This window comes from Hypanus sabinus, assembly GCF_030144855.1.
Source record: "Hypanus sabinus isolate sHypSab1 chromosome 5 unlocalized genomic scaffold, sHypSab1.hap1 SUPER_5_unloc_1, whole genome shotgun sequence".
In the NCBI taxonomy this organism is placed as follows: Eukaryota; Metazoa; Chordata; class Chondrichthyes; order Myliobatiformes; family Dasyatidae; genus Hypanus; species Hypanus sabinus.
Genome location: NW_026778917.1, coordinates 747,092 through 819,180, shown reverse-complemented (window position 1 = coordinate 819,180; position 72,089 = coordinate 747,092). Strand labels below are relative to the sequence as shown.

At 50.7% G+C, this 72,089-nt stretch overlaps 1 protein-coding gene across 1 annotated transcript; it reads left to right on the top strand.

The window, feature by feature from the left end:
- The first annotated feature begins 35,336 nt into the window (after nucleotides 1-35,336).
- On the top strand, nucleotides 35,337-70,640 carry LOC132385436 (zinc-binding protein A33-like). Its single transcript, XM_059957507.1, has 7 exons — nucleotides 35,337-35,504; nucleotides 35,771-35,824; nucleotides 38,945-39,040; nucleotides 43,255-43,488; nucleotides 45,579-45,601; nucleotides 45,693-45,808; nucleotides 69,512-70,640. Exons 1-7 carry the CDS (start codon nucleotides 35,337-35,339, stop codon nucleotides 70,159-70,161), a joined length of 1,341 nt encoding a protein of 446 aa, XP_059813490.1. The 3' UTR covers nucleotides 70,162-70,640.
- Nucleotides 70,641-72,089: the final 1,449 nt, after the last annotated feature.

Below are 72,089 nucleotides of genomic sequence, written 5' to 3'. Positions count from 1 at the left end.
TGCTAGTGTCTGTGTGCATTTGATGCTGTAGACACACTGTGGTCATGGTCATTGGTCTCTGCTAGTGTCTGTGTACATGTGATGCTGTAGACACACTGTGGTAATTGTCATTGGTCTCTGCTAGTGTCTGTGTGCATTTGATGCTGTAGTCACACTGTGGTCATTGTCATTGGTCTCTGCTAGTGTCTGTGTGCATTTGATCCTGTAGACACACCGTGGTCATTGTCATTGGTCTCTGCTAGTGTCTGTGTGCATTTGATCCTGTAGACACACTGTGGTCATTGTCATTGGTCTCTGCTAGTGTCTGTGTGCATTTGATCCTGTAGACACACCGTGGTCATTCTCATTGGCCTCTGCTACTGTCTGTGTGCATTTGATCCTGTAGACACGCTGTGGTCATTGTCATTGGCCTCTGCTGGTGTTTGTCTGTGTGCATTTGATCCTGTAGACACACTGTGGTCATTGTCATTGGCCTCTGCTAGTGTCTGTGTGCATTTGATCCTGTAGACACGCTGTGGTCATTGTCATTGGCCTCTGCTGGTGTTTGTCTGTGTGCATTTGATCCTGTAGACACACTGTGGTCATTGTCATTGGCCTCTGCTAGTGTCTGTGTGCATTTGATCCTGTAGACACGCTGTGGTAATTGTCATTGGCCTCTGCTAGTGTCTGTGTGCATTTGATCCTGTAGACACGCTGTGGTCATTGTCATTGGCCTCTGCTGGTGTTTGTCTGTGTGCATTTGATCATGTAGACACACTGTGGTCATTGTCATTGGTCTCTGCTAGTGTCTGTGTGCATTTGATCATGTAGACACACTGTGGTCATTGTCATTGGTCTCTGCTAGTGTCTGTGTGCATTTGATCCTGTAGACACACTGTGGTCATTGTCATTGGTCTCTGCTAGTGTCTGTGTACATGTGATGCTGTAGACACACTGCGGTCATTGTCATTGGTCTCTGCTAGTATCTGTGTGCATTTGATCCTGTAGACACACCGTGGTCATTGTCATTGGCCTCTGCTAGTGTCTGTGTGCATTTGATCCTGAAGACACACTGCGGTCATTGTCATTGGTGTCTGCTAGTGTCTGTGTGCATATGATCCTGTAGACACGCTGTGGTCATTGTCATTGGTCTCTGCTAGTGTCTGTGTGCATTTGATCCTGTAGACACACCGTGGTCATTGTCATTGGCTTCTGCTACTGTCTGTGTGCATTTGATCCTGTAGACACACTGTGGTCATTGTCATTGGCCTCTGCTAGTGTCTGTGTGCATTTCATCCTGTAGACACACTGTGGTCATTGTCATTGGCCTCTGCTAGTGTCTGTGTGCATTTGATCCTGTAGACACACTGTGGTCATTGTCATTGCCCTCTGCTAGTGTCTGTGTGCATTTGATCCTGTAGACACACTGTGGTCATTGTCATTGGCCTCTGCTAGTGTCTGTGTGCATTTCATCCTGTAGACACACTGTGGTCATTGTCATTGGCCTCTGCTAGTGTCTGTGTGCATGTGATGCTGTAGACACACTGTGGTAATTGAAATTGGTCTCTGCTAGTGTCTGTGTACATGTGATGCTGTAGACACACTGTGGCCATTGTCATTGGCCTCTGCTAGTGTCTGTGTGCATTTGATCCTGTAGACACACTGTGGTCATTGTCATTGGCTTCTGCTAGTGTCTGTGTGCATTGGATCCTGTAGACACACTGTGGTCATTGTCATTGGCCTCTGCTAATGTCTGTGTGCATTTGATCCTGTAGACACACTGTGGTCATTGTCATTGGCCTCTGCTAGTGTCTGTGTGCATTTGATCCTGTAGACACACTGTGGTCATTGTCATTGCCCTCTGCTAGTGTCTGTGTGCATTTCATCCGGTAGACACACTGTGGTCATTGTCATTGGCCTCTGCTAGTGTCTGTGTGCATTTGATCCTGTAGACACACTGTGGTCATTGTCATTGGTCTCTGCTAGTGTCTGTGTGCATGTGATGCTGTAGACACACTGTGGTTATTGAAATTGGCCTCTGCTAGTGTCTGTGTGCATGTGATGCTGTAGACACACTGTGGTCATTGTCATTGGTCTCTGCTAGTGTCTGTGTACATGTGATGCTGTAGACACACTGCGGTCATTGTCATTGGTCTCTGCTAGTATCTGTGTGCATTTGATCCTGTAGACACACCGTGGTCATTGTCATTGGCCTCTGCTAGTGTCTGTGTGCATTTGATCCTGAAGACACACTGTGGTCATTGTCATTGGTCACTGCTAGTGTCTGTGTGCATTTGATGCTGTAGACACACTGCGGTCATTGTCATTGGTCTCTGCTAGTGTCTGTGTGCATTTGATACTGTAGACACACTGTGGTCATTGTCATTGGTCTCTGCTAGTGTCTGTGTGCATTTGATCCTGTAGACACACTGTGGTCATTGTCATTGGGCTCTGCTAGTGTCTGTATGCATGTGATGCTGTAGACTCACTGTGGTTATTGAAATTGGTCTCTGCTAGTGTCTGTGTGCATGTGATGCTGTAGACAAACTGTGGTAATTGAAATTGGTCTCTGCTAGTGTCTGTGTGCATTTGATGCTGTAGACACACTGTGGTCATTGTCATTGGCCTCTGCTTGTGTCTGTGTGCATTTGATCCTGTAGACACACTGTGGTCATTGTCATTGGCCTCTGCTACTGTTTGTCTGTGTGCATTTGATCCTGTAGAGACACTGTGGTCATTGTCATTGGTCTCTGCTAGTGTCTGTGTGCATTTGATCATGTAGACACACTGTGGTCATTGTCATTGGTCTCTGCTAGTGTCTGTGTGCATGTGATGCTGTAGACACACTGTGGTCATTGTCATTGGTCTCTGCTAGTGTCTGTGTGCATTTGATCCTGTAGACACACTGTGGTCATTGTCATTGGTCTCTGCTAGTGTCTGTGTGCATGTGATGCTGTAGACAAACTGTGGTAATTGAAATTGGTCTCTGCTAGTGTCTGTGTGCATTTGATGCTTTAGACACACTGTGGTCATTGTCATTGGCCTCTGCTTCTGTCTGTGTGCATTTGATCCTGTAGACACACTGTGGTCATTGTCATTGGTCTCTGCTAGTGTCTGTGTGCATTTGATCATGTAGACACACTGTGGTCATTGTCATTGGTCTCTGCTAGTGTCTGTGTGCATGTGATGCTGTAGACACACTGTGGTCATTGTCATTGGCCTCTGCTAGTGTCTGTGTGCATTTGATGCTGTAGACACACTGTGGTCATGGTCATTGGTCTCTGCTAGTGTCTGTGTACATGTGATGCTGTAGACACACTGTGGTAATTGTCATTGGTCTCTGCTAGTGTCTGTGTGCATTTGATGCTGTAGTCACACTGTGGTCATTGTCATTGGTCTCTGCTAGTGTCTGTGTGCATTTGATCCTGTAGACACACCGTGGTCATTGTCATTGGTCTCTGCTAGTGTCTGTGTGCATTTGATCCTGTAGACACACTGTGGTCATTGTCATTGGTCTCTGCTAGTGTCTGTGTGCATTTGATCCTGTAGACACACCGTGGTCATTCTCATTGGCCTCTGCTACTGTCTGTGTGCATTTGATCCTGTAGACACGCTGTGGTCATTGTCATTGGCCTCTGCTGGTGTTTGTCTGTGTGCATTTGATCCTGTAGACACACTGTGGTCATTGTCATTGGCCTCTGCTGGTGTTTGTCTGTGTGCATTTGATCCTGTAGACACACTGTGGTCATTGTCATTGGCCTCTGCTAGTGTCTGTGTGCATTTGATCCTGTAGACACGCTGTGGTCATTGTCATTGGCCTCTGCTAGTGTCTGTGTGCATTTGATCATGTAGACACACTGTGGTCATTGTCATTGGTCTCTGCTAGTGTCTGTGTGCATGTGATGCTGTAGACACACTGTGGTCATTGTCATTGGCCTCTGCTAGTGTCTGTGTGCATTTCATCCTGTAGACACACTGTGGTCATTGTCATTGGCCTCTGCTAGTGTCTGTGTGCATGTGATGCTGTAGACACACTATGGTAATTGAAATTGGTCTCTGCTAGTGTCTGTGTACATGTGATGCTGTAGACACACTGTGGCCATTGTCATTGGCCTCTGCTAGTGTCTGTGTGCATTTGATCCTGTAGACACACTGTGGTCATTGTCATTGGCTTCTGCTAGTGTCTGTGTGCATTGGATCCTGTAGACACACTGTGGTCATTGTCATTGGCCTCTGCTAGTGTCTGTGTGCATTTGATCCTGTAGACACACTGTGGTCATTGTCATTGGCCTCTGCTAGTGTCTGTGTGCATTTGATCCTGTAGACACACTGTGGTCATTGTCATTGCCCTCTGCTAGTGTCTGTGTGCATTTCATCCGGTAGACACACTGTGGTCATTGTCATTGGCCTCTGCTAGTGTCTGTGTGCATTTGATCCTGTAGACACACTGTGGTCATTGTCATTGGTCTCTGCTAGTGTCTGTGTGCATGTGATGCTGTAGACACACTGTGGTTATTGAAATTGGTCTCTGCTAGTGTCTGTGTGCATGTGATGCTGTAGACACACTGTGGTAATTGAAATTGGTCTCTGCTAGTGTCTGTGTACAAGTGATGCTATAGACACACTGTGGTCATTGTCATTGGCCTCTGCTAGTGTCTGTGTGCATTTGATCCTGTAGACACACCGTGGTCATTGTCATTGGTCTCTGCTAGTGTCTGTGTGCATTTGATCCTGTAGACACACCGTGCTCATTGTCATTGGTCTCTGCTAGTGTCTGTGTGCATTTGATCCTGTAGACACACCGTGGTCATTGTCATTGGCTTCTGCTACTGTCTATGTGCATTTGATCCTGTAGACACACTGTGGTCATTGTCATTGGCCTCTGCTAGTGTCTGTGTACATGTGATGCTGTAGACACACTGTGGTCATTGTCATTGGTCTCTGCTAGTGTCTGTGTACATGTGATGCTGTAGACACACTGCGGTCATTGTCATTGGCCTCTGCTAGTGTCTGTGTGCATGTGATGCTGTAGACACACTGTGGTCATTGTCATTGGTCTCTGCTAGTGTCTGTGTACATGTGATGCTGTAGACACACTGCGGTCATTGTCATTGGTCTCTGCTAGTATCTGTGTGCATTTGATCCTGTAGACACACCGTGGTCATTGTCATTGGCCTCTGCTAGTGTCTGTGTGCATTTGATCCTGAAGACACACTGTGGTCATTGTCATTGGTCACTGCTAGTGTCTGTGTGCATTTGATGCTGTAGACACACTGCGGTCATTGTCATTGGTCTCTGCTAGTGTCTGTGTGCATTTGATACTGTAGACACACTGTGGTCATTGTCATTGGTCTCTGCTAGTGTCTGTGTGCATTTGATCCTGTAGACACACTGTGGTCATTGTCATTGGGCTCTGCTAGTGTCTGTATGCATGTGATGCTGTAGACTCACTGTGGTTATTGAAATTGGTCTCTGCTAGTGTCTGTGTGCATGTGATGCTGTAGACAAACTGTGGTAATTGAAATTGGTCTCTGCTAGTGTCTGTGTGCATTTGATGCTGTAGACACACTGTGGTCATTGTCATTGGCCTCTGCTTGTGTCTGTGTGCATTTGATCCTGTAGACACACTGTGGTCATTGTCATTGGCCTCTGCTACTGTTTGTCTGTGTGCATTTGATCCTGTAGAGACACTGTGGTCATTGTCATTGGTCTCTGCTAGTGTCTGTGTGCATTTGATCATGTAGACACACTGTGGTCATTGTCATTGGTCTCTGCTAGTGTCTGTGTGCATGTGATGCTGTAGACACACTGTGGTCATTGTCATTGGTCTCTGCTAGTGTCTGTGTGCATTTGATCCTGTAGACACACTGTGGTCATTGTCATTGGTCTCTGCTAGTGTCTGTGTACATGTGATGCTGTAGACACACTGCGGTCATTGTCATTGGTCTCTGCTAGTATCTGTGTGCATTTGATCCTGTAGACACACCGTGGTCATTGTCATTGGCCTCTGCTAGTGTCTGTGTGCATTTGATGCTGTAGACACACTGTGGTCATTGTCATTGGCCTCTGCTAGTGTCTGTGTGCATTTGATCCTGAAGACACACTGCGGTCATTGTCATTGGTCTCTGCTAGTGTCTGTGTGCATATGATCCTGTAGACACGCTGTGGTCATTGTCATTGGTCTCTGCTAGTGTCTGTGTGCATTTGATCCTGTAGACACACCGTGGTCATTGTCATTGGCTTCTGCTACTGTCTGTGTGCATTTGATCCTGTAGACACACTGTGGTCATTGTCATTGGCCTCTGCTTGTGTCTGTGTGCATTTCATCCTGTAGACACACTGTGGTCATTGTCATTGGCCTCTGCTAGTGTCTGTGTGCATTTGATCCAGTAGACACACTGTGGTCATTGTCATTGCCCTCTGCTAGTGTCTGTGTGCATTTGATCCTGTAGACACACTGTGGTCATTGTCATTGGCCTCTGCTAGTGTCTGTGTGCATTTCATCCTGTAGACACACTGTGGTCATTGTCATTGGCCTCTGCTAGTGTCTGTGTGCATGTGATGCTGTAGACACACTATGGTAATTGAAATTGGTCTCTGCTAGTGTCTGTGTACATGTGATGCTGTAGACACACTGTGGCCATTGTCATTGGCCTCTGCTAGTGTCTGTGTGCATTTGATCCTGTAGACACACTGTGGTCATTGTCATTGGCCTCTGCTAGTGTCTGTGTGCATTTGATCCTGTAGACACACTGTGGTCATTGTCATTGGCCTCTGCTAGTGTCTGTGTGCATTTGATCCTGTAGACACACTGTGGTCATTGTCATTTCCCTCTGCTAGTGTCTGTGTGCATTTCATCCGGTAGACACACTGTGGTCATTCTCATTGGCCTCTGCTAGTGTCTGTGTGCATTTGATCCTGTAGACACACTGTGGTCATTGTCTTTGGTCTCTGCTAGTGTCTGTGTGCATGTGATGCTGTAGACACACTGTGGTTATTGAAATTGGTCTCTGCTAGTGTCTGTGTGCATGTGATGCTGTAGACACACTGTGGTAATTGAAATTGGTCTCTGCTAGTGTCTGTGTACAAGTGATGCTATAGACACACTGTGGTCATTGTCATTGGCCTCTGCTAGTGTCTGTGTGCATTTGATCCTGTAGACACACTGTGGTCATTGTCATTGGCCTCTGCTAGTGTCTGTGTGCATTTGATCCTGTAGACACACTGTGGTCATTGTCATTGGTCTCTGCTAGTGTCTGTGTGCATTTGATCCTGTAGACACACCGTGGTCATTGTCATTGGCTTCTGCTACTGTCTATGTGCATTTGATCCTGTAGACACACTGTGGTCATTGTCATTGGCCTCTGCTAGTGTCTGTGTACATGTGATGCTGTAGACACACTGTGGTCATTGTCATTGGTCTCTGCTAGTGTCTGTGTACATGTGATGCTGTAGACACACTGCGGTCATTGTCATTGGCCTCTGCTAGTGTCTGTGTGCATGTGATGCTGTAGACACACTGTGGTCATTGTCATTGGTCTCTGCTAGTGTCTGTGTACATGTGATGCTGTAGACACACTGCGGTCATTGTCATTGGTCTCTGCTAGTATCTGTGTGCATTTGATCCTGTAGACACACCGTGGTCATTGTCATTGGCCTCTGCTAGTGTCTGTGTGCATTTGATCCTGAAGACACACTGTGGTCATTGTCATTGGTCACTGCTAGTGTCTGTGTGCATTTGATGCTGTAGACACACTGCGGTCATTGTCATTGGTCTCTGCTAGTGTCTGTGTGCATATGATCCTGTAGACACGCTGTGGTCATTGTCATTGGCCTCTGCTAGTGTCTGTGTGCATTTGATCCTGTAGACACACTGTGGTCATTGTCATTGGCCTCTGCTAGTGTCTGTGTGCATGTGATGCTGTAGACACACTGTGGTAATTGTCATTGGCCTCTGCTAGTGTTTGTCTGTGTGCATTTGATCATGTAGACACACTGTGGTCATTGTCATTGGTCTCTGCTAGTGTCTGTGTGCATGTGATGCTGTAGACACACTGTGGTCATTGTCATTGGCCTCTGCTAGTGTCTGTGTGCATGTGATGCTGTAGACACACTGTGGTAATTGTCATTGGTCTCTGCTAGTGTCTGTGTGCATTTGATGCTGTAGACACACTGTGGTCATTGTCATTGGTCTCTGCTAGTGTCTGTGTACATGTGATGCTGTAGACACACTGTGGTAATTGTCATTGGTCTCTGCTAGTGTCTGTGTGCATTTGATGCTGTAGACACACTGTGGTCATTGTCATTGGTCTCTGCTAGTGTCTGTGTGCATTTGATCCTGTAGACACACTGTGGTCATTGTCATTGGGCTCTGCTAGTGTCTGTGTGCATGTGATGCTGTAGACACACTGTGGTTATTGAAATTGGTCTCTGCTAGTGTCTGTGTGCATGTGATGCTGTAGACAAACTGTGGTAATTGAAATTGGTCTCTGCTAGTGTCTGTGTGCATTTGATGCTTTAGACACACTGTGGTCATTGTCATTGGCCTCTGCTTGTGTCTGTGTGCATTTGATCCTGTAGACACACTGTGGTCATTGTCATTGGTCTCTGCTAGTGTCTGTGTGCATTTGATCATGTAGACACACTGTGGTCATTGTCATTGGTCTCTGCTAGTGTCTGTGTGCATGTGATGCTGTAGACACACTGTGGTCATTGTCATTGGCCTCTGCTAGTGTCTGTGTGCATTTGATCCTGAAGACACACTGCGGTCATTGTCATTGGTCTCTGCTAGTGTCTGTGTGCATATGATCCTGTAGACACGCTGTGGTCATTGTCATTGGTCTCTGCTAGTGTCTGTGTGCATTTGATCCTGTAGACACACCGTGGTCATTGTCATTGGCTTCTGCTACTGTCTGTGTGCATTTGATCCTGTAGACACACTGTGGTCATTGTCATTGGCCTCTGCTTGTGTCTGTGTGCATTTCATCCTGTAGACACACTGTGGTCATTGTCATTGGCCTCTGCTAGTGTCTGTGTGCATTTGATCCAGTAGACACACTGTGGTCATTGTCATTGCCCTCTGCTAGTGTCTGTGTGCATTTGATCCTGTAGACACACTGTGGTCATTGTCATTGGCCTCTGCTAGTGTCTGTGTGCATTTCATCCTGTAGACACACTGTGGTCATTGTCATTGGCCTCTGCTAGTGTCTGTGTGCATGTGATGCTGTAGACACACTATGGTAATTGAAATTGGTCTCTGCTAGTGTCTGTGTACATGTGATGCTGTAGACACACTGTGGCCATTGTCATTGGCCTCTGCTAGTGTCTGTGTGCATTTGATCCTGTAGACACACTGTGGTCATTGTCATTGGCTTCTGCTAGTGTCTGTGTGCATTGGATCCTGTAGACACACTGTGGTCATTGTCATTGGCCTCTGCTAGTGTCTGTGTGCATTTGATCCTGTAGACACACTGTGGTCATTGTCATTGGCCTCTGCTAGTGTCTGTGTGCATTTGATCCTGTAGACACACTGTGGTCATTGTCATTTCCCTCTGCTAGTGTCTGTGTGCATTTCATCCGGTAGACACACTGTGGTCATTCTCATTGGCCTCTGCTAGTGTCTGTGTGCATTTGATCCTGTAGACACACTGTGGTCATTGTCTTTGGTCTCTGCTAGTGTCTGTGTGCATGTGATGCTGTAGACACACTGTGGTTATTGAAATTGGTCTCTGCTAGTGTCTGTGTGCATGTGATGCTGTAGACACACTGTGGTAATTGAAATTGGTCTCTGCTAGTGTCTGTGTACAAGTGATGCTATAGACACACTGTGGTCATTGTCATTGGCCTCTGCTAGTGTCTGTGTGCATTTGATCCTGTAGACACACTGTGGTCATTGTCATTGGCCTCTGCTAGTGTCTGTGTGCATTTGATCCTGTAGACACACCGTGGTCATTGTCATTGGCTTCTGCTACTGTCTATGTGCATTTGATCCTGTAGACACACTGTGGTCATTGTCATTGGCCTCTGCTAGTGTCTGTGTACATGTGATGCTGTAGACACACTGTGGTCATTGTCATTGGTCTCTGCTAGTGTCTGTGTACATGTGATGCTGTAGACACACTGCGGTCATTGTCATTGGTCTCTGCTAGTATCTGTGTGCATTTGATCCTGTAGACACACCGTGGTCATTGTCATTGGCCTCTGCTAGTGTCTGTGTGCATTTGATCCTGTAGACACACTGTGGTCATTGTCATTGGCCTCTGCTAGTGTCTGTGTGCATGTGATGCTGTAGACACACTGTGGTAATTGTCATTGGCCTCTGCTAGTGTCTGTGTGCATTTGATCCTGTAGACACACTGTGGTCATTGTCATTGGCCTCTGCTAGTGTCTGTGTGCATGTGATGCTGTAGACACACTGTGGTAATTGTCATTGGCCTCTGCTAGTGTTTGTCTGTGTGCATTTGATCATGTAGACACACTGTGGTCATTGTCATTGGTCTCTGCTAGTGTCTGTGTGCATGTGATGCTGTAGACACACTGTGGTCATTGTCATTGGCCTCTGCTAGTGTCTGTGTGCATATGATCCTGTAGACACGCTGTGGTCATTGTCATTGGTCTCTGCTAGTGTCTGTGTGCATTTGATCCTGTAGACACACCGTGGTCATTGTCATTGGCTTCTGCTACTGTCTATGTGCATTTGATCCTGTAGACACACTGTGGTCATTGTCATTGGCCTCTGCTAGTGTCTGTGTACATGTGATGCTGTAGACACACTGTGGTCATTGTCATTGGTCTCTGCTAGTGTCTGTGTACATGTGATGCTGTAGACACACTGCGGTCATTGTCATTGGCCTCTGCTAGTGTCTGTGTGCATGTGATGCTGTAGACACACTGTGGTCATTGTCATTGGTCTCTGCTAGTGTCTGTGTACATGTGATGCTGTAGACACACTGCGGTCATTGTCATTGGTCTCTGCTAGTATCTGTGTGCATTTGATCCTGTAGACACACCGTGGTCATTGTCATTGGCCTCTGCTAGTGTCTGTGTGCATTTGATCCTGAAGACACACTGTGGTCATTGTCATTGGTCACTGCTAGTGTCTGTGTGCATTTGATGCTGTAGACACACTGCGGTCATTGTCATTGGTCTCTGCTAGTGTCTGTGTGCATATGATCCTGTAGACACGCTGTGGTCATTGTCATTGGCCTCTGCTAGTGTCTGTGTGCATTTGATCCTGTAGACACACTGTGGTCATTGTCATTGGCCTCTGCTAGTGTCTGTGTGCATGTGATGCTGTAGACACACTGTGGTAATTGTCATTGGCCTCTGCTAGTGTTTGTCTGTGTGCATTTGATCATGTAGACACACTGTGGTCATTGTCATTGGTCTCTGCTAGTGTCTGTGTGCATGTGATGCTGTAGACACACTGTGGTCATTGTCATTGGCCTCTGCTAGTGTCTGTGTGCATGTGATGCTGTAGACACACTGTGGTAATTGTCATTGGTCTCTGCTAGTGTCTGTGTGCATTTGATGCTGTAGACACACTGTGGTCATTGTCATTGGTCTCTGCTAGTGTCTGTGTACATGTGATGCTGTAGACACACTGTGGTAATTGTCATTGGTCTCTGCTAGTGTCTGTGTGCATTTGATGCTGTAGACACACTGTGGTCATTGTCATTGGTCTCTGCTAGTGTCTGTGTGCATTTGATCCTGTAGACACACTGTGGTCATTGTCATTGGGCTCTGCTAGTGTCTGTGTGCATGTGATGCTGTAGACACACTGTGGTTATTGAAATTGGTCTCTGCTAGTGTCTGTGTGCATGTGATGCTGTAGACAAACTGTGGTAATTGAAATTGGTCTCTGCTAGTGTCTGTGTGCATTTGATGCTTTAGACACACTGTGGTCATTGTCATTGGCCTCTGCTTGTGTCTGTGTGCATTTGATCCTGTAGACACACTGTGGTCATTGTCATTGGTCTCTGCTAGTGTCTGTGTGCATTTGATCATGTAGACACACTGTGGTCATTGTCATTGGTCTCTGCTAGTGTCTGTGTGCATGTGATGCTGTAGACACACTGTGGTCATTGTCATTGGCCTCTGCTAGTGTCTGTGTGCATTTGATGCTGTAGACACACTGTGGTCATTGTCATTGGTCTCTGCTAGTGTCTGTGTACATGTGATGCTGTAGACACACTTTGGTAATTGTCATTGGTCTCTGCTTGTGTCTGTGTGCATTTGATCCTGTAGACACACTGTGGTCATTGTCATTGGTCTCTGCTAGTGTCTGTGTGCATTTGATCCTGTAGACACACTGTGGTCATTGTCATTGGGCTCTGCTAGTGTCTGTGTGCATGTGATGCTGTAGACACACTGTGGTTATTGAAATTGGTCTCTGCTAGTGTCTGTGTGCATGTGATGCTGTAGACAAACTGTGGTAATTGAAATTGGTCTCTGCTAGTGTCTGTGTGCATTTGATGCTTTAGACACACTGTGGTCATTGTCATTGGCCTCTGCTTGTGTCTGTGTGCATTTGATCCTGTAGACACACTGTGGTCATTGTCATTGGTCTCTGCTAGTGTCTGTGTGCATTTGATCATGTAGACACACTGTGGTCATTGTCATTGGTCTCTGCTAGTGTCTGTGTGCATGTGATGCTGTAGACACACTGTGGTCATTGTCATTGGCCTCTGCTAGTGTCTGTGTGCATTTGATGCTGTAGACACACTGTGGTCATTGTCATTGGTCTCTGCTAGTGTCTGTGTGCATTTGATCCTGTAGACACACCGTGGTCATTGTCATTGGTCTCTGCTAGAGTCTGTGTGCATTTGATCCTGTAGACACACTGTGGTCATTGTCATTGGTCTCTGCTAGTGTCTGTGTGCATTTGATCCTGTAGACACACCGTGGTCATTGTCATTGGCCTCTGCTACTGTCTGTGTGCATTTGATCCTGTAGACACGCTGTGGTCATTGTCATTGGCCTCTGCTGGTGTTTGTCTGTGTGCATTTGATCCTGTAGACACACTGTGGTCATTGTCATTGGCCTCTGCTGGTGTTTGTCTGTGTGCATTTGATCCTGTAGACACACTGTGGTCATTGTCATTGGCCTCTGCTAGTGTCTGTGTGCATTTGATCCTGTAGACACGCTGTGGTCATTGTCATTGGCCTCTGCTAGTGTCTGTGTGCATTTGATCCTGTAGACACACTGTGGTCATTGTCATTGGCCTCTGCTAGTGTCTGTGTGCATTTGATCCTGTAGACACACTGTGGTCATTGTCATTGGCCTCTGCTAGTGTCTGTGTGCATGTGATGCTGTAGACACACCGTGGTCATTGTCCTTGGCCTCTGCTAGTGTCTGTGTGCATTTGATCCTGTAGACACACTGTGGTCATTGTCATTGGCCTCTGCTAGTGTCTGTGTGCATTTGATGCTGTAGACACACTGTGGTCATTGTCATTGGCCTCTGCTAGTGTCTGTGTGCATGTGATGCTGTAGACACACTATGGAAATTGAAATTGGTCTCTGCTAGTGTCCGTGTACATGTGATGCTGTAGACACACTGTGGTCATTGTCATTGGCCTCTGCTAGTGTCTGTGTGCATTTGATCCTGTAGACATACTGTGGTCATTGTCATTGGCTTCTGCTAGTGTCTGTGCATTGGATCCTGTAGACACACTGTAGTCATTGTCATTGGTCTCTGCTAGTGTCTGTGTGCATTTGATCCTGCAGACACACCGTGGTCATTGTCATTGGCTTCTGCTACTGTCTGTGTGCATTTGATTCTGTAGACACACTGTGGTCATTGTCATTGCCCTCTGCTAGTGTCTGTGTGCATTTCATCCTGTAGACACACTGTGGTCATTGTCATTGGTCTCTGCTAGTGTCTGTGTGCATTTGATACTGTAGACACACTGTAGTCATTGTCATTGGTCTCTGCTAGTGTCTGTGTGCATTTGATCCTGTAGACACACTGTGGTCATTGTCATTGGGCTCTGCTAGTGTCTGTGTGCATGTGATGCTGTAGACTCACTGTGGTTATTGAAATTGGTCTCTGCTAGTGTCTGTGTGCATGTGATGCTGTAGACAAACTGTGGTAATTGAAATTGTTCTCTGCTAGTGTCTGTGTGCATTTGATGCTGTAGACACACTGTGGTCATTGTCATTGGCCTCTGCTTGTGTCTGTGTGCATTTGATCCTGTAGACACACTGTGGTCATTGTCATTGGCCTCTGCTACTGTTTGTCTGTGTGCATTTGATCCTGTAGACACACTGTGGTCATTGTCATTGGTCTCTGCTAGTGTCTGTGTGCATTTGATCATGTAGACACACTGTGGTCATTGTCATTGGTCTCTGCTAGTGTCTGTGTGCATGTTATGCTGTAGACACACTGTGGTCATTGTCATTGGCCTCTGCTAGCGTCTGTGTACATGTGATGCTGTAGACACACTGTGGTAATTGTCATTGGTCTCTGCTAGTGTCTGTGTCCATTTGATGCTGTAGTCACACTGTGGTCATTGTCATTGGTCTCTGCTAGTGTCTGTGTGCATTTGATCCTGTAGACACACCGTGGTCATTGTCATTGGTCTCTGCTAGTGTCTGTGTGCATTTGATCCTGTAGACACACTGTGGTCATTGTCATTGGTCTCTGCTAGTGTCTGTGTGCATTTGATCCTGTAGACACACCGTGGTCATTGTCATTGGCCTCTGCTACTGTCTGTGTGCATTTGATCCTGTAGACACGCTGTGGTCATTGTCATTGGCCTCTGCTGGTGTTTGTCTGTGTGCATTTGATCCTGTAGACACACTGTGGTCATTGTCATTGGCCTCTGCTAGTGTCTGTGTGCATTTGATCCTGTAGACACGCTGTGGTCATTGTCATTGGCCTCTGCTGGTGTTTGCCTGTGTGCATTTGATCCTGTAGACACACTGTGGTCATTGTCATTGGGCTCTGCTAGTGTCTGTGTGCATTTGATCCTGTAGACACACTGTGGTCATTGTCATTGGCCTCTGCTAGTGTCTGTGTGCATTTGATCCTGTAGACACACTGTGGTCATTGTCATTGGCCTCTGCTAGTGTCTGTGTGCATGTGATGCTGTAGACACACCGTGGTCATTGTCCTTGGCCTCTGCTAGTGTCTGTGTGCATTTCATCCTGTAGACACACTGTGGTCATTGTCATTGGCCTCTGCTAGTGTCTGTGTGCATTTGATGCTGTAGACACACTGTGGTCATTGTCATTGGCCTCTGCTAGTGTCTGTGTGCATGTGATGCTGTAGACACACTATGGAAATTGAAATTGGTCTCTGCTAGTGTCTGTGTACATGTGATGCTGTAGACACACTGTGGTCATTGTCATTGGCCTCTGCTAGTGTCTGTGTGCATTTGATCCTGTAGACATACTGTGGTCATTGTCATTGGCTTCTGCTAGTGTCTGTGCATTGGATCCTGTAGACACACTGTAGTCATTGTCATTGGTCTCTGCTAGTGTCTGTGTGCATTTGATCCTGTAGACACACCGTGGTCATTGTCATTGGCTTCTGCTACTGTCTGTGTGCATTTGATCCTGTAGACACACTGTGGTCATTGTCATTGGCCTCTGCTAGTGTCTGTGTGCATGTGATGCTGTAGACACACTGTGGTCATTGTCATTGGCCTCTGCTAGTGTCTGTGTGCATTTGATCCTGTAGACACACTGTGGTCATTGTCATTGGCCTCTGCTAGTGTCTGTGTGCATTTGATCCTGTAGACACACTGTGGTCATTGTCATTGGCCTCTGCTAGTGTCTGTGTGCATGTGATGCTGTAGACACACTGTGGTCATTGTCATTGGCCTCTGCTAGTGTCTGTGTGCATTTGATCCTGTAGACACACTGTGGTCATTGTCATTGGCCTCTGCTAGTGTCTGTGTGCATTTGATCCTGTAGACACACTGTGGTCATTGTCATTGGCCTCTGCTAGTGTCTGTGTGCATTTCATCGTGTAGACACACTGTGGTCATTGTCATTGGCCTCTGCTAGTGTCTGTGTGCATTTGATCCTGTAGACACACTGTGGTCATTGTCATTGGCCTCTGCTAGTGTCTGTGTGCATTTCATCCTGTAGACACACTGTGGTCATTGTCATTGGACTCTGCTAGTGTCTGTGTGCATGTGATGCTGTAGACACACTGTGGTAATTGAAATTGGTCTCTGCTAGTGTCTGTGTACATGTGATGCTGTAGACACACTGTGGTCATTGTCATTGGCCTCTGCTAGTGTCTGTGTGCATTTGATCCTGTATACACACTGTGGTCATTGTCATTGCCCTCTGCTAGTGTCTGTGTGCATTTCATCCGGTAGACACACTGTGGTCATTGTCATTGGCCTCTGCTAGTGTCTGTGTGCATTTGATCCTGTAGACACACTGTGGTCATTGTCATTGGCTTCTGCTAGTGTCTGTGCATTGGATCCTGTAGACACACTGTAGTCATTGTCATTGGTCTCTGCTAGTGTCTGTGTGCATTTGATCCTGTAGACACACCGTGGTCATTGTCATTGGCTTCTGCTACTGTCTGTGTGCATTTGATCCTGTAGACATACTGTGGTCATTGTCATTGCCCTCTGCTAGTGTCTGTGTGCATTTCATCCTGTAGACACACTGTGGTCATTGTCATTGGTCTCTGCTAGTGTCTGTGTGCATTTGATACTGTAGACACACTGTGGTCATTGTCATTGGTCTCTGCTAGTGTCTGTGTGCATTTGATCCTGTAGACACACTGTGGTCATTGTCATTGGGCTCTGCTAGTGTCTGTGTGCATGTGATGCTGTAGACTCACTGTGGTTATTGAAATTGGTCTCTGCTAGTGTCTGTGTGCATGTGATGCTGTAGACAAACTGTGGTAATTGAAATTGGTCTCTGCTAGTGTCTGTGTGCATTTGATGCTGTAGACACACTGTGGTCATTGTCATTGGCCTCTGCTTGTGTCTGTGTGCATTTGATCCTGTAGACACACTGTGGTCATTGTCATTGGCCTCTGCTACTGTTTGTCTGTGTGCATTTGATCCTGTAGACACACTGTGGTCATTGTCATTGGTCTCTGCTAGTGTCTGTGTGCATTTGATCATGTAGACACACTGTGGTCATTGTCATTGGTCTCTGCTAGTGTCTGTGTGCATGTGATGCTGTAGACACACTGTGGTCATTGTCATTGGCCTCTGCTAGTGTCTGTGTGCATTTGATGCTGTAGACACACTGTGGTCATTGTCATTGGTCTCTGCTAGTGTCTGTGTACATGTGATGCTGTAGACACACTGTGGTAATTGTCATTGGTCTCTGCTAGTGTCTGTGTGCATTTGATGCTGTAGACACACTGTGGTCATTGTCATTGGCCTCTGCTAGTGTCTGTGTGCATTTGATCCTGTAGACACACTGTGGTCATTGTCATTGCCCTCTGCTAGTGTCTGTGTGCATTTCATCCGGTAGACACACTGTGGTCATTGTCATTGGCCTCTGCTAGTGTCTGTGTGCATTTGATCCTGTAGACACACTGTGGTCATTGTCATTGGCTTCTGCTAGTATCTGTGCATTGGATCCTGTAGACACACTGTAGTCATTGTCATTGGTCTCTGCTAGTGTCTGTGTGCATTTGATCCTGTAGACACACCGTGGTCATTGTCATTGGCTTCTGCTACTGTCTGTGTGCATTTGATCCTGTAGACATACTGTGGTCATTGTCATTGCCCTCTGCTAGTGTCTGTGTGCATTTCATCCTGTAGACACACTGTGGTCATTGTCATTGGTCTCTGCTAGTGTCTGTGTGCATTTGATACTGTAGACACACTGTGGTCATTGTCATTGGTCTCTGCTAGTGTCTGTGTGCATTTGATCCTGTAGACACACTGTGGTCATTGTCATTGGGCTCTGCTAGTGTCTGTGTGCATGTGATGCTGTAGACTCACTGTGGTTATTGAAATTGGTCTCTGCTAGTGTCTGTGTGCATGTGATGCTGTAGACAAACTGTGGTAATTGAAATTGGTCTCTGCTAGTGTCTGTGTGCATTTGATGCTGTAGACACACTGTGGTCATTGTCATTGGCCTCTGCTTGTGTCTGTGTGCATTTGATCCTGTAGACACACTGTGGTCATTGTCATTGGCCTCTGCTACTGTTTGTCTGTGTGCATTTGATCCTGTAGACACACTGTGGTCATTGTCATTGGTCTCTGCTAGTGTCTGTGTGCATTTGATCATGTAGACACACTGTGGTCATTGTCATTTGTCTCTGCTAATGTCTGTGTGCATGTGATGCTGTAGACACACTGTGGTCATTGTCATTGGCCTCTGCTAGTGTCTGTGTGCATTTGATGCTGTAGACACACTGTGGTCATTGTCATTGGTCTCTGCTAGTGTCTGTGTACATGTGATGCTGTAGACACACTGTGGTAATTGTCATTGGTCTCTGCTAGTGTCTGTGTGCATTTGATGCTGTAGTCACACTGTGGTCATTGTCATTGGTCTCTGCTAGTGTCTGTGTGCATTTGATCCTGTAGACACACCGTGGTCATTGTCATTGGTCTCTGCTAGTGTCTGTGTGCATTTGATCCTGTAGACACACTGTGGTCATTGTCATTGGTCTCTGCTAGTGTCTGTGTGCATTTGATCCTGTAGACACACCGTGGTCATTGTCATTGGCCTCTGCTACTGTCTGTGTGCATTTGATCCTGTAGACACGCTGTGGTCATTGTCATTGGCCTCTGCTGGTGTTTGTCTGTGTGCATTTGATCCTGTAGACACACTGTAGTCATTGTCATTGGCCTCTGCTAGTGTCTGTGTGCATTTGATCCTGTAGACACGCTGTGGTCATTGTCATTGGCCTCTGCTAGTGTCTGTGTGCATTTGATCCTGTAGACACACTGTGGTCATTGTCATTGTCCTCTGCTAGTGTCTGTGTGCATTTGATCCTGTAGACACACTGTGGTCATTGTCATTGGCCTCTGCTAGTGTCTGTGTGCATGTGATGCTGTAGACACACCGTGGTCATTGTCCTTGGCCTCTGCTAGTGTCTGTGTGCATTTGATCCTGTAGACACACTGTGGTCATTGTCATTGGCCTCTGCTAGTGTCTGTGTGCATTTGATCCTGTAGACACACTGTGGTCATTGTCATTGGCCTCTGCTAGTGTCTGTGTGCATGTGATGCTGTAGACACACCGTGGTCATTGTCCTTGGCCTCTGCTAGTGTCTGTGTGCATTTGATCCTGTAGACACACTGTGGTCATTGTCATTGGCCTCTGCTAGTGTCTGTGTGAATTTGATGCTGTAGACACACTGTGGTCATTGTCCTTGGCCTCTGCTAGTGTCTGTGTGCATTTGATCCTGTAGACACACTGTGGTCATTGTCATTGGCCTCTGCTAGTGTCTGTGTGCATGTGATGCTGTAGACACACTATGGAAATTGAAATTGGTCTCTGCTAGTGTCTGTGTACATGTGATGCTGTAGACACACTGTGGTCATTGTCATTGGCTTCTGCTACTGTCTGTGTGCATTTGATCCTGTAGACACACTGTGGTCATTGTCATTGGCCTCTGCTAGTGTCTGTGTGCATTTGATCCTGTAGACACGCTGTGGTCATTGTCATTGGCCTCTGCTAGTGTCTGTGTGCATTTCATCCTGTAGACACACTGTGGTCATTGTCATTGGCCTCTGCTAGTGTCTGTGTGCATTTCATCCTGTAGACACACTGTGGTCATTGTCATTGGACTCTGCTAGTGTCTGTGTGCATGTGATGCTGTAGACACACTGTGGTAATTGAAATTGGTCTCTGCTAGTGTCTGTGTACATGTGATGCTGTAGACACACTGTGGTCATTGTCATTGGCCTCTGCTAGTGTCTGTGTGCATTTGATCCTGTAGACACACTGTGGTCATTGTCATTGCCCTCTGCTAGTGTCTGTGTGCATTTCATCCGGTAGACACACTGTGGTCATTGTCATTGGCCTCTGCTAGTGTCTGTGTGCATTTGATCCTGTAGACACACTGTGGTCATTGTCATTGACCTCTGCTAGTGTCTGTGTGCATGTGATGCTGTAGACACACTGTGGTAATTGTCATTGGTCTCTGCTAGTGTCTGTGTACAAGTGATGCTGTAGACACACTGTGGTCATTGTCATTGGCCTCTGCTAGTGTCTGTGTGCATTTGATCCTGTAGACACACTGTGGTCATTGTCATTAGCCTCTGCTACTGTTTGTCTCTGTGCATTTGATCCTGTAGACACACTGTGGTCATTGTCATTGGTCTCTGCTAGTGTCTGTGTGCATTTGATCCTGTAGACACACTGTGGTCATTGTCATTGGTCTTTGCTAGTGTCTGTGTGCATTTGATCCTGTAGACACACTGTGGTCATTGTCATTGCCCTCTGCTAGTGTCTGTGTGCATTTCATCCTGTAGACACACTGTGGTCATTGTCATTGGTCTCTGCTAGTGTCTGTGTGCATTTGATACTGTAGACACACTGTGGTCATTGTCATTGGTCTCTGCTAGTGTCTGTGTGCATTTGATCCTGTAGACACACTGTGGTCATTGTCATTGGGCTCTGCTAGTGTCTGTGTGCATGTGATGCTGTAGACACACTGTGGTTATTGAAATTGGTCTCTGCTAGTGTCTGTGTGCATGTGATTCTGTAGACAAACTGTGGTAATTGAAATTGGTCTCTGCTAGTGTCTGTGTGCATTTGATCCTGTTGACACACTGTGGTCATTGTCATTGTCCTCTGCTACTGTTTGTCTGTGTGCATTTGATCCTGTAGACACACTGTGGTCATTGTCATTGGTCTCTGCTAGTGTCTGTGTGCATTTGATCATGTAGACACACTGTGGTCATTGTCATTGGTCTCTGCTAGTGTCTGTGTGCATGTGATGCTGTAGACACACTGTGGTCATTGCCATTGGCCTCTGCTAGTGTCTGTGTGCATTTGATGCTGTAGACACACTGTGGTCATTGTCATTGGTCTCTGCTAGTGTCTGTGTACATGTGATGCTGTAGACACACTGTGGTAATTGTCATTGGTCTCTGCTAGTGTCTGTGTGCATTTGATGCTGTAGTCACACTGTGGTCATTGTCATTGGTCTCTGCTAGTGTCTGTGTGCATTTGATCCTGTAGACACACCGTGGTCATTGTCATTGGTCTCTGCTAGTGTCAGTGTGCATTTGATCCTGTAGACACACTGTGGTCATTGTCATTGGTCTCTGCTAGTGTCTGTGTGCATTTGATCCTGTAGACACACCGTGGTCATTGTCATTGGCCTCTGCTAGTGTCTGTGTGCATTTGATCCTGTAGACACGCTGTGGTCATTGTCATTGGCCTCTGCTGGTGTTTGTCTGTGTGCATTTGATCCTGTAGACACACTGTGGTCATTGTCATTGGCCTCTGCTAGTGTCTGTGTGCATTTGATCCTGTAGACACGCTGTGGTCATTGTCATTGGCCTCTGCTGGTGTTTGCCTGTGTGCATTTGATCCTGTAGACACACTGTGGTCATTGTCATTGGCCTCTGCTAGTGTCTGTGTGCATTTGATCGTGTAGACACGCTGTGGTCATTGTCATTGGCCTCTGCTAGTGTCTGTGTGCATTTGATCCTGTAGACACACTGTGGTCATTGTCATTGGCCTCTGCTAGTGTCTGTGTGCATTTGATCCTGTAGACACACTGTGGTCATTGTCATTGGCCTCTGCTAGTGTCTGTGTGCATGTGATGCTGTAGACACACCGTGGTCATTGTCCTTGGCCTCTGCTAGTGTCTGTGTGCATTTGATCCTGTAGACACACTGTGGTCATTGTCATTGGCCTCTGCTAGTGTCTGTGTGCATTTGATGCTGTAGACACACTGTGGTCATTGTCATTGGCCTCTGCTAGTGTCTGTGTGCATGTGATGCTGTAGACACACTATGGAAATTGAAATTGGTCTCTGCTAGTGTCTGTGTACATGTGATGCTGTAGACACACTGTTGTCATTGTCATTGGCCTCTGCTAGTGTCTGTGTGCATTTGATCCTGTAGACATACTGTGGTCATTGTCATTGGCTTCTGCTAGTGTCTGTGTGCATTGGATCCTGTAGACACACTGTGGTCATTGTCATTGGCCTCTGCTAGTGTCTGTGTGCATGTGATGCTGTAGACACACTGTGGTCATTGTCATTGGTCCCTGCTAGTGTCTGTGTGCATGTGATGCTGTAGACACACTGTGGTAATTGTCATTGGTCTCTGCTAGTGTCTGTGTGCATTTGATGCTGTAGACACACTGTGGTAATTGTCATTGGTCTCTGCTAGTGTCTGTGTGCATTTGATCCTGTAGACACACCGTGGTAATTGTCATTGGTCTCTGCTAGTGTCTGTGTGCATTTGATGCTGTAGACACACTGTGGTCATTGTCATTGGTCTCTGCTTGTGTCTGTGTGCATTTGATCCTGTAGACACACTGTGGTCATTGTCATTGGCCTCTGCTAGTGTCTGTGTGCATTTGATCCTGTAGACACACTGTGGTCATTGTCATTGGCCTCTGCTAGTGTCTGTGTGCATTTGATCCTGTAGACACACTGTGGTCATTGTCATTGGCCTCTGCTAGTGTCTGTGTGCATTTGATCCTGTAGACATACTGTGGTCATTGTCATTGGCCTCTGCTAGTGTCTGTGTGCATTTGATCCTGTAGACACACTGTGGTCATTGTCATTGGCCTCTGCTAGTGTCTGTGTGCATTTGATCCTGTAGACACACTATGGTCATTGTCATTGGCCTCTGCTAGTGTCTGTGTGCATTTGGTGCTGTAGACACACTGTGGTCATTGTCATTGGTCACTGCTAGTGTCTGTGTGCATTTGATCCTGTAGACACACTGTGGTCATTGTCATTGGCCTCTGCTAGTGTCTGTGTGCATTTGATGCTGTAGACACACTGTGGTCATTGTCATTGGCCTCTGCTAGTGTCTGTGTGCATTTGATCCTGTAGACACACTGTGGTCATTGTCATTGGCCTCTGCTAGTGTCTGTGTGCATTTGATGCTGTAGACACACTGTGGTCATTGTCATTGGCCTCTGCTAGTGTCTGTGTGCATTTGATCCTGTAGACACACCGTGGTCATTGTCATTGGCCTCTGCTACTGTCTGTGTGCATTTGATCCTGTAGACACGCTGTGGTCATTGTCATTGGCCTCTGCTGGTGTTTGTCTGTGTGCATTTGATCCTGTAGACACACTGTGGTCATTGTCATTGGCCTCTGCTAGTGTCTGTGTGCATTTGATCCTGTAGACACGCTGTGGTCATTGTCATTGACCTCTGCTGGTGTTTGTCTGTGTGCATTTGATCCTGTAGACACACTGTGGTCATTGTCATTGGCCTCTGCTAGTGTCTGTGTGCATTTGATCCTGTAGACACACTGTGGTCATTGTCATTGGTCTCTGCTAGTGTCTGTGTGCATGTGATGCTGTAGACACACTGTGGTCATTGTCATTGGTCCCTGCTAGTGTCTGTGTGTATGTGATGCTGTAGACACACTGTGGTAATTGTCATTGGTCTCTGCTAGTGTCTGTGTGCATTTGATGCTGTAGACACACTGTGGTCATTGTCATTGGTCTCTGCTATTGTCTGTGTGCATTTGATGCTGTAGTCACACTGTGGTCATTGTCATTGGTCTCTGCTAGTGTCTGTGTGCATTTGATCCTGTAGACACACCGTGGTCATTGTCATTGGTCTCTGCTAGTGTCTGTGTGCATTTGATCCTCTAGACACACCGTGGTAGTTGTCATTGGTCTCTGCTAGTGTCTGTGTGCATTTGATCCTGTAGACACACTGTGGTCATTGTCATTGGCCTCTGCTAGTGTCTGTGTGCATTTGATCCTGTAGACACACTGTGGTCATTGTCATTGGCCTCTGCTAGTGTCTGTGTGCATTTGATCCTGTAGACACACTGTGGTCATTGTCATTGGCCTCTGCTAGTGTCTGTGTGCATTTGATCCTGTAGACACACTGTGGTCATTGTCATTGGCCTCTGCTAGTGTCTGTGTGCATTTGATCCTGTAGACACACTGTGGTCATTGTCATTGGCCCTTGCTAGTGTCTGTGTGCATTTGATCCTGTAGACACACTGTGGTCATTGTCATTGGCCTCTGCTAGTGTCTGTGTGCATGTGATGCTGTAGACACACTGTGGTCATTGTCATTGGTCACTGCTAGTGTCTGTGTGCATTTGATCCTGTAGACACACTGTGGTCATTGTCATTGGCCTCTGCTAGTGTTTGTGTGCATTTGATGCTGTAGACACACTGTGGTCATTGTCATTGGCCTCTGCTAGTGTCTGTGTGCATTTGATCCTGTAGACACACTGTGGTCATTGTCATTGGCCTCTGCTAGTGTCTGTGTGCATTTGATGCTGTAGACGCACTGTGGTTATTGTCATTGGCCTCTGCTAGTGTCTGTGTGCATTTGATGCTGTAGACACACTGCGGTAATTGTCATTGGCCTCTGCTAGTGTCTGTGTGCATTTGATCCTGTAGACACACTGTGGTCATTGTCATTGGCCTCTGCTAGTGTCTGTGTGCATTTGATGCTGTAGACACACTGTGGTAATTGTCATTGGCCTCTGCTAGTGTCTGTGTGCATTTGATCCTGTAGACACACTGTGGTCATTGTCATTGGCCTCTGCTAGTGTCTGTGTGCATGTGATGCTGTAGACACACTGTGGTAATTGTCATTGGCCTCTGCTAGTGTCTGTGTGCATGTGATGCTGTAGACACACTGTGGTAATTGAGGTTGGTCTCTGCTAGTGTCTGTGTACATGTGATGCTGTAGACACACCGTGGTCATTGTCATTGGCCTCTGCTAGTGTCTGTGTGCATTTGATGATGTAGACACACTGTGGTCATTGTCATTGGTCTCTGCTAGTGTCTGTGTGCATTTGATGCTGTAGACACACTGTGGTCATTGTCATTGGCCTCTGCTAGTGTCTGTGTGCAGGTGATGCTGTAGACACACTGTGGTAATTGTCATTGGTCTCTGCTAGTGTCTGTGTGCATGTGATGCTGTAGACACACTGTGGTCATTGTCATTGGTCTCTGCTAGTGTCTGTGTGCATTTGATCCTGTAGACACACCGTGGTAGTTGTCATTGGTCTCTGCTAGTGTCTGTGTGCATTTGATCCTGTAGACACACCGTGGTCATTGTCATTGGCCTCTGCTACTGTCTGTGTGCATGTGATGCTGTAGACACACTGTGGTCATTGTCATTGGCCTCTGCTAGTGTCTGTGTGCATGTGATGCTGTAGACACACTGTGGTCATTGTCATTGGTCTCTGCTAGTGTCTGTGTGCATTTGATCCTGTAGACACACCGTGGTCATTGTCATTGGCCTCTGCTAGTGTCTGTGTGCATTTGATGCTGTAGACACACTGTGGTCATTGTCATTGGTCTCTGCTAGTGTCTGTGTGGATTTGATCCTGTAGACACACCGTGGTCATTGTCATTGGCCTCTGCTAGTGTTTGTCTGTGTGCATTTGATGCTGTAGACACACTGTGGTCATTGTCATTGGCCTCTGCTAGTGTCTGTGTGCATTTGATCCTGTAGACACACTGTGGTCATTGTAATTGGCCTCTGCTAGTGTTTGTCTGTGTGCATTTGATGCTGTAGACACACTGTGGTCATTGTCATTGGTCTCTGCTAGTGTCTGTGTGCATTTGATCCTGTAGACACACTGTGGTCATTGTCATTGTCTTCTGCTAGTGTTTGTCTGTGTGCATTTGATCCTGTAGACACACTGTGGTCATTGTCATTGGTCTCTGCTAGTGTCTGTGTGCATTTGATCCTGTAGACACACCGTGGTCATTGTCATTGGCCTCTGCTAGTGTCTCTGTGGATGTGATGCTGTAGACACACCGTGGTCATTGTCATTGTCTTCTGCTAGTGTTTGTCTGTGTGCATTTGATCCTGTAGACACACTGTGGTCATTGTCATTGGCTTCTGCTAGTGTTTGTCTGTGTGCATTTGATCCTGTAGACACACTGTGGGCATTGTCATTGGTCTCTGCTAGTGTCTGTGTGCATGTGATCCTGTAGACACACTGTGGTCATTGTCATTGGCCTCTGCTGGTGTTTGTCTGTGTGCATTTGATCCTGTAGACACACCGTGGTCATTGTCATTGGTCTCTGCTAGTGTCTGTGTGCATGTGATGCTGTAGACACACTGTGGTAATTGAAATTGGTCTCTGCTAGTGTCTGTGTACATGTGATGCTGTAGACACACTGTGGTCATTGTCATTGGTCTCTGCTAGTGTCTGTGTGCATGTGATGCTGTAGACACACTGTGGTCATTGTCATTGGTCTCTGCTAGTGTCTGTGTGCATTTGATCCTGTAGACACACTGTGGGCATTGTCATTGGCCTCTGCTAGTGTCTGTGTGCATTTGATCCTGTAGACACACTGTGGGCATTGTCATTGGCCTCTGCTGGAGTTTGTGTGCATTTGACGCGCTCGGCGCACTGTGGGCATTGATCCCGGTTGTTTGACCTGATTCTGCCTGATCTTGTGTGATCAGCTTTTCAGACCGATCCTCAGATCTTTCGTTGATGTGCGCGATTACGTCGGCAGATCCCAGAAGGGGTTTGAACAACATGGACGCTCATCCGCGCGCTGACACACAGTTACTTTCCCCCAATTCTTTTTACTTTGCACCAGGGGTTACCCGCACACGGTATCCCCTTTGTCGAGTGGGGCAAGACCTTTGGCTGATTTGTTGTAATTGTCGGCCTGCTGCTGACGCATTGTTTCATACGCTGGAGTTCGCGTACAGTTCTGGGTTCCAGTAAACTCGCCGTTGTAGGCTGGAGGGTGCGTGTGAGGCGATTCATCAAACGCTGGGCAGGACTCGTGCTGTGCCCTTGCGAAGGTGCGTTGCCATGGTCTAGAAGTGGGAGGTAGGGATGTGATCGCAATTTGTTGCTCTTTCTGGGGATCCGCGTAACTGTTTTAACTGCTGATTCAGCTTTTCCCTCCGCTTTGCTATTTCCGGGACTGCTGCACAAGTGCACAAAATCCCATTCTCGTGCAAATCTGTGAAACTCCGCTGATGTGTATTGTGGCCCATTATCACTAACCGCTTGTGTTGGGCTTCCATATCTCACAAAACGCGCCTTCAATTTGCGAATAACGGCTGCGCTGGTCGTATCGCAAAGAAGATCTGCCTCGAAGAAATTGCTGAAGTAATCAACGGTGACGAGGTACTCTTTTGCTTCGAATGTAAGTAGGTCGGTACCTATCTGTTCCCACGGCTGAGCAGGTACCCCATGACTCACAAGCGATTCTTTCTGCTGACTTATTTTGTATGTGCGACAACCATCACATGTAGCAATACATTGCTTGATGCCGCTGCTCAGGCCTGGCCAAAACAGACATTCCCGTGCGCGCCTGAGGCACTGAGGAATGGATTCTTTCCTTCATTCGCTTTCGCCCTCGCCTTTGCGGTGTGATGACACGCTCACCATTGGAGATTCAGCCGTCTTGGCCTGCGAGCTACAGTCAGGTGTGAGTTGCCCTGGTAGCGCGTCGCGTTCGCTCGGCCATCCGCTGATGATGACGCATCTTTCGCTGCTTCTGTGCGAATCTGCTCTGGACGCTCATCACGGATTGGCAGGTGCGATAGCATGCTGACTTCGTCGGAGCTGCTCTCCTGACCTGGAGTACCGCTGACTGCTCCCGATAGCGTATCCGCGAGAGTATGAGCTTTCCTGGACAGTGGGTGATGTCGAAATCATCGCTCTGCGGGTGAAGCATTCCCTGTAGGCGTTTTGGTGCCTTCCTAATATCATTTCCAGCGGCTTGTGATCGCGGAGTACTCTCGTGAAACGGCCAGAAGTGTACTGATGAAAACGCTCAAGTGTGAAAACCATCGCGAGCATCGCTCTGCTTGCCTAAGCGACCGGACGCCCTTTGTGGGGGACAGCTCCTCCTTTGAATTGTAGTCTGCCAACACCGGTGCTGCGGATACCATCCGCTTGATCTTGGAGAGAGCGTTTCGCTGCTCAGCTGACCACTCCCATGCTACATCTGGCTCTGTCAGCTGTCTGATTGGCTGAAGGGTATCCGAGAGACGTGGTAGAAACCGGTTCAGATAGTTGACAAATCCGATCAGTCGCTGCACTTCCTGCACATTTGCGAGTGCTGGCAGGTTGAGAACGTCAGCGACCTTTTTAGGATCAGGCTGAAGTCCCTCACTTGTGAAGAGATGCCCCCAAAAGGGTATCTCTGTCGCTCTGAAGACAGATTCGTTCTTGTTGAGCCTGATATGCTGCTCTGCACGACGCTGTAATAGCTACTCAAGTTTCACATCATGATCCGCGGTTGCCCTTCCCTGCGTTTCCCCTTCTCCGTACACCAGAAAGTCGTCCGCGACGCCGATCACTCCCGGTGTGCACTCTGCGCTGGAAGTTCTCTGATGACACGCTGGTTCCAAACGGAAGTCTGAGCCATCAATACCTCCCGAAAGGCGCGTTGGTGGTGGCGAGCACGCCCGATTCGCTGTCCAATTTCACTTGCCAGAATGCAGAACTCTTATCGAGCTTGCTGAAAACCTTAGCCTGGTCGAGATCTGGCAAAATGTCCTCTATCACCGGAAGGGGGTAGTGTTCTCTCCTCAGCGCTTTGTTCAATGGTCGAGGGTCAATGCGATTCTTCTTCTCTGCGACCACCAGCTGGCTAACCCACCTTGTAGCTTCATGGACTGGGGCTATCACCTTGCGGTCTACCAGCTGATCAAGCTGGGCTTTCTCTTTCCGCTTCAAAGCGTGAGGTAGACGTGGTGGGGGTAACACTGTGGGTTGAATCAGTCTGCAGGTGGGCTGCACCCGGAAGCTCCCCGAGCGCATCATCGGACTCCTCTGCACAGCGTTCTCCTGCTGCGGACTGAGTGGGAATGCATGCACCCTGCGAAAGTTGCCATCGGTGACCGTAATTCAGCTTCATTTGCTGGCCGGCCCCGCTTCCCAGCCATGGTGTAAAGTCCTCAGTGACCAGGACAAATTCGACAGAATACTTGCGGTTCGTCACGGGGTTAAACAATTTCACTCTGCACGTCGCCTCTGCATCCATGGTGGTCTTGTTCCACATCATCACCTTTTCTCTGCATTGTCTTACTGTGTGATCTACTCTCTCCAAGTATTTGCGGGGTAAAATGTTAAAGCTCGCCCCACTGTCGGCTGTTAGCTTTCCACTGATGAGCATCTGTGCGAATGCGTCACCCTTTCTCTTCAAACTGCTGACATTGGCGATAGACTCGGTGCTGCTGTCGCTGTCGGTCTGGTCATCCCTTTGTGCTCCCACCCCACGCACGGGCTTCTGCTTGCATACCTTTGCAAAGTGATTTCGAATGCCACACGCCTTGCACGCCTGTCCATACGCTGGGCATTGCTGCTTGTCTCTTGTATGTTCCGTGCCACAGTACTGGCAAGGGTTCACTTTGCTTCTCTGGCTGTTCAAGGCCCCACTCGCACTCGCCTTCTCTGCAGGATGCTTTGAACCTTTCTTGTTAGCGTGAGGTTTAATCCCATGGACAGTAGCGGACCTGCTGTCTGCAGCTGTGCTGAATGCTTCTGGGTGTGATTCGGACATTTCTGAGCTCTTACAGATGTCAGTGCAGTCACTGGGCGATAGCTTTCTCTCTTGTAACAGACGTTTTCTGGTTTGGGAGTCGTTCATGCCCAGTACCGTCTTGTCTCATAGCACACTGTCTGACACACACAAGCAGAGATTACGTGTCTTTCTTTGCAAGTGATCTAACGCTGGCAAGAAACGATTCAAAGAAGAAACCTCGGTCTTGTTGCCGTTTGCTGAACAAGCGCCATTCATAGGTCTCATTTTTTTCTCACCGATAGCGTATCTGGCAAAAGCAGCTGAAATCTTTGTGAGGGCTTTGCCTTCGGCCTCATCTGCGAACACAAACCTATTGCCGACCTCAAGTGCAAAAAGACTGCCGTCTGGTACCCTGGAACTTGTTCGTGCTACAACGCTGTCGTTAGTCCACAGCCGTCCATCAGTCCGCGGTTCCCCGTCACGGCCGGTGGCCCGCTGACTGGGGGAGGACTTCTGCCCCGACCGGTCGGTGGCCCGCTGACTGGGGGAGGACTTCTGCCCCGACCGGTCGGTGGCCCGCTGACTGGGGGAGGACTTCTGCCCCGACCGTGGTTCCCCGGCACGGCCGGTGGCCCGCTGACTGGGGGAGGACTTCTGCCCCGACCGTGGTTCCCCGGCACGGGGTCGCCCGCTGACTGGGGGAGGACTTCTGCCCCGACCGTGGTTCCCCGGCACGGGGTCGCCCGCTGACTGGGGGAGGACTTCTGCCCCGACCGGTCGGTGGCCCGCTGACTGGGGGAGGACTTCTGCCCCGACCGTGGTTCCCCGGCACGGCCGGTGGCCCGCTGACTGGGGGAGGACTTCTGCCCCGACCGGCCGGTGGCCCGCTGACTGGGGGAGGACTTCTGCCCCGACCGTGGTTCCCCGGCACGGGGTCGCCCGCTGACTGGGGGAGGACTTCTGCCCCGACCGGTCGGTGGCCCGCTGACTGGGGGAGGACTTCTGCCCCGACCGTGGTTCCCCGGCACGGGGTCGCCCGCTGACTGGGGGAGGACTTCTGCCCCGACCGGTCGGTGGCCCGCTGACTGGGGGAGGACTTCTGCCCCGACCGTGGTTCCCCGGCACGGGGTCGCCCGCTGACTGGGGGAGGACTTCTGCCCCGACCGGCCGGTGGCCCGCTGACTGGGGGAGGACTTCTGCCCCGACCGTGGTTCCCCGGCACGGGGTCGCCCGCTGACTGGGGGAGGACTTCTGCCCCGACCGGCCGGTGGCCCGCTGACTGGGGGAGGACTTCTGCCCCGACCGTGGTTCCCCGGCACGGCCGGTGGCCCGCTGACTGGGGGAGGACTTCTGCCCCGACCGGCCGGTGGCCCGCTGACTGGGGGAGGACTTCTGCCCCGACCGTGGTTCCCCGGCACGGGGTCGCCCGCTGACTGGGGGAGGACTTCTGCCCCGACCGGTCGGTGGCCCGCTGACTGGGGGAGGACTTCTGCCCCGACCGGCCGGTGGCCCGCTGACTGGGGGAGGACTTCTGCCCCGACCGGCCGGTGGCCCGCTGACTGGGGGAGGACTTCTGCCCCGACCGTGGTTCCCCGGCACGGGGTCGCCCGCTGACTGGGGGAGGACTTCTGCCCCGACCGGTCGGTGGCCCGCTGACTGGGGGAGGACTTCTGCCCCGACCGTGGTTCCCCGGCACGGGGTCGCCCGCTGACTGGGGGAGGACTTCTGCCCCGACCGGTCGGTGGCCCGCTGACTGGGGGAGGACTTCTGCCCCGACCGTGGTTCCCCGGCACGGGGTCGCACGCTGACTGGGGGAGGACTTCTGCCCCGACCGGCCGGTGGCCCGCTGACTGGGGGAGGACTTCTGCCCCGACCGTGGTTCCCCGGCACGGGGTCGCCCGCTGACTGGGGGAGGACTTCTGCCCCGACCGGCCGGTGGCCCGCTGACTGGGGGAGGACTTCTGCCCCGACCGTGGTTCCCCGGCACGGCCGGTGGCCCGCTGACTGGGGGAGGACTTCTGCCCCGACCGGCCGGTGGCCCGCTGACTGGGGGAGGACTTCTGCCCCGACCGTGGTTCCCCGGCACGGGGTCGCCCGCTGACTGGGGGAGGACTTCTGCCCCGACCGGTCGGTGGCCCGCTGACTGGGGGAGGACTTCTGCCCCGACCGGCCGGTGGCCCGCTGACTGGGGGAGGACTTCTGCCCCGACCGTGGTTCCCCGGCACGGGGTCGCCCGCTGACTGGGGGAGGACTTCTGCCCCGACCGTGGTTCCCCGGCACGGGGTCGCCCGCTGACTGGGGGAGGACTTCTGCCCCGACCGTGGTTCCCCGGCACGGGGTCGCCCGCTGACTGGGGGAGGACTTCTGCCCCGACCGGTCGGTGGCCCGCTGACTGGGGGAGGACTTCTGCCCCGACCGGCCGGTGGCCCGCTGACTGGGGGAGGACTTCTGCCCCGACCGGCCGGTGGCCCGCTGACTGGGGGAGGACTTCTGCCCCGACCGTGGTTCCCCGGCACGGGGTCGCCCGCTGACTGGGGGAGGACTTCTGCCCCGACCGGTCGGTGGCCCGCTGACTGGGGGAGGACTTCTGCCCCGACCGTGGTTCCCCGGCACGGGGTCGCCCGCTGACTGGGGGAGGACTTCTGCCCCGACCGTGGTTCCCCGGCACGGGGTCGCCCGCTGACTGGGGGAGGACTTCTGCCCCGACCGGTCGGTGGCCCGCTGACTGGGGGAGGACTTCTGCCCCGACCGTGGTTCCCCGGCACGGGGTCGCCCGCTGACTGGGGGAGGACTTCTGCCCCGACCGGCCGGTGGCCCGCTGACTGGGGGAGGACTTCTGCCCCGACCGTGGTTCCCCGGCACGGGGTCGCCCGCTGACTGGGGGAGGACTTCTGCCCCGACCGGCCGGTGGCCCGCTGACTGGGGGAGGACTTCTGCCCCGACCGTGGTTCCCCGGCACGGCCGGTGGCCCGCTGACTGGGGGAGGACTTCTGCCCCGACCGGCCGGTGGCCCGCTGACTGGGGGAAAACTTCTGCCCCGACCGTGGTTCCCCGGCACGGGGTCGCCCGCTGACTGGGGGAGGACTTCTGCCCCGACCGTGGTTCCCCGGCACGGGGTCGCCCGCTGACTGGGGGAGGACTTCTGCTCCGACCGGTCGGTGGCCCGCTGACTGGGGGAGGACTTCTGCCCCGACCGGCCGGTGGCCCGCTGACTGGGGGAGGACTTCTGCCCCGACCGTGGTTCCCCGGCACGGGGTCGCCCGCGGATGCTGCGTGCCGCCGAGATTCTGTTGTCTCACCTCCGGGCCTTGCTACTGCACCCGTCTCTATTTGTGGCCAGTTGCTCGTCTTGGTTGACATTTTTCTGCTCCTTACACTCACCCTCTGATGTCTCAGAGTTGTGCTGCCAACTGCAAGTTGAAAAAGACGTGGGGTTCCGAGCACCACCGCCGCCATCACTTCCACAGGTATTTCAGGTAAAAACAACGGCGCATGCGCAGCCTCTTTAACCGGCTGCTGTACAAGTATATCGTAACAACCCTAAAACTTTTATATAATTCCTTAATCTGATCACACGTCTGATTCTCGATGTCCTGGTCTGTCCCTCTCTCAATCAAGGTTCATGGTAGTTCCATTCTCTAAGTTCATCGCCTTAGCCAATAATACTCCCATCAAATATACACACTTCAAACCCAACATACCTGGTAGTTTTTATTTTGATTGTCTCCTTCTCCCTCTTCCCTCACCCCCACCTCACCTCTCTCTCCCTCCCTCCCTCTTCTCCCTCCCTTCTTACCTATCCCTCCTTCCCTCTCCCTCTTCCCCTCCCTCCCTCGCACAGCCTGCAGGGAATCAGGAAGTCGAGTCCCGCTCTGCTCCGGGGATCGAGCCGGCCTCCCGCGGCGCTGAGCGTCCCGGAAACCCAGTGGCTCGGCCTCGGAATCGGCGGCCGCAGAAGCGGAGGGTCCCCGGCAGTGAGAGCTCGACCGCCAGCGGGCGTCAGAGAGAGGGTCTGAGGGAGGGCGGAGAGGACCATTAGGGAAGTGGCTAGGACAGGGAGCAGTGTGGAGGAGTCACGGGGGAGGGAGGAAGAGATGAGGAAGGGGCCGAGAAAGGAGGGGGAGAAGGCGGGGAGGGGAGGGGAAAGGAGGGAAGAGGAGGGGGAGAAACATTGGAGGGGAAATGAGACGCAGAGTGTGAGGGAAGGGGAGAGAGGGAGATGGAGGGAGAGGGATAGTGAGAGAACGAGTGTGCGAGAGGAGGACGAGGTGAGAGAAAGGGCGCGAGTGAGGCAGAGAGGCGATGAGGGAGAGGAGAGAGAGAAAGGGAGGAGAAGGGAGAGAGGTGGAGTGAGCCAAAAGGACGGGTTGAGTGAGAGAGTGGAGGAGAGGGAGAGAAAGAGAGAGGGGGAAGGAGAGGAGATTGAGAGAAGCAGCTGGAGGGAAAGGGAGCGTGTGAGAGAGAGGCAGAGAGTGAGGGAAGGGGAAAGGGAGAGAGAAGGAGAGATGAATGAGAGAGAGAGATGGAGGGAGAGGAAGGGAGAGAGGCAGAGAGCAAGGGAGGGTGAGAGTGAGAGGCAGAGGTCAGGAGAGGGGGAGCAAAGGTGGCACAGGGAGGGTGGGGGTCCAATAGAGAGGGAAAGGAATGGTGCCCAGATAGGGGAGGGTGAAAGGGAGAGGGAGGGAGAGAGAGTGAAGGTGATGGATGGGGAGAGTGAGAGAAGGAGGCAAAGGGCAGGTGAAGGGGAGAGAGAAAATGAAGGGGACAGGCAGAGAGTGAGGAAACGGGAAAGGGAGAGAGGGGAGGTGAGGGAGAGAGACAACCCGAGGGAAAGGGAGGGTGAGAGGGCAGGTGAAGGGGAGAGAGAGAGTGAAGGGACCAGGCAGAGAGCAAGGAAACAGGAAAGGGAGAGAGGGGAGGTGAGGGAGAGAGACAACCCGAGGGAAAGGGAGGGTGAGAGGGCAGGAGAAGGGGAGAGAGAGAGTGAAGGGACCAGGCAGAGAGCAAGGAAACAGGAAAGGGAGAGAGGGGAGGTGAGGGAGAGAGACAGCCCGAGGGAAAGGGAGGGTGAGAGGGCAGGGGAAGGGGAGAGATGGAGAGGGGGTGAGGGTGTAAGGGTGGAAGTCAGGCAGAAGGAGGGAGCGGGTGCAAGAGTTACTGAGGGTGAAGAGGAGAGGTGGAAGATGAGGGTGAGGGGAAGAGACAGAGTGAGGGAAGGGAAGAGTGAGAGTGAGAGAGAGAAACAGAGGGAGGGGAAGGAGGATGATAGGGAGGGGAAGAGAGAGGAGGGGGAGAGGAATAGGGAGTGTGGGAGCATGGGAAATAGGGCAAGGAAGAGCGAGGGTAAGAGGGAAAGATGGAGGGAGAGGGGAAATGAGAATGAGGGAGAGAGTTGGAGGGAAATTGGGAGGGTTTTAAAGAGGGAGAGAGCACAGCTAAGGGAGAAGGGAAAGGTATGGGATGGGGAGGAGGAGAGGTGGAGGGAGGGGTTGTGGGACACAGGCTCCCATTTGGAGAGTGAGAGAGCAGGGCCAAGGGAAAGGGGAAAAGGATGGGATGAGGAGGAGAGGTGGAGGGAGGCATTTAGGATGAGAGAATCAGGTTTAGGGAGGGAGAGGACGACAGGCTGGGAGAGTTGGAGGCAGTGGGACGGGGAGGGCAAAAGAGAGAGGAAGAGGGAGGCTGGGAGGAATGGGGAGGAGAGAGACGACAGGGAGGCTGGGAGGGGGAGGAGTGAAGAGGAGGGAGAAAGTTGTGGGGAGGGGCAGTGGGAGGGTGACAGCAGGAAAATGAGGGGTTGCAGGTATCTCCCGCACCTATTCTGCCCGCTCCACGAGGAGGAACTAAAACTGTTCTGTGAGACGGACGGGAAACTGATCTGTGGGATTTGCCGGGACAGCCGGGAGCACAAATATCACCACTACATCCCAGTGAATGAGGCGCTGGACATCTACCAGGTGAGGACAGCAGCTTCACTCCCATTCCCTCATCCCAGTGAATGAGGCGCTGGACATCTACCAGGTGAGGACAGCAGCTTCACTCCCATTCCCTCATCCCAGTGAATGAGGCGCTGGACATCTACCAGGTGAGGACAGCAGCTTCACTCCCATTCCCTCATCCCAGTGAATGAGGCGCTGGACATCTACCAGGTGAGGACAGCAGCTTCACTCCCATTCCCTCATCCCAGTGAATGAGGCGCTGGACATCTACCAGGTGAGGACAGCAGCTTCACTCCCATTCCCTCATCCCAGTGAATGAGGCGCTGGACATCTACCAGGTGAGGACAGCAGCTTCACTCCCATTCCCTCATCGGGTGACCCAGTTTGGGATCAGACTCTGTTGCAGTGGCGGGACAGCTGGCCAGGACTCCTTGATCCGTAGCAGAGCCTTCCCGTACACAGCTTCTTACTGTGCAGTGTCAGGAAGCACTCTACTGTGCGTCTGTAGATCATGGGAGTATGGGAGGACAGATGAGGAGAGAAGGGCCAGGACTCCTTGATCCGTAGCAGAGCCTTCCCGTACACAGCTTCTTACTGTGCAGTGTCAGGAAGCACTCTACTGTGCGTCTGTAGATCATGGGAGTATGGGAGGACAGAGATGAGGAGAGAAGGGCCAGGACTCCTTGATCCGTAGCAGAGCCTTCCCGTACACAGCTTCTTACTGTGCAGTGTCAGGAAGCACTCTACTGTGCGTCTGTAGATCATGGGAGTATGGGAGGACAGAGATGTGGAGAGAAGGGCCAGGACTCCTTGATCCGTAGCAGAGCCTTCCCGTACACAGCTTCTTACTGTGCAGTGTCAGGAAGCACTCTACTGTGCGTCTGTAGATCATGGGAGTATGGGAGGACAGAGATGAGGAGAGAAGGGCGAGAGGGAATGAAAATAGAGAGGGGGGGAGGGTGGTATTACTGAAAGCTGGAGAAATCAATGTCAGGTTGAAGGCTGCCCAGACTATGAGGTGTTGTTCCTCCAACCTGACAGTGGCCTCATTGTGGCAGCGAAAGAGGTGATTAACTGAGATCAGCACGCTGTCTACCAGCAATGCCACTTTCAGGGAACCCCAGGGCCCGACCTCCCCTCATCTTCTCAAGGTTCAACGTCAGGGGGTGCCACAGTGGTGTGGCAGTTCTTCTTGTCCCAATCACCCCTTCTAGGGCATAGGTGGTCGACGGCAGCTCACCAGAACCCTCTGCCCTGGGCCGATGGAAGGTTGATCAGCATTTCATATGCCTGCTAGGCGACCGTCCTTCCTCTCCCATGAATGAGGAGCTTCTGTTGGCATTTCTGTCACACTGGGTTTTTATGGGATGGGGCAGTCAGGCCTGGGACCATCCATGGCAGAGTTACTGTTGCACTCTTACAGTTCAGGGCATCGAGTTGAGTTCAATGCGGGTGGCGTATGTGGGAAGTCTGTACCCATGAATGTGTGGGTTTCCTCCCACAACCCAGACTCGTACACTTAGTAGGTTAATTGGTGATTGTAAATTTTCCTGTGATTAGGCTGGGTGGGTCGCTGGGCAGAGGGGGCTTGTTGGGCCAGAAGATCGTGTTCTACATTGTGTCCCTCGACTTCATTTTCCATTCCTTGTCTGTGAATCTTGACCACCTTCACTGCCCACAACAGTGGAACAGTATTTTATTGTGGAAACATTGCTTTCCTTCGGTGAAGCTGTGAGCACCTCTGCTGATCCTCCCCTCGGCGTGTCTCGCCGTGACGGAGACCAGGGAACAGTCCTGCCTGCTCTGTTACTGACACTTCACTGCTGGAGACACCTTCTCGACAGCTGCCCCCTCGCGAGTGTGTCAGGGGTGGGGCGGGGCACATCAGATGCTGAGAGGCATGCTTAGTTGGAACTTCTCCCCCCTGCAGTGTCAGAGATCCCTAGGAACACACAGTGCTGTGCTCATGCACATTGGCAGAAGAAATAAAGGCATAGACTATTTTCCAAACCAGGAGAAAATTCAAAAGTGAGAGTTAGACCATAAGATATAGGAGCAGAATTAGGCCATTTGGCCCATCGAGTCTGCTCCACTATTTCATCATGGCTGATCCATTTTCCCTCTCAGTTCCAATCTCCCACCTTCTCCCCGTATCCCTTCATGCCCTGACCAATCAAGAAAGCTATCAACCTCTATCTTAAATATACCCAAAGGCCTGGCCTCTGCAGTTGCCTGTGGAAACCACCCTCTGACTAAAGAAATCCCTCCTCACCTTTGTTCTAAGAGGATGCCCCTTTATTCTGAAGCTGTGTCCTTAGCTCCTAACTATAGGAAGATCCTCTCCACATCCGCTCTGTCAAGGCCTTTCACCATTCGGTAGGTTTCGATCCGTGGTCGGTTATGGTGGCAAGTCTCTCTGCTTCTGGTAAGATGGTGGATTGGGGGCACAGTCAGCACAGTGGCTCCTGGGGACCATCCAAAGATACATAGATAGATCCCAAAATGAAATTACAGTGTCACAGTAGCATTACAAGTTCACAGTTATATAAATATTAGAGAAGTAAGGAATAATAATAAAAAGGTTTCCAGTCTAACAGGAGGGGGCCATCACTTCCCGACTACAGGTTGACTCATTATAGAGCCTAATGGCTCGATGAATGACCTATATACCACTCTTTGGAGCAGCGAGTCTATTACTGGAAGTGCCCCTCTGTTCAGCCGAGGTGGCATGCAGAGGGTGAGAAACATCGCCCAGAATTGCCAGGATTTTCAGAGGGTCCTTTTGTTCTACCACAGCCTCCAGTGGGTCCAGTTTGATTCCTACATGGTATTGTCTTTTTATTATCGCAAGACCTCGCTGGACATTAAGTACTGCTGGAGACACCATCAGCGAGTTGCTCGTTGGTGGAGAAACTGAAGGAGCGGGTCTCGGTGCTGTTGTTGGTGTCAGAGTCGGTGCGTGGAAGTGACGTGCAGTCTGACAGCGAGTGATTGCCTTTAAGATCCTGTTGGACATTGGTGGTGTGGAATGCTGCAAGTCTAGTTTGTTGGCGACTGGCAGAGGCAGACGGGTGAGCTGCACGGTTAAAGCTGCGCTGCCACCTGCCCAGGGGAAGTTGCTGGAGTGAAGCAGAGTGCGGAGGCGGTGTGGCGTAGTGTCGACACTGGAATCGGTGTTGCTCCAAGTATTCATCAACAGAAGACAAGCTGTACTGTTGTTCGTCTGCAGACTGGTGCAACATTCAGGGACTCAGCGATTTGGACTGCACAGTATATTTTGTGTGTGACTTGCTGTCTTATATGCACTGTATCTGCCTTGTGCTGTGTGTGACTGTTGGTTCTGTGTTTTGCACTTTGGCCCCAGAGTAACGATTTTTCTTTTGGCTGTATCCATGTATGGTTAATTGACAAATAAACGTGAACTAAATGGCCGTGATGTCTCTCTTGCCTCCTCCCAGGATAAGCTGCAGTCGCACCTGGAGACGGCCAGGCGAAGGAGGGCCGCGGCCCTGAAGGCCAGGCTCCAGCAGAGGCAGAAGATCTCCGAAGTGCGGGTGAGGCTGGCGTTTCAGTGGGGTCTCTCACTTTTCCCCTCTCCACCCTTACCCACCTGCCACCCTCCTGCCTCGCTGTCTTCACTCGGAATCATGTAGCCCAACAACACAGAAACTATTAATATGCCTAGTCCCATTGATCTGCACCCAGACCACAGCCCTCCATACCCCTCCCATCCATGTACTTATGCAAACTTCTCTTAAATATTGCTTTCAAACCCACATCCACCACTTCTGCTGGCACCTCATTCCACATGCAGCACCCTCTGAATCAAAACGTTCTCACTGACTTTCCCTTTCATCCTTAACTCATAATCTCTGGTTGTAGTCTCACTCGACCTCAGTGGAAAAAGTCTGCTTGCATTTGCCCTAACTGTATCCCTCATAATTCTGTACACCACTATCAAATCTCCCCTCATTCCCAGCCTTTCCCTTTAACTCAGGACCTTAAGTCCTCCTAACTGTTCACTCTCAATCTTATTGACACCTTTCCTGTAGGTAGGTGACCAGAACTGCACACAACACTCCAAATGAGGCCTCACCAACATATTATACAACTTTACCTCCTGCACTAAGTACATTGATTTATGAAGGCCAATGTGCCAAAATCTTTCTGTAAGCCCTTATCCGTGTGTGATGGCACCTTCAAGACATTGTGTATCTGGATTCAAAGTTCAAAGTAAATTTGTTATCGAAGCACAAATATGTCACCAAGTGCACCCCTGACATTAGTTTTGTGACACTGTAAGAGCATGACTCAATAAGTCCAACCGCCATAACAGAATCACTGAAAGACAGCAGCAATATTGCAGACAACTAGCAGGGGAAACAACAAGCTATATAAATAATATATATATAAAGAAAGGGAAAAAAACAGTAAGTTCACTTTGGCTCAGTCTAGCTTTAAACCCGTCTCTAATTGATTGAACTGCACAACAATTGGGGATCAGATCAGAAAGAACCAAACAAATTACACGTTGACACACCCTCTATACATGGGTGAATTGAAATTATACGCTCCTTCAGAAGTAAAACTAAAGCAATTCATCCAACTAGAATTATTTTCTAAAGAAATGAACATGAACTTTGGACGGGATAATTACAGAACATCAAACATAAAGAAAGGTGCAATAGAGCTCATTGAGTACAAAGCAGAGCAGCTGGATACAATACAACCGATGGAGGAACACAAAACGAAAGCATTTGGGATCTCAACAAGCAAAGAAAAGAGATTATAGTGCAATAATGGGAAAACTTTTGACAGGATTTACTTCGGCTTAAGAAAACATGCCAAGCTGAGCTCAATGGTAGAAACATAACCAATAACATTTCCTTTTCGAATGTTTATGTTATTATTATTATAATCCAAAATAACACGAGTACATCGAAGTAAGTGACCCTTACAATGTCTCAAAGGGAAAAAAAATCAATGTTTTAAAGATTGAAAAATATGGCGACACAAAAAAAAGAAAAAAACCTACTAAAGGAAGAATTTATAATTTATTACTACAATGGGATAAGCGCCCTTTCTTTAAGATTAAACAAGATTGGGAAAAGGAACTTAATTTGACTTTCACGATGGAGGACTGGATACGGATCTTGAAATTGGTTTACCCTTCTTCAATCTGTGCTAGTCATTCACTGATTCAGTTTAAAATTGTACATCGTTACTATTTGATGAAGGAGAGATTGTCTAAAATCTTTCCTGATGTTGATAGTTATTGTGATAGATGTAAAACTAAGGCAATAACGTTTTCACTATACCCATGTTAATGTATTGTTTTAGAATAATATCTGGAAAATTTACAAAGAATATCATATAAATTATCATAAATACATAATAAAAGACCAACAAGATGATAAATGCAGGAAATGCCAAGTGAAACCAGAAACAGTTGAACACGTTACACGATCCTGCAGCAGTTTAACTCAATCTGATTACGTACACAGGCAAAATCAAACAGCAAATGTCATTCACCAAAACCTCGCTTTAAAACACAAACACCAGACCATACTATAAATAAAAGCCTAATCCAGTTTTAGAGTCAGAGTTCCAGAGATTATATTACGACCGATCCATTATTATCGATTGGACAGCCTCTAACAAGCATCCAGATATAACAATTCTGGGTAAACAAGCAAGAACAGTTTACTTACTAGATAGAGCCTTTCCAAACACACGTAACTTACAGAAATCAGTAAGTGAGAAACACCAGACATATGCTGAAATAAAAGAGGAAATTGAAAGACTATGGAACATGAATATTGTCTACAACTGGTCCCAAAGGCACTACACAATAGAATTAAGCAATTAAGCCTACTCTGCAATATTTCTGTAAACTTCCAGAAAGCAACAATACTAAACAACACTGGAATAGTCTGAAAGTTCCTTACAATTAATGTGCTTGGCTGTGCTCGTACTTCGGGTTTCTCCAGCTTGAGCTGAGAGAATATAGACATACATTAATAATAATAATAATAATAAATAATTAAGCAATAAATACCGAGAACACGAGATGAAGAGTGGCCTCGGTCATAGTGAGGGTTAGGAACCCTCTGTTCTCCCGTACTCATCAACACTCTACTGCTCATTGTGCAAGTCCTGCGCTGGTTGGCCCTCCTAAAGTGCAATGATTCACTAATGCACATTTGCATTAAATTCCATCTGCCATTGTTCCAGTTGATCCAGCTTTGATAATCTTCCTCGCTGTCCACTACACCCCAGTCCTGCAGTCATCCACAAATATGCCATTTTAGTGGATTCCCCACCACCCAGGCCATGCTCTCGTCTCACTGCTGCCACCATCAGGCAGGAGGTGCAGGAGTCTCAGGGCCCACACCACCAGGTTCAGGAACAGTTATTACCCCTCAGTCAGCAGGAATCCCCACCACCCAGGCCATGCTCTCGTCTCACTGCTGCCACCATCAGGCAGGAGGTGCAGGAGTCTCAGGGCCCACACCACCAGGTTCAGGAACAATTATTACCCCTCAACCAACAGGAACCCCCATCACCTAGGGTATGTTCTCATCTCACTGCTTCCATCAGGCAGAAGGTGCAGGAGCCTCAGGACTCACACCACCAGATTCAGGAACAGTCATTACCTTTAACTGTCTGGCTTTTCAACTAGAGAGGATAACTTAACTTCATTCGCCCCAGCACTGAACTGTTCCCACAACCTCTGGACTCTCCTTGAAGAACTCTTCATCTCATGCATGCAGCTCATTGCCTTTTGCACATTGATTGTGTGACCTCTTGCCATGGCTCGTTGGCTAACTCTGCTAACAGGCATGAGACTCAGTGGTGAGAGGGCCACCTTACAGAAGCAAAATACGTCTAGGTATTTTGATTTGGGGTATGATTTGGGGTTCAACCAAGCCGGACAATGATGTTCCAATTAAGGAACTTTGACTGTAGCAAATGCTGTGTAAATATTGCTCACACTCAATTACCAGTCACCAAGAAATGACAGATCTTACACCAGAATAAAATTTCAACTTTATCGAACAGTTAACAGGAAAAGGAAGAGGGAAGGTTGCATTACAGTTAAACCAGTCCAAATGTGCATGTGAACGTTGGAGCTCATTTCTGATTTAGTTGGGTCGCTTTGCTTTGATTACTCACGCTGAACCCATGTTCTGCACTAAGGATACCAGCCATAGTTTGAACTTTCTTCGAAGACCAGTTCAGGTGAACTGGCTAACCCAGGAGTATTGGCACTCCCTCCTTTAAACACACAGCTTCCTGAACCATTCGTTGGCTTGAAGCACTTTTTACAACAGGGTCTCTCCTTCGGACAGCATTTGGTGGCATCTTCCCTTGTGCCGTGTACCGTCATTTGGAAATCTATTCCCACCCGGCTCTCAAGGATGCGCCATCCCATCACACTGGGCAGAAAGTTACAACACGACCCAAGACAATCCTGTCTGGCTGATACAACATCCCCAAGTTGAACAACATGGTTCCTTTAGCCGAAACCAAAACACTCTTACCAGCAGAGCTCTGCTCCTACCGAGAAGACTGCTAAAATGAAGTACCTCACGGTGCAGCAGTAGATATCTTAACTAGGGCATTACAACTGCTTCTCCATTTTGTGTCTGGTCTTTCATTGATTCTATTGCAAGAAAATGAACCCATATGTTACATACGGTGACATATATGTACTCCGATAACTTCTTGAACGTTGATTTTTCAGCACATTTTTTCTGCCTCGCAGGAACAGTCGAGCAGCCTGCAGAGTCACATCAAGTTCGAGTTTACAAGGATGCACCGCTTCCTTAATGAGAGGGAGGAGCAGCTGAGCCGTGACCTCCGAGAGGCAGAGGGCCGGATTCTGGAGGAGATGGAACAGAATCTGCAGCAGATTCAGGATGCACTGGACGCCATTGAGCATGTACTGGGAGAGCTGCAGTCCCAGATGAACCAACAGGATATAATGGCCCTACTCAAGGTAGGCAACCAGATTGTAATAATCCTCATTCGGGGATCGGATATGAAGAGGTTCAGTAACTTTAAATTCCTTGGTGCTGTCCAATCAGAGGTTCCTCAAGGTTGTCATTTCCAGGGGAGGCAGTGGGGATGAGCTCCCACTATCTTAAATGCTTCTGCCAGACACTACCAAGTCCAGCTCCTGGCCTTCACGTGCGGCTTAGCCCAGCAGAACCATATCTACTGATAGGAATAGTGGGTAAACCAGTCATTGATAGGGCTCATCAACATGGTTGGCAGCTCATCTCGAAGGAAAACTCCGCTGCCTTGCAGCTACACCCACACATGGAGAGAGCTTCAGGATTAAACCCCCAGGAAAGGAAACCCCAGAGCTGCAGTCCCTAAGGCAGTTCTATGTTGAGTTCAGTGCTACTGGTGCCAAACCATATCGGTCTCTGCTATTTCTTCCGATTCACCAGCTGCACGGAGAGGGGGAGCTTGCTACATGGGCACCTGCTTTCTCTCCATATCGTACTGCCCTGGCTTGTGTACTGACTTGATTGCTGTCCATGTAGACAGCTAGGACACAACGTCCATGATCAACAGAGGGCTTTAAACCTGGGATGAGCAGGCATGTACAATTATCTATAGCTGCTCAATGGACAGTACTCTGATTGCATCATGACCTGGTATGGAAATAGTGGGGGGGGGGAGGAGAGAGGGAGGGAGAAAGAGAGAGAGGGAGAGGGAGAGGGAGAGAGAGAACAATGGACAGTACTCTGATTGCATCATGACCTGGTATGGAAATAGTGGGGGGGGGGGAGGAGAGAGGGAGGGAGAAAGAGAGAGAGGGAGAGGGAGAGGGAGAGAGAGAACAATGGACAGTACTCTGATTGGTTGCATCATGACCTGGTATGGAAATAGTTGGGGGGGGGAGGAGAGAGGGAGGGAGGGAGAAAGAGAGAGAGAGAGAGAGAGGGAGAGGGAGAGGGAGAGAGAGAACAATGGACAGTACTCTGATTGGTTGCATCATGACCTGGTATGGAAATAGTTGGGGGGGGGGGAGGAGAGAGGGAGAGGGAGGGAGGGAGGGAGAAAGAGAGAGAGAGAGGGAGAGGGAGAGAGAACAATGGACAGTACTCTGATTGGTTGCATCATGACCTGGTATGGAAATAGGGGAGGAGAGAGGGAGAGGGAGAGGGAGGGAGAGGGAGAGAGAGGGAGAGAGAGAACAATGGACAGTACTCTGATTGGTTGCATCATGGAAATAGGGGAGGAGAGGGGAGAGAGGGAGAGGGGGGGGGATAATGATTGCTTTTGTTGTCAGTCTCCCATCACACAGACTAGCCCCACTCACTGGGGGGCAAGGATACCCTCACTCCCCCTGCCCCTTACCCTGACCCTTACCTTTAAATCTGTATCTCTGTTCCATGAACTGTCAGCCAGAGTGAACAGATTCCTGGGCTCAGCCACTCAGTACACCCTGATCTTGTCCACCCCCATCCCATCTCTTCCCAAAGTTCTCCCCGGTGGGGGGGGGCGGGGAGAGTCCTGGCTTCTGCAGTCTCTCACCTCCCTGGAACCATTGTGGGAACTCTGCCCTCCCTCTCTGGGACCTCCTGAAAGGACGGGGAGTGACTGGACAGCCTGAAGTTTATGTGCAGACAGTGGTGGAAAGCTATGTACTGGTGTGGGGCTTCCTGTTTTAAAGTCTTTGGGATTTGTTAAAACCAAACAATTGAGGGGAGATTTGATAGAGGTATATAAATTTATGAGGGGTATAGATAGGGTAAATGCAGGCAGATTTTTTCTGCGGAACTACAACCAGAGGTCATGGGTTAAGGGTGAAAGGTGAGTTGTTGAGGGGAATCTTCATCACTCAGATGTGGAACAAGCTGCCAGTGTCACAGGTGGCTGCGGGGATGATAATCAATATTGACGAGAAATTTGGATAGGCACATGGATGGGAGGGAAGTCAAGGGCTGTGGTCTGGGTGCAGGTCGATGGGACAAGGCGGAATAATAGTCTGATACAGACTAGATGGGCCAAAGGGCCTGTTTCTGGGCTATTGTGTTCTATTTAATACTAAGACCTACCTCTTGTCTGTTTCAGGAGGAGAGCATTTGGAACAGGAGGTGAGAGATCCCATCATGTTCTTGAAGTAATGAGTCAAACTTTCAAACAATCACAGCTGTATTGTTGCAACATGCAAACTTTAATTTGCAGGTTCAGCAATAAAGGCAATTCACTAGAACCGGTTGACCTGGATCTGCCCTTGGGGATATTCAAAGGCCCATTGCAATATGCAGCCTGGCGTGCAATGATGGACGTTATCAGGCCTGGTGAGCTGATTTAAATCTCTCAGTTCTCGTCTGTGGAATAGTGGGGGTGTGCAAGCATTTATTGAGATGCAGACCACACACAAAACACTGGAGGAACTCAGAAGGTCAGAGCTTCTATGCAGGGAAATGGACAGTCATTTCGGGCAAGACCCATCACTTGGACTGATTTTTTGACCATAAAATGGCAAGGCCCACAAGGATTAATTAAACCCTTCCCTCCCACACAGCTCCCCACTTTTCATTATCCATGTGTTTATTCAATGTCCCTAGTGTAAATAAATGCCTCTACCACCATCTCCGGCACTGCATGCACCCACCACTCTGTGTAAAAAACCTACTGACTTCCCTCCGATCACCTTAAAATTAAGCCCCCTCAAATTAGCTATTTCCACCCAGAGCAAAAGTCTCTGTATATCCACTCAATCTATGTCCCATCATCTTGTAAACCTCTATGAATTCACCTCTCCTTCACACCAAAGACAAAATTCCTGGCTTACTCAGTCTATCCTCATAAGACATGCTGTCCAATCCAGCCAGTAACCTGGTGAATCTCCTCTGCACCGTCTCTAATCCAGGCAGCGTCCTGGTAAATCTCCTCTGCACCCTCTCTGATCCAGGCAGTGTCCTGGTGAATCTCCTCTGCACCCTCTCTGATCCAGGCAGTGTCCTGGTGAATCTCCTCTGCACCCTCTCTGATCCAGGCAGCGTCCTGGTAAATCTCCTCTGCACCCTCTCTGATCCAGGCAGTGTCCTGGTGAATCTCCTCTGCACCCTCTCTGATCCAGGCAGCGTCCTGGTAAATCTCCTCTGCACCCTCTCTGATCCAGGCAGTGTCCTGGTGAATCTCCTCTGCACCCTCTCTGATCCAGGCAGCGCCCTGGTAAATCTCCTCTGCACCCTCTCTAATCCAGGCAGTAACCTGGTGAATCTCGTCTGCACCCTGTCTAATCCAGCCAGTAACCTGGTGAATCTCCACTGCACCCTCTCTAATCCAGCCAGTAACCTGGTGAATCTCCTCGGCACCCTCTCTAATCCAGCCAGTAACCTGGTGAATCTCCTCTGCACCCTCTCTAATCCAGCCAGTAACCTGGTAAATCTCCTCTGCACACTCTCTAATCCAGGCAGTAACCTGGTGAATCTCGTCTGCACCCTGTCTAATCCAGCCAGTAACCTGGTGAATCTCCTCTGCACCCTCTCTAATCCAGCCAGTAACCTGGTGAATCTCCTCTGCACCCTCTCTAATCCAGCCAGTAACCTGGTGAATCTCCTCTGCACCCTCTCTAATCCAGCCAGTAACCTGGTAAATCTCCTCTGCACCCTCTCTAATCCAGGCAGCATCCTGGTGAATCTCCTCTGCACCCTCTCTAATACAGGCAGCATCCTGGTGAATCTCCTCTGCACCCTCTCTAATCCAGGCAGCATCCTGGTGAATCTCCTCTGCACCCTCTCTAATCCAGGCAGCGTCCTGGTGAATCTCCTCTGCACCCTCTCTAATCCAGGCAGCATCCTGGTGAATCTCCTCTGCACCCTCTCTAATCCAGGCAGCATCCTGGTGAATCTCCTCTGCACCCTCTCTAATCCAGGCAGCATCCTGGTGAATCTCCTCTGCACCCTCTTTAATCCAGGCAGCATCCTGGTGAATCTCCTCTGCACCCTCTCTAATCCAGGCAGCATCCTGGTGAATCTCCTCTGCACCCTCTCTAATCCAGACAGCATCCCGGTAAATCTCCTCTGCACCCTCTCTAATCCAGGCAGCATCCTGGTTAATCTCCTCTGCACCCTCTTTAATCCAGGCAGCATCCTGGTGAATCTCCTCTGCACCCTGTCTAATCCAGCCAGTAACCTGGTGAATCTCCTCTGCACCCTCTCTAATCCAGGCAGCATCCTGGTGAATCTCCTCTGCACCCTGTCTAATCCAGCCAGTAACCTGGTAAATCTCCTCTGCACCCTCTCTAATCCAGGCAGCATCCTGGTGAATCTCCTCTGCACCCTGTCTAATCAAGCCAGTAACCTGGTGAATCTCCTCTGCACCCTCTCTAATCCAGACAGCATCCTGGTGAATCTCCTCTGCGCCCTCTCTAATCCAGGCAGCATCCTGGTAAATCTCCTCTGCACCCTCTCTAATCCAGGCAGCATCCTGGTAAATCTCCTCTGCACCCTCTCTAATCCAGGCAGCATCCTGGTAAATCTCCTCTGCACTCTCTCTAATCCAGGCAGCATCCTGGTAAATCTCCTCTGCACCCTCTCTAATCCAGGCAGCATCCTGGTGAATCTCCTCTGCACCCTCTCTAATCCAGCCAGTAACCTGGTGAATCTCCTCTGCACCCTCTCTAATCCAGGCAGCATCCTGGTGAATCTCCTCTGCGCCCTCTCTAATCCAGGCAGCATCCTGGTAAATCTCCTCTGCACCCTCTCTAATCCAGGCAGCATCCTGGTAAATCTCCTCTGCACCCTCTCTAATCCAGGCAGCATCCTGGTAAATCTCCTCTGCACTCTCTCTAATCCAGGCAGCATCCTGGTAAATCTCCTCTGCACCCTCTCTAATCCAGGCAGCATCCTGGTGAATCTCGTCTGCACCCTGTCTAATCCAGCCAGTAACCTGGTGAATCTCCACTGCACCCTCTCTAATCCAGCCAGTAACCTGGTGAATCTCCTCGGCACCCTCTCTAATCCAGCCAGTAACCTGGTGAATCTCCTCTGCACCCTCTCTAATCCAGCCAGTAACCTGGTAAATCTCCTCTGCACACTCTCTAATCCAGGCAGTAACCTGGTGAATCTCGTCTGCACCCTGTCTAATCCAGCCAGTAACCTGGTGAATCTCCTCTGCACCCTCTCTAATCCAGCCAGTAACCTGGTGAATCTCCTCTGCACCCTCTCTAATCCAGCCAGTAACCTGGTGAATCTCCTCTGCACCCTCTCTAATCCAGCCAGTAACCTGGTAAATCTCCTCTGCACCCTCTCTAATCCAGGCAGCATCCTGGTGAATCTCCTCTGCACCCTCTCTAATACAGGCAGCATCCTGGTGAATCTCCTCTGCACCCTCTCTAATCCAGGCAGCATCCTGGTGAATCTCCTCTGCACCCTCTCTAATCCAGGCAGCGTCCTGGTGAATCTCCTCTGCACCCTCTCTAATCCAGGCAGCATCCTGGTGAATCTCCTCTGCACCCTCTCTAATCCAGGCAGCATCCTGGTGAATCTTCTCTGCACCCTCTCTAATCCAGGCAGCATCCTGGTGAATCTCCTCTGCACCCTCTTTAATCCAGGCAGCATCCTGGTGAATCTCCTCTGCACCCTCTCTAATCCAGGCAGCATCCTGGTGAATCTCCTCTGCACCCTCTCTAATCCAGACAGCATCCCGGTAAATCTCCTCTGCACCCTCTCTAATCCAGGCAGCATCCTGGTTAATCTCCTCTGCACCCTCTTTAATCCAGGCAGCATCCTGGTGAATCTCCTCTGCACCCTGTCTAATCCAGCCAGTAACCTGGTGAATCTCCTCTGCACCCTCTCTAATCCAGGCAGCATCCTGGTGAATCTCCTCTGCACCCTGTCTAATCCAGCCAGTAACCTGGTAAATCTCCTCTGCACCCTCTCTAATCCAGGCAGCATCCTGGTGAATCTCCTCTGCACCCTGTCTAATCCAGCCAGTAACCTGGTGAATCTCCTCTGCAACCTCTCTAATCCAGCCAGTAACCTGGTGAATCTCCTCTGCACCCTCTCTAATCCAGGCAGCATCCTGGTGAATCTCCTCTGCACCCTCTCTAATCCAGCCAGTAACCTGGTGAATCTCCTCTGCACCCTCTCTAATCCAGGCAGCATCCTGGTGAATCTCCTCTGCACCCTCTCTAATCCAGGCAGCGTCCTGGTGAATCTCCTCTGCACCCCCTCTAATCCAGGCAGCATCCTGGTGAATCTCCTCTGCACCCTCTCTAATCCAGGCAGCATCCTGGTGAATCTCCTCTGCACCCTCTCTAATCCAGGCAGCATCCTGGTGAATCTCCTCTGCACCCTCTCTAATCCAGGCAGCATCCTGGTGAATCTCCTCTGCACCCTGTCTAATCCAGCCAGTAACCTGGTAAATCTCCTCTGCACCCTCTCTAATCCAGGCAGCATCCTGGTGAATCTCCTCTGCACCCTGTCTAATTCAGCCAGTAACCTGGTGAATCTCCTCTGCACCCTCTCTAATCCAGGCAGCATCCTGGTGAATCTCCTCTGCACCCTGTCTAATCCAGCCAGTAACCTGGTGAATCTCCTCTGCACCCTCTCTAATCCAGGCAGCATCCTGGTGAATCTCCTCTGCACCCTGTCTAATCCAGCCAGTAACCTGGTGAATCTCCTCTGCACCCTCTCTAATCCAGACAGCATCCTGGTGAATCTCCTCTGCACCCTCTCTAATCCAGGCAGCATCCTGGTAAATCTCCTCTGCACCCTCTCTAATCCAGGCAGCATCCTGGTGAATCTCCTCTGCACTCTCTCTAATCCAGGCAGCATCCTGGTAAATCTCCTCTGCACCCTCTCTAATCCAGGCAGCGTCCTGGTGAATCTCCTCTGCACCCTCTCTAATCCAGGCAGCATCCTGGTGAATCTCCTCTGCACCCTCTCTAATCCAGGCAGCATCCTGGTGAATCTCCTCTGCACCCTCTTTAATCCAGGCAGCATCCTGGTGAATCTCCTCTGCACCCTCTCTAATCCAGGCAGCATCCTGGTGAATCTCCTCTGCACCCTCTCTAATCCAGCCAGTAACCTGGTAAATCTCCTCTGCACCCTCTCTAATCCAGACAGCATCCCGGTAAATCTCCTCTGCACCCTCTCTAATCCAGGCAGCATCCTGGTGAATCTCCTCTGCACCCTCTCTAATCCAGGCAGCATCCTGGTTAATCTCCTCTGCACCCTCTTTAATCCAGGCAGCATCCTGGTGAATCTCCTCTGCACCCTGTCTAATCCAGCCAGTAACCTGGTAAATCTCCTCTGCACCCTCTTTAATCCAGGCAGCATCCTGGTGAATCTCCTCTGCACCCTGTCTAATCCAGCCAGTAACCTGGTAAATCTCCTCTGCACCCTCTCTAATCCAGGCAGCATCCTGGTGAATCTCCTCTGCACCCTGTCTAATCCAGCCAGTAACCTGGTGAATCTCCTCTGCACCCTCTCTAATCCAGACAGCATCCTGGTGAATCTCCTCTGCACCCTCTCTAATCCAGGCAGCATCCTGGTGAATCTCCTCTGCACCCTCTCTAATCCAGCCAGTAACCTGGTGAATCTCCTCTGCACCCTCTCTAATCCAGCCAGTAACCTGGTGAATCTCCTCTGCACCCTCTCTAATCCAGCCAGTAACCTGGTAAATCTCCTCTGCACCCTCTCTAATCCAGGCAGCATCCTGGTGAATCTCCTCTGCACCCTCTCTAATCCAGGCAGCATCCTGGTGAATCTCCTCTGCACCCTCTCTAATCCAGGCAGCATCCTGGTGAATCTCCTCTGCACCCTCTCTAATCCAGGCAGCATCCTGGTGAATCTCCTCTGCACCCTGTCTAATCCAGCCAGTAACCTGGTAAATCTCCTCTGCACCCTCTCTAATACAGGCAGCATCCTGGTGAATCTCCTCTGCACCCTCTCTAATCCAGACAGCATCCCGGTAAATCTCCTCTGCACCCTCTCTAATCCAGGCAGCATCCTGGTGAATCTCCTCTGCACCCTGTCTAATCCAGCCAGTAACCTGGTGAATCTCCTCTGCACCCTCTCTAATCCAGACAGCATCCTGGTGAATCTCCTCTGCACCCTGTCTAATCCAGGCAGCATCCTGGTAAATCTCCTCTGCACCCTCTCTAATCCAGGCAGCATCCTGGTGAATCTCCTCTGCACCCTGTCTAATCCAGCCAGTAACCTGGTGAATCTCCTCTGCACCCTCTCTAATCCAGGCAGCATCCTGGTGAATCTCCTCTGCACCCTGTCTAATCCAGCCAGTAACCTGGTGAATCTCCTCTGCACCCTCTCTAATCCAGGCAGCATCCTGGTGAATCTCCTCTGCACCCTGTCTAATCCAGCCAGTAACCTGGTGAATCTCCTCTGCACCCTCTCTAATCCAGACAGCATCCTGGTGAATCTCCTCTGCACCCTCTCTAATCCAGGCAGCATCCTGGTAAATCTCCTCTGCACCCTCTCTAATCCAGGCAGCATCCTGGTGAATCTCCTCTGCACTCTCTCTAATCCAGGCAGCATCCTGGTAAATCTCCTCTGCACCCTCTCTAATCCAGGCAGCATCCTGGTGAATCTCCTCTGCACCCTCTCTAATCCAGGCAGCATCCTGGTGAATCTCCTCTGCACCCTCCCTAATCCAGCCAGTAACCTGGTGAATCTCCTCTGCACCCTCTCTAATCCAGGCAGCATCCTGGTGAATCTCCTCTGCACCCTCTCTAATCCAGGCAGCATCCTGGTGAATCTCCTCTGCACCCTCTCTAATCCAGGCAGCATCCTGGTGAATCTCCTCTGCACCCTCTTTAATCCAGGCAGCATCCTGGTGAATCTCCTCTGCACCCTCTCTAATCCAGGCAGCATCCTGGTGAATCTCCTCTGCACCCTCTCTAATCCAGCCAGTAACCTGGTAAATCTCCTCTGCACCCTCTCTAATCCAGACAGCATCCCGGTAAATCTCCTCTGCACCCTCTCTAATCCAGGCAGCATCCTGGTGAATCTCCTCTGCACCCTCTCTAATCCAGACAGCATCCTGGTGAATCTCCTCTGCACCCTCTCTAATCCAGGCAGCATCCTGGTAAATCTCCTCTGCACCCTCTCTAATCCAGGCAGCATCCTGGTGAATCTCCTCTGCACTCTCTCTAATCCAGGCAGCATCCTGGTAAATCTCCTCTGCACCCTCTCTAATCCAGGCAGCATCCTGGTGAATCTCCTCTGCACCCTCTCTAATCCAGGCAGCATCCTGGTGAATCTCCTCTGCACCCTCCCTAATCCAGCCAGTAACCTGGTGAATCTCCTCTGCACCCTCTCTAATCCAGGCAGCATCCTGGTGAATCTCCTCTGCACCCTCTCTAATCCAGGCAGCATCCTGGTGAATCTCCTCTGCACCCTCTCTAATCCAGGCAGCATCCTGGTGAATCTCCTCTGCACCCTCTTTAATCCAGGCAGCATCCTGGTGAATCTCCTCTGCACCCTCTCTAATCCAGGCAGCATCCTGGTGAATCTCCTCTGCACCCTCTCTAATCCAGCCAGTAACCTGGTAAATCTCCTCTGCACCCTCTCTAATCCAGACAGCATCCCGGTAAATCTCCTCTGCACCCTCTCTAATCCAGGCAGCATCCTGGTGAATCTCCTCTGCACCCTCTCTAATCCAGGCAGCATCCTGGTGAATCTCCTCTGCACCCTCTCTAATCCAGCCAGTAACCTGGTGAATCTCCTCTGCACCCTCTCTAATCCAGGCAGCATCCTGGTGAATCTCCTCTGCACCCTCTCTAATCCAGGCAGCGTCCTGGTGAATCTCCTCTGCACCCCCTCTAATCCAGGCAGCATCCTGGTGAATCTCCTCTGCACCCTCTCTAATCCAGGCAGCATCCTGGTGAATCTCCTCTGCACCCTCTCTAATCCAGGCAGCATCCTGGTGAATCTCCTCTGCACCCTCTCTAATCCAGGCAGCATCCTGGTGAATCTCCTCTGCACCCTGTCTAATCCAGCCAGTAACCTGGTAAATCTCCTCTGCACCCTCTCTAATCCAGGCAGCATCCTGGTGAATCTCCTCTGCACCCTGTCTAATCCAGCCAGTAACCTGGTGAATCTCCTCTGCACCCTCTCTAATCCAGGCAGCATCCTGGTGAATCTCCTCTGCACCCTGTCTAATCCAGCCAGTAACCTGGTGAATCTCCTCTGCACCCTCTCTAATCCAGGCAGCATCCTGGTGAATCTCCTCTGCACCCTGTCTAATCCAGCCAGTAACCTGGTGAATCTCCTCTGCACCCTCTCTAATCCAGACAGCATCCTGGTGAATCTCCTCTGCACCCTCTCTAATCCAGGCAGCATCCTGGTAAATCTCCTCTGCACCCTCTCTAATCCAGGCAGCATCCTGGTGAATCTCCTCTGCACTCTCTCTAATCCAGGCAGCATCCTGGTAAATCTCCTCTGCACCCTCTCTAATCCAGGCAGCGTCCTGGTGAATCTCCTCTGCACCCTCTCTAATCCAGGCAGCATCCTGGTGAATCTCCTCTGCACCCTCTTTAATCCAGGCAGCATCCTGGTGAATCTCCTCTGCACCCTCTCTAATCCAGGCAGCATCCTGGTGAATCTCCTCTGCACCCTCTCTAATCCAGCCAGTAACCTGGTAAATCTCCTCTGCACCCTCTCTAATCCAGACAGCATCCCGGTAAATCTCCTCTGCACCCTCTCTAATCCAGGCAGCATCCTGGTGAATCTCCTCTGCACCCTCTCTAATCCAGGCAGCATCCTGGTTAATCTCCTCTGCACCCTCTTTAATCCAGGCAGCATCCTGGTGAATCTCCTCTGCACCCTGTCTAATCCAGCCAGTAACCTGGTAAATCTCCTCTGCACCCTCTTTAATCCAGGCAGCATCCTGGTGAATCTCCTCTGCACCCTGTCTAATCCAGCCAGTAACCTGGTAAATCTCCTCTGCACCCTCTCTAATCCAGGCAGCATCCTGGTGAATCTCCTCTGCACCCTGTCTAATCCAGCCAGTAACCTGGTGAATCTCCTCTGCACCCTCTCTAATCCAGACAGCATCCTGGTGAATCTCCTCTGCACCCTCTCTAATCCAGGCAGCATCCTGGTGAATCTCCTCTGCACCCTCTCTAATCCAGCCAGTAACCTGGTGAATCTCCTCTGCACCCTCTCTAATCCAGCCAGTAACCTGGTGAATCTCCTCTGCACCCTCTCTAATCCAGCCAGTAACCTGGTAAATCTCCTCTGCACCCTCTCTAATCCAGGCAGCATCCTGGTGAATCTCCTCTGCACCCTCTCTAATCCAGGCAGCATCCTGGTGAATCTCCTCTGCACCCTCTCTAATCCAGGCAGCATCCTGGTGAATCTCCTCTGCACCCTCTCTAATCCAGGCAGCATCCTGGTGAATCTCCTCTGCACCCTGTCTAATCCAGCCAGTAACCTGGTAAATCTCCTCTGCACCCTCTCTAATACAGGCAGCATCCTGGTGAATCTCCTCTGCACCCTCTCTAATCCAGACAGCATCCCGGTAAATCTCCTCTGCACCCTCTCTAATCCAGGCAGCATCCTGGTGAATCTCCTCTGCACCCTGTCTAATCCAGCCAGTAACCTGGTGAATCTCCTCTGCACCCTCTCTAATCCAGACAGCATCCTGGTGAATCTCCTCTGCACCCTGTCTAATCCAGGCAGCATCCTGGTAAATCTCCTCTGCACCCTCTCTAATCCAGGCAGCATCCTGGTGAATCTCCTCTGCACCCTGTCTAATCCAGCCAGTAACCTGGTGAATCTCCTCTGCACCCTCTCTAATCCAGGCAGCATCCTGGTGAATCTCCTCTGCACCCTGTCTAATCCAGCCAGTAACCTGGTGAATCTCCTCTGCACCCTCTCTAATCCAGGCAGCATCCTGGTGAATCTCCTCTGCACCCTGTCTAATCCAGCCAGTAACCTGGTGAATCTCCTCTGCACCCTCTCTAATCCAGACAGCATCCTGGTGAATCTCCTCTGCACCCTCTCTAATCCAGGCAGCATCCTGGTAAATCTCCTCTGCACCCTCTCTAATCCAGGCAGCATCCTGGTGAATCTCCTCTGCACTCTCTCTAATCCAGGCAGCATCCTGGTAAATCTCCTCTGCACCCTCTCTAATCCAGGCAGCATCCTGGTGAATCTCCTCTGCACCCTCTCTAATCCAGGCAGCATCCTGGTGAATCTCCTCTGCACCCTCCCTAATCCAGCCAGTAACCTGGTGAATCTCCTCTGCACCCTCTCTAATCCAGGCAGCATCCTGGTGAATCTCCTCTGCACCCTCTCTAATCCAGGCAGCGTCCTGGTGAATCTCCTCTGCACCCTCTCTAATCCAGGCAGCATCCTGGTGAATCTCCTCTGCACCCTCTCTAATCCAGGCAGCATCCTGGTGAATCTCCTCTGCACCCTCTCTAATCCAGGCAGCATCCTGGTGAATCTCCTCTGCACCCTCTTTAATCCAGGCAGCATCCTGGTGAATCTCCTCTGCACCCTCTCTAATCCAGGCAGCATCCTGGTGAATCTCCTCTGCACCCTCTCTAATCCAGCCAGTAACCTGGTAAATCTCCTCTGCACCCTCTCTAATCCAGACAGCATCCCGGTAAATCTCCTCTGCACCCTCTCTAATCCAGGCAGCATCCTGGTGAATCTCCTCTGCACCCTCTCTAATCCAGGCAGCATCCTGGTTAATCTCCTCTGCACCCTCTTTAATCCAGGCAGCATCCTGGTGAATCTCCTCTGCACCCTGTCTAATCCAGCCAGTAACCTGGTGAATCTCCTCTGCACCCTCTCTAATCCAGGCAGCATCCTGGTGAATCTCCTCTGCACCCTGTCTAATCCAGCCAGTAACCTGGTAAATCTCCTCTGCACCCTCTCTAATCCAGGCAGCATCCTGGTGAATCTCCTCTGCACCCTGTCTAATCCAGCCAGTAACCTGGTAAATCTCCTCTGCACCCTCTCTAATCCAGGCAGCATCCTGGTGAATCTCCTCTGCACCCTGTCTAATCCAGCCAGTAACCTGGTGAATCTCCTCTGCACCCTCTCTAATCCAGACAGCATCCTGGTGAATCTCCTCTGCACCCTCTCTAATCCAGGCAGCATCCTGGTAAATCTCCTCTGCACCCTCTCTAATCCAGGCAGCATCCTGGTAAATCTCCTCTGCACCCTCTCTAATCCAGGCAGCATCCTGGTGAATCTCCTCTGCTCCCTCTCTAATCCAGCCAGTAACCTGGTGAATCTCCTCTGCACCCTCTCTAATCCAGGCAGCATCCTGGTGAATCTCCTCTGCACCCTCTCTAATCCAGGCAGCATCCTGGTGAATCTCCTCTGCACCCTCTCTAATCCAGCCAGTAACCTGGTAAATCTCCTCTGCACCCTCTCTAAAGCTTCCACATCCTTCCAATAATGAGATGACCCGAACAGAGCACAATGTTCCAAGTGTGGCCCAACCAGGGTTTTGTGCAGCAACTTTGAGGGATATATTGACGTTGTCCAGAAAATCCCTCTGTTCCTCCACATGGCCAAGAATCCTGCCATTACCCTTCAAATTGAATCCTGCCCTTCAAATTGACCTAGCAAAGGAGCTGTGACTGATATGGTTCAGACCGGTAAGGTAGGCTTGATGAGTGGATTGGCTGCTCTTGCTCCTGTTTTTAAGGGTGTGGGTGGGACCAGAGCACCCAGAAGAAACCCACCCGGTCACAGGAGAAACATGCTGAGGTCATGATGAGACAGCAATAGGACAGGAGGATGAATACAGGCCCTGCTGGAGGACTTTGTCAGATGGTGCAAGCTTTAACATCTTCAGCTCAACATCAGTTAGACAAAAGAGATGGTGATAGACCTTAGGAGGACTAAGCCCTGTTAACACTGATGGTGAGGACTAACAAGTACCTCAATGGCAGGCCTGAGTGGAGTACCACCACAGAGGCAGTGTACAGGAAAGGCCAGAGTCACCTCACCTTCCTGAGAGTATGCATGTTCTACCAGTCTGTTGTCACCAGTACAATCTTCTATGCGGTGATGCGCTGGGGCAACGGCATTAACACAGGTGATGCCAACAGGCTGAATAAACTGATTAGAAAGGCTGCCTCTGTTTTAGGAGTCAAACTGGACACACCAGAGGCTGTGGTAGAAAATCCTGGCAAATCTGGATAATGTTTCTCTCTGCATGCCACCTCGGCTGAACAGAGGAGCACTTTTAGTAATCGACTAACACAAATGCACTGCTCCAAAGAGTACGAAACCAGGTCATTCTTACCCTTGGCCATTGGGCTCTATAAGGGTCAACCTATAGCTAGGGAAGTGATAACCACCCTCCTGTTACACTGTTTGTGGTAAATTATTTTTATTCTTCCTTACTTCTCTAATATTTACATATCTGTGAACTTGTAATGCTACTGTGACACTGTAACCACCTTTGGGATCAATAAATTAACTATCTACCTATGATGCCAAGAGAATCACCAGGGTCTCCTCCCCCACTATCTGTGACATTTAGTAGCAGCGTTGCAGATGAAGGGCCCGAAGCACTATTGAGGATCCCCACCACCCATCCCACAATCTCTCTGACCCACCACCCATCCCACAATCTCTCTGACCCACCACCCATCCCACAATCTCTCTGACCCACCACCCATCCCACAATCTCTCTGACCCACCACCCATCCCACAATCTCTCTGACCCACCACCCATCCCACAATCTCTCTGTAACCCACCACCCATCCCACAATCTCTCTGACCCACCACCCATCCCACAATCTCTCTGACCCACCACCCATCCCACAATCTCTCTGACTCACCACCCATCCCACAATCTCTCTGACCCACCACCCATCCCACAATCTCTCTGTAACCCACCACCCATCCCACAATCTCTCTGTAACCCACCATCCACCCCACAATCTCTCTGTAACCCACCACCCATCCCGCAATCTCTCTCTGACCCACCACCCATCCCACAATCTCACTCTGACTCACCACCCATCCCACAATCTCTCTGACCCACCACCCATCCCACAATCTCTCTGACCCACCACCCATCCCACAATCTCTCTGTAACCTACCACCCATCCCACAATCTCTGTGACCCACCACCCATCCCACAATCTCTCTGTAACCCACCACCATCCCACAATCTCTCTGACCCACCACGCATCCCACAATCTCTCTCTGACCCACCACCCATCCCACAATCTCTCTGACCCACCATCCACCCCACAATCTCTCTGTAACCCACCACCCATCCCACAACCTCTGACCCACCTCCCATCCCACAATCTCTCTGACCCACCACCCATCCCACAATCTCTCTGACCCACTATCCACCCCACAATCTCTCTGTAACCCACCACCCATCCCACAATCTCTCTCTGACCCACCACCCATCCCACAATCTCTCTGTAACCCACCACCCATCCCACAATCTCTCTGACCCACCACGCATCCCACAATCTCTCTCTGACCCACCACCCATCCCACAATCTCTGACCCACCATCCACCCCACAATCTCTCTCTGACCCACCACCCACCCCACAATCTCTCTCTGAACAACCACCCATCCCACAATCTCTCTGACCCATCACCCATCCCACAATCTCTCTGTAACCCACCACCCATCCCACAATCTCTCTGACCCATCACCCATCCCACAATCTCTCTGACCCACCACCCTTCCCACAATCACTCTGACCCATCACCCATCCCACAATCTCTCTGACCCACCACCCTTCCCACAATCTCTCTGTAACCCACCACCCATCCCACAATCTCTCTCTGACCCACCTCCCATCCCACAATCTCTCTGACCCATCACCCATCCCACAATCTCTCTGTAACCCACCACCCATCCCACAATCTCTCTGAACTATCACCCATCCCACAATCTCTCTCTGACCCACCATCCACCCCACAATCTCTCTCTGACCCACCACCCATCCCACAATCTCTCTCTGACCCACCACCCATCCCACAATCTCACTGACCCACCACCCATCCCACAATCTCTCTGTAACCCACCACCCATCCCACAATCTCTCTGACCCATCACCCATCCCACAATCTCTCTGACCCATCACCCATCCCACAATCTCTCTGAACCACCACCCATCCCACAATCTCTCTGACCCACCACCCATCCCACAATCTCTCTGTAACCCACCACCCATCCCACAATCTCTCTGTAACCCACCACCCATCCCACAATCTCTGACCCATAACCCATCCCACAATCTCTCTCTGACCCACCACCCACCCCACAATCTCTCTCTGTACCACCACCCATCCCACAATCTCTCTGACCCATCACCCATCCCACAATCTCTCTGTAACCCACCACCCATCCCACAATCTCTCTGACCCATCACCCATCCCACAATCTCTCTGACCCACCACCCATCCCACAATCTCTCTGAACTATCACCCATCCCACAATCTCCCTCTGACCCACCACCCATCCCAGAATCTCTCTGACCCACCACCCATCCCACAATCTCTCTGACCCACCACCCACCCCACAATCTCTCTGTAACCCACCACCCATCCCACAATCTCTCTCTGACCCACCATCCACCCCACAATCTCTCTGACCCACCAAGCATCCCACAATCTCTCTGTAACCCACCACCCATCCCACAATCTCTCTCTGACCCACCACCCATCCCACAATCACTCTGACCCATCACCTATCCCACAATCTCTCTGTAACCCACCACCCATCCCACAATCTCTCTGAACTATCACCCATCCCACAATCTCTCTCTGACCCACCATCCACCCCACAATCTCTCTCTGACCCACCACCCATCCCACAATCTCTCTGACCCACCACCCATCCCACAATCTCTCTCTGACCCACCACCCATCCCACAATCACTCTGACCCATCACCCATCCCACAATCTCTCTGTAACCCACCACCCATCCCACAATCTCTCTGAACTATCACCCATCCCACAATCTCTCTCTGACCCACCACCCATCCCACAATCTCTCTGTAACCCACCACCCATCCCACAATCTCTCTGACCCATCACCCATCCCACAATCTCTCTGACCCACCACCCATCCCACAATCTCTCTGTAACCCACCACCCATCCCACAATCTCTCTGTAACCCACCACCCATCCCACAATCTCTCTGACCCATCACCCATCCCACAATCTCTCTCTGACCCACCACCCATCCCACAATCTCTCTGACCCACCACCCATCCCACAATCTCTCTGTAACCCACCACCCATCCCACAATCTCTCTCTGACCCACCACCCATCCCACAATCTCTCTGACCCACCACGCATCCCACAATCTCTCTGACCCACCACCCATCCCACAATCTCTCTGACCCACCACCCATCCCACAATCTCTCTCTGACCCACCACCCATCCCACAATCACTCTGACCCATCACCTATCCCACAATCTCTCTGTAACCCACCACCCATCCCACAATCTCTCTGAACTATCACCCATCCCACAATCTCTCTCTGACCCACCATCCACCCCACAATCTCTCTGACCCACCACCCATCCCACAATCTCTCTGACCCACCACCCATCCCACAATCTCTCTCTGACCCACCACCCATCCCACAATCACTCTGACCCATCACCCATCCCACAATCTCTCTGTAACCCACCACCCATCCCACAATCTCTCTGAACTATCACCCATCCCACAATCTCTCTCTGACCCACCACCCATCCCACAAACTCTCTGACCCACCACCCATCCCACAATCTCTCTGTAACCCACCACCCATCCCACAATCTCTCTGACCCATCACCCATCCCACAATCTCTCTGACCCATCACCCATCCCACAATCTCTCTGACCCACCACCCATCCCACAATCTCTCTGACCCACCACCCATCCCACAATCTCTCTGTAACCCACCACCCATCCCACAATCTCTCTGTAACCCACCACCCATCCCACAATCTCTCTGACCCATCACCCATCCCACAATCTCTCTCTGACCCACCACCCATCCCACAATCTCTCTGACCCACCACCCATCCCACAATCTCTCTGTAACCCACCACCGATCCCACAATCTCTCTCTGACCCACCACCCATCCCACAATCTCTCTGACCCACCACGCATCCCACAATCTCTCTGACCCACCACCCATCCCACAATCTCTCTGACCCACCATCCACCCCACAATCTCTCTGTAACCCACCACCCATCCCACAATCTCTCTCTGACCCACCACCCATCCCACAATCTCTGACCCACCATCCACCCCACAATCTCTCTCTGACCCACCACCCACCCCACAATCTCTCTCTGAACCACCACCCGTCCCACAATCTCTCTGACCCATCACCCATCCCACAATCTCTCTGTAACCCACCACCCATCTCACAATCTCTCTGACCCATCACCCATCCCACAATCTCTCTGACCCACCACCCATCCCACAATCTCTCTGAACTATCACCCATCCCACAATCTCTCTGTAACCCACCACCCATCTCACAATCTCTCTGACCCATCACCCATCCCACAATCTCTCTGACCCACCACCCATCCCACAATCTCTCTGAACTATCACCCATCCCACAATCTCTCTCTGACCCACCATCCACCCCACAATCTCTCTCTGACCCACCACCCATCCCACAATCTCTCTGACCCACCACCCATCCCACAATCTCTCTCTGACCCACCACGCATCCCACAATCACTCTGACCCATCACCCATCCCACAATCTCTCTGTAACCCACCACCCATCCCACAATCTCTGTGAACTATCACCCATCCCACAATCTCTCTCTGACCCACCACCCATCCCACAATCTCTCTGACCCACCACCCATCCCACAATCTCTCTGTAACCCACCACCCATCCCACAATCTCTCTGACCCATCACCCATCCCACAATCTCTCTGACCCACCACCCATCCCACAATCTCACTGTAACCCACCACCCATCCCACAATCTCTCTGACCCATCACCCATCCCACAATCTCTCTGACCCATCACCCATCCCACAATCTCTCTGACCCACCACCCATCCCACAATCTCTCTGACCCACCACCCATCCCACAATCTCTCTGTAACCCACCACCCATCCCACAATTTCTCTGTAACCCACCACCCATCCCACAATCTCTCTCTGACCCACCACCCATCCCACAATCTCTCTGACCCACCACGCATCCCGCAATCTCTCTGACCCACCACCCACCCCACAATCTCTCTGTAACCCACCACCCATCCCACAATCTCTCTGACCCACCACCCATCCCACAATCTCTCTGACCCACCACGCATCCCGCAATCTCTCTGACCCACCACCCACCCCACAATCTCTCTGTAACCTACCACCCATCCCACAATCTCTCTCTGACCCACCACCCATCCCACAATCTCTCTGACCCACCACGCATCCCGCAATCTCTCTGACCCACCACCCACCCCACAATCTCTCTGTAACCCACCACCCATCCCACATTCTCTCTCTGACCCACCATCCACCCCACAATCTCTCTGTAACCCACCACCCATCCCACAATCTCTCTCTGACCCACCACCCATCCCACAATCTCTGACCCACCATCCACCCCACAATCTCTCTCTGACCCACCACCCACCCCACAATCTCTCTCTGAACCACCACCCATCCCACAATCTCTCTGACCCATCACCCATCCCACAATCTCTCTGTAACCCACCACCCATCTCACAATCTCTCTGACCCATCACCCATCCCACAATCTCTCTGACCCACCACCCATCCCACAATCTCTCTGAACTATCACCCATCCCACAATCTCTCTGTAACCCACCACCCATCTCACAATCTCTCTGACCCATCACCCATCCCACAATCTCTCTGACCCACCACCCATCCCACAATCTCTCTGACCCACCACCCATCCCACAATCTCTCTGACCCACCACCCATCCCACAATCTCTCTGTAACCCACCACCCATCCCACAATCTCTCTGTAACCCACCACCCATCCCACAATCTCTCTGACCCATCACCCATCCCACAATCTCTCTCTGACCCACCACCCATCCCACAATCTCTCTGACCCACCACCCATCCCACAATCTCTCTGTAACCCACCACCGATCCCACAATCTCTCTCTGACCCACCACCCATCCCACAATCTCTCTGACCCACCACGCATCCCACAATCTCTCTGACCCACCACCCATCCCACAATCTCTCTGACCCACCATCCACCCCACAATCTCTCTGTAACCCACCACCCATCCCACAATCTCTCTCTGACCCACCACCCATCCCACAATCTCTGACCCACCATCCACCCCACAATCTCTCTCTGACCCACCACCCACCCCACAATCTCTCTCTGAACCACCACCCGTCCCACAATCTCTCTGACCCATCACCCATCCCACAATCTCTCTGTAACCCACCACCCATCTCACAATCTCTCTGACCCATCACCCATCCCACAATCTCTCTGACCCACCACCCATCCCACAATCTCTCTGAACTATCACCCATCCCACAATCTCTCTGTAACCCACCACCCATCTCACAATCTCTCTGACCCATCACCCATCCCACAATCTCTCTGACCCACCACCCATCCCACAATCTCTCTGAACTATCACCCATCCCACAATCTCTCTCTGACCCACCATCCACCCCACAATCTCTCTCTGACCCACCACCCATCCCACAATCTCTCTGACCCACCACCCATCCCACAATCTCTCTCTGACCCACCACGCATCCCACAATCACTCTGACCCATCACCCATCCCACAATCTCTCTGTAACCCACCACCCATCCCACAATCTCTGTGAACTATCACCCATCCCACAATCTCTCTCTGACCCACCACCCATCCCACAATCTCTCTGACCCACCACCCATCCCACAATCTCTCTGTAACCCACCACCCATCCCACAATCTCTCTGACCCATCACCCATCCCACAATCTCTCTGACCCACCACCCATCCCACAATCTCTCTGTAACCCACCACCCATCCCACAATCTCTCTGACCCATCACCCATCCCACAATCTCTCTGACCCATCACCCATCCCACAATCTCTCTGACCCACCACCCATCCCACAATCTCTCTGACCCACCACCCATCCCACAATCTCTCTGTAACCCACCACCCATCCCACAATTTCTCTGTAACCCACCACCCATCCCACAATCTCTCTCTGACCCACCACCCATCCCACAATCTCTCTGACCCACCACGCATCCCGCAATCTCTCTGACCCACCACCCACCCCACAATCTCTCTGTAACCCACCACCCATCCCACAATCTCTCTGACCCACCACCCATCCCACAATCTCTCTGACCCACCACGCATCCCGCAATCTCTCTGACCCACCACCCACCCCACAATCTCTCTGTAACCCACCACCCATCCCACAATCTCTCTCTGACCCACCACCCATCCCACAATCTCTCTGACCCACCACGCATCCCGCAATCTCTCTGACCCACCACCCACCCCACAATCTCTCTGTAACCCACCACCCATCCCACATTCTCTCTCTGACCCACCATCCACCCCACAATCTCTCTGTAACCCACCACCCATCCCACAATCTCTCTCTGACCCACCACCCATCCCACAATCTCTGACCCACCATCCACCCCACAATCTCTCTCTGACCCACCACCCACCCCACAATCTCTCTCTGAACCACCACCCATCCCACAATCTCTCTGACCCATCACCCATCCCACAATCTCTCTGTAACCCACCACCCATCTCACAATCTCTCTGACCCATCACCCATCCCACAATCTCTCTGACCCACCACCCATCCCACAATCTCTCTGAACTATCACCCATCCCACAATCTCTCTGTAACCCACCACCCATCTCACAATCTCTCTGACCCATCACCCATCCCACAATCTCTCTGACCCACCACCCATCCCACAATCTCTCTGAACTATCACCCATCCCACAATCTCTCTCTGACCCACCATCCACCCCACAATCTCTCTCTGACCCACCACCCATCCCACAATCTCTCTGACCCACCACCCATCCCACAATCTCTCTCTGACCCACCACGCATCCCACAATCACTCTGACCCATCACCCATCCCACAATCTCTCTGTAACCCACCACCCATCCCACAATCTCTGTGAACTATCACCCATCCCACAATCTCTCTCTGACCCACCACCCATCCCACAATCTCTCTGACCCACCACCCATCCCACAATCTCTCTGTAACCCACCACCCATCCCACAATCTCTCTGACCCATCACCCATCCCACAATCTCTCTGACCCACCACCCATCCCACAATCTCTCTGTAACCCACCACCCATCCCACAATCTCTCTGACCCATCACCCATCCCACAATCTCTCTGACCCATCACCCATCCCACAATCTCTCTGACCCACCACCCATCCCACAATCTCTCTGACCCACCACCCATCCCACAATCTCTCTGTAACCCACCACCCATCCCACAATTTCTCTGTAACCCACCACCCATCCCACAATCTCTCTCTGACCCACCACCCATCCCACAATCTCTCTGACCCACCACGCATCCCGCAATCTCTCTGACCCACCACCCACCCCACAATCTCTCTGTAACCCACCACCCATCCCACAATCTCTCTGACCCACCACCCATCCCACAATCTCTCTGACCCACCACGCATCCCGCAATCTCTCTGACCCACCACCCACCCCACAATCTCTCTGTAACCCACCACCCATCCCACAATCTCTCTCTGACCCACCACCCATCCCACAATCTCTCTGACCCACCACGCATCCCGCAATCTCTCTGACCCACCACCCACCCCACAATCTCTCTGTAACCCACCACCCATCCCACATTCTCTCTCTGACCCACCATCCACCCCACAATCTCTCTGACCCACCACGCATCCCATAATCTCTCTGTAACCCACCACCCACCCCACAATCTCTCTGTAACCCACCACCCATCCCACAATCTCTCTGACCCATCACCCATCCCACAATCTCTCTCTGACCCACCACCCATCCCACAATCTCTCTGACCCACCACCCATCCCTCAATCTCTCTGTAACCCACCACCCATCCCACAATCTCTCTGTAACCCACCACCCATCCCACAATCTCTCTCTGACCCACCACCCATCCCTCAATCTCTCTGTAACCCACCACCCATCCCACAATCTCTCTGTAACCCACCACTCATCCCACAATCTCTCTCTGACCCACCACCCATCCCACAATCTCTTTTACCCTCTGTCCATTCCACAATCTCCTTCCCCCACTACCATCAGGAGTATCAGGACTAGGACTGCCAGACGAGGTAGCAGCTTCTGCTCTCTGCCTGTGAATCAATACCCTGCCACCACAGGGCCCTCCTCACTAAGACAGCAAGCTGTTTACTTGTGTTGTGGAATACATGCACTACATTATATCTTGTAATATTTTGTTTTATGTGCCCTGTGTGATATGTGTTTTGTGGATGCACGTGGTCCGTAGGAACTTTGTTTCATTCAGTTGCATGTAAGTACAGTCAGATGATTGTAAACCTCAACTTGAACTTGAGGATTCAAGTCACCAGGTAGCTGGGTGAATTTTAAGCAAACCACACAACACACTGGAGGAACTCAGCAGGTCAGTTAGCATCTATGGAATTGAACAGTCATCGAACCGGGCCAAGTCCTCTTTTCAGGTCTAGAAAGGAAGGGGGAAGACACCAGAATAAAAAAAGATGTGGGTAGGGGAGGAGGATAGCTAGAAGGTGATAGACGAAGCCAGGTGCATGGGAAAGGTAAAGGGCTGAAGAGAAAGGAATGTGATAGCAGGTGAGAAGAGATAATGCACAAATAGAGAATAGAAGAGCGGAGAAGGATATTTTTAACAAGAAGGAGAAATCAATATTCATGCCATCAGGTTGAAGACCAGCCAGACAGAATATAAGGTGTTGCTGCTCAACCATGAGAGTGGATTCATTTTGGCCTTTCAGAATTTGTAGTTCAAGTATGACAGCCTTGGGCCAACATGCCAGAACAGGAATGGGAATGGGAATTTAAATTTAAATGTCTGGCAATCGGGAAGTGTATTTAATAGTGGTTTCATTCGGGATGGAACAGGATTCCCTATGGAAATCTGGAACGGAGCAATACAAAGGGAGTGGGATAACTCCGTGTAGATGGTAATAGTGGGGAGGGGGGCACAGAACCTGGAACCCTCTCCCGTCCCAGCTCAGACAGATCAGGACAGGGATTTGATGGGAGAGTGGGCTACACCTGAGCTGAGCCAGGTAAGTGGGGTTATTACAGCTCAGAGACCTCTGGAGTTTATAGTTCCACTCTGGCACAGTGACAGGGTGGGTTTCCATTGCAAACTGTCTGTGTGAACAAGGTGGACAGCTCGTTGGGCTAGAAGGGCCTGTTCCACACAGTGTGTCTAATAAATAAGAAGCAGGGAATGTCAGCAGTTAGCATATAGACTCTGGGCTGAATGCCCCAATTCTGAGCCACAGCAATTCATTCAACAATCATAGATTTCATAGGCTGAGGTCTTAGGGAGACTGGTAACAAGGGGTACAGCATACATCCTTAACAGTGTTGATGAGCAGAGGGATCTTGGGGTCCAGGTTCATAGCTTTCTCAAGTAGCTACACAGTTTGAGAGGGTGGTTAAGGAGAACCTCATTAGGTTTGGCATTGAAGTTACTTTGCAGCTTTATAAAACTGTGGTTACCCTGTTTCTGGAGTATTGCATACAGTTCCGGTCACCCCATTATAGAGAGGATGTTGAGAGGGTGCAGAAGAGATTTACCAGGATGCCACCTAAATTGGAGGGCACATGCTCCAACGAGAGGTTGGACAAATGGGGTGGAAGAGGCTGAGCGGAGAATATCTGATAGAGCTTTACAACATTATGATAGACTAGACAAGACAGCATCTTTTGCCCAGGACCGAAATCACCAATTTCAGAGGGCAGGGGTTTAAGATGAGAGGGGCAAGTATTTTTTAAATCAAAAAAAGTGATGGGTGCCTAGGGTGGTGCAAGAGGCACCAGAGGTGTTTAGCTAGGCACACGAATGTGAGGAAATGGATGTTGTGCAGGTAGAAGAAATTAGTTTAGTGAGCCATTTCATTACTAACTTGGTGGGTGCCTGGAGTGTGCTGTTGGGGGAGAAATAGAAGCAGATATAATAGGCATTTAAAAGGTTTTAGATTGGCTCATAAATGTGTTGGGAAGAACTCTGTGAAAGCAGATGGGATTAGTTTAGTTAGATATTTAATTAGCTGAAGGGCCTGTACTTGTGCTGTACTGTTCTGGGCTCTGTGAGAATGTACTGCCAGTCAACGTGGAGATGCAGCTGTGATTTCAACAGTTAAGAGGAATGTGGCTAAGTATATAGATGGAAAAAGTATGGTGGGCTGTGATCCACACAGATCGATGGGACTGAGCAATACAGTTCAGCAGAGACTGGATGGGCTGAACAGCCTGCTTCTTTGCTGCAGTGTCTACAATGGTGAGAAAGTGGTGTCGAGCTGACTGTTGCAACAGCTGAGATTTGGGTAGGCCCACAGTCATGCTGCACAGAGTTTCCTCCTTCACTCCATGGCCGCGCGGGTTTCCTCCCACATTCCAAAGACGAATGTTAGTGAGCTGTGGCACGATATGTTGGTGCCAGAAGAATGGCGACACTAGTAGGGAGCCCCAGGACATCCTCGGGCTGTGTTGGTTGTTGACACAAATGATGCATTCCACTGGATGTTTCGATCTTCTCTTTATCATTTTAAAACTGCCAGTCACCCTATGTGCAGACTATCCTGTGCCTGCATCCCATTATGGACATACAATCAATCTACGTATGCATGCTATCTTAAGTATTTATATTTAATCTTTTTTTTTGTGTTCTTTATCTTATTCTGCTTTTTCTGTGCTGCATCAGATCTGGAGTAACAATTACTTTGATCTTTATACGTGTGTACTGGAAATAACATTAAGCAAACTTGAATCTTTTCTGAAGCTTTTGTTGTGTTTCCCCCTCAGTACCGGTGCCTCTGACCCTAAACCCCGATACTGCTAACCCCTGGCTCGTCCTGTCCGAGGACCTGCACAGCGTGAGGATGGGGCAGCAGCGGCGGACAGTGCCAGAGTCCGCAGAGAGATTCGATCGGTGCGCCTGCGTCTTGGCCATGGAGGGATTCTCTACAGGGCAGCACTACTGGGAGGTGCAGGTGGGACAGAAGACAGAGTGGGATCTCGGGGTAGCCAAAAAATCCTGCCAGAGGAAGGGGAGGATCCGACGCTATCCCGACGATGGGCACTGGAGATTAAGCCTGAGGCGGCAGAGTGAGTACACGGTGTTCACGGACCCTCCTACTTTGCTCAGTCTGACCCGCAGCCCGCACACGGTGGGCATCTACCTGGACTATGAAGGCGGGCAATTATCATTCTATGACGTGGATGGGATGATTCACCTCCACACCTTCACTGACACCTTCACTGACACCCTCTACCCCTATTTCTGCCCCTGTCTAGGGGACGGAGGAAAGAACTTGGAAGCCATGAAAATCTGCTGGGTGAAGAGGCCCTCTCATCATAAAGCGCCTGAGACATTAATTCACCGCAGTCTGCACTCTGATACTTTGACTGCTGGGTCCCTGCAGGAACACACACTGGAGGCTATACTTGGTTAGAAGTTTGAGGAGATTGGGTCTATCACTAAAAACTCCAGCAAATTCCTACAGATTTACCGTGGAGAGCATTCTGACTGGTTACATCAATGTCTGGTTTGGGGTTGGGAGGGGGGGGGCACTACACAGATTCAGAAAAAGCTGCAGAAGGTTGTAAAGCACCGAGGGCACTAGCCTCGACACGATTAAGGACATCATCAAGGATGCAGCGTCCATCATGAAGGAGCCTCTCCATCCTCCTTTTCTCGGGAGCCTAAATACCCACAGTCAACACTACAAGAACGGCTCTTCCCCTCCACTGTCAGATTTCGGAATGGACCATGAACAATTCCTTGGTTTTGCTCTCCTTCAGTACTAATTTATTATTTCTAGAATTCTTACTGTAATTTCCAGTATTTTTTATGTATTGCACTGTCCTGCTGCCACAAAACAACAAATTTCACAAGTCGTCAGCGATAATAAAACCGATTATGATTCTCGCACATTCCAAAGACATAAGAGTTAGTTGTGGCAATACGTGGCTGCTCCCAGCATGCCCTCGGACTGTGTTTGTCGCTGATACAAACGGGGCATTGCGCTGTACACGTGACAGATTCAGCTAACCCTCAATCTTGTACTGCACCTGCCCCAATCCCCACCTCTCTCTCCGTGAGGAGACATTCAGCCCTGGTTTCACTCTTTTAATTCTGGGACGAATTCCAGAGGAAATCCTGCCCTGTCAGGGCTCCCACTGACCCTTGTGCTGTCCGGACCCAGGGCCATTCTGGATCAACGCAGAGCCAAGTGTTCAAACAGCACCGGGACCATGTCCCACATTCTGCACCCCCATCCTGAATCCTCCAAACAGCTGACCAGATGAGAGAGTTGAGCAGGTACTGGAGAGGGAACGTTGCTGCAGGAGGGCCCGGTGGTTGGTCCATTGGGTTTTGTTGTTTACTACACGTGCACATCAGCCAACCCATAGCACCTGCACTGTACTTAAAGGGTAACGCACAACAGAGGGGGGCAGAGGAAGAATATAGGAGAGGAGGGATGGAGTGTGGGACAGGAACGGTGGAGGAATATTGGAGAGGAGGGATGGAGGAGTGTGAGAGGAGGGATGGAGGAGAGTGGGAGGAGGGATGTAGGAATGTGGAAGAGGAGGGATGGAGGAGTGTGGGAGAGGAGGGATGGAGGAGTGTGGGAGGAGGGATGGAGGAATGTGGAAGAGGAGGGATGGAGGAGTGTGGGAGGAGGGATGGAGGAGTGTGAGAGGAGGGATGGAGGAATGTGGGAGAGGATGGAGGAGTATGGGAGGTCGGATGGAGGAGTGTGGGAGGAGGGATGGAGGAGTATGAGAGGTCGGATGGAGGAGTGTGGGAGGAGGGATGGAGGAGAGTGGGAGGAGGGATGGAGGAATGTGGGAGAGGAGGGATGGAGGAGTGTGAGAGGAGGGATGGAGGAGAGTGGGAGGAGGGATGTAGGAATGTGGAAGAGGAGGGATGGAGGAGTGTGAGAGGAGGGATGGAGGAGAGTGGGAGGAGGGATGTAGGAATGTGGAAGAGGAGAGTGGGAGGAGGGATGTAGGAGTGTGGGAGAGGAGGGATGGAGGAGTATGGGAGGAGGGATGGAGGAGTGTGGGAGAGGAGGGATGGAGGAGTATGGGAGGAGGGATGGAGGAGTGTGGGAGAGGAGGGATGGAGGAGTGTGGGAGGAGGGATGGAGGAGTGTGGGAGAGGAGGGATGGAGGAGTGTGGGAGGAGGAAAGGAGGAGTGTGGGAGGAGGGATGGAGGAGTGTGGGTGAGGAAGGATGGAGGAGTGTGGGAGGAGGGATGGAGGAGTGGGAGAGGAGGGATGGAGGAGTATGGGAGGAGGGATGGAGGAGTGTGGGAGAGGAGGGATGGAGGAGTGTGAGAGGAGGGATGGAGGAGTGTGGGAGAGGAGGGATGGA

What these genes read in the sequence shown, in the direction of transcription:
- LOC132385436 (XM_059957507.1), top strand. Translation starts at nt 35,337, where the DNA reads ATGAGGGGTTGCAGGTATCTCCCGCACCTATTCTGCCCGCTCCACGAG. An exon ending in AGGCGCTGGACATCTACCAG is followed by an intron (nt 35,825 to 38,944) that starts GTGAGGACAGCA and finishes GCCTCCTCCCAG; the next exon opens with GATAAGCTGCAGTCGCACCT. An exon ending in AGAAGATCTCCGAAGTGCGG is followed by an intron (nt 39,041 to 43,254) that starts GTGAGGCTGGCG and finishes TCTGCCTCGCAG; the next exon opens with GAACAGTCGAGCAGCCTGCA.